Genomic DNA, 71,912 nt, shown 5'->3' on the forward strand with positions numbered 1-71,912 from the left:
AAAAAATGCTAACGGTTAGGGCTATTAGGGTCGAGGTAAGGTATTAGCACTTAAAATTCAATAAAACTAACCCAAATGCAATTTCGTTGAAAAATATTGTGACGTAAGTACGTAGTAGTTTAAGTTTGACGTTTAAATTTTGGAGTCAAATCGCAAAGGATTTTAATGAAACTTGCAGAAAATGCCAATGAGGGTCATTACTTTGCTCAGGAAAAAATATCTCCAATTCTTCTTTAAAAACGCGAGAAATCGCACGCACGCACGCACGCACGCACGCACGCACGCACGCACGCACGCACGCACGCACGCAAAACGACAAAAACTTTAACACAACAGAAACGTATTTAAAAGTATCATTTTGTAAAAATCTTAAATGACCACTGCGCCAGTAAATAACTTTCACTAAGTCGTAAGCTAAAAAACCTGACGACGCAAAAGCTTGTCTTTCTTCTATCGGTAACTGGTTTGCAATCATTAAATAAATCAGTGAACATTATGTATAACACTTACCTTACGAAAGTTGCAAGCTTATATCATCATTCAAAGTTGTTTGTTTGCTTCACAAATAAGTAAAGAAACAAAAAAAATGTTTGTTGTTTTAATAAGCTGCCAACTGACAAGATTTCGTTTCGCAAGATGATACTTCTCAAAGAGAATAGAACGTCTCTTTGTTTGCATAGCGAATATATATGCCATTGTTCTTAAGATAACGCTCGAACCCGTGATAAGAGACTTGACCGCCTCGGAGTACGGAGATGCGGAACAGAAGAACCGCGTGTCGCAGGTATCTCGCAGCGCACGTTCAGCTAAGGTGCAAGTAAACAACTTTGAACCAGAGAAACAAGTCCAAACTTCCACAAAAACAAGTCGAAATTTACAAATTATAACATTCAAACTTAAATATAAGACATTTCTGTTCAGTTTTGTTTAGTCCGCGAGATATTCGGGTCGAAAGTGAGCCCTTTTTGAGTATTTTGGGCAGGAGTACGTCATTGTTTGCTGGCGAGTTGGGCGGCGGCAATATGCGCGAGTTATTAATTTTAAGTGAATATTCGGAGCAGCCTTCCCACGAGCAAAATAACGATTTAGGCCTCTTGAAAATGGCATGTTCTGCAGAATAAGAAAATCGTCGTGCCCCTTTTTTTCGTTTCTAAATACCTTAGAATTGCATGTGTGTGTGATTCATTGCATTCAAGGGTCAATTTCTTTTTTAAAGAAGAATTGGAGATCGTTGTTTTTCCAAAGTGTAATGTGGCAGTAATAACATTTAATCGGTCAATAATTTTAACATTAGGTCGTTTTGAGTAGATATTTTTCCTGAGCAATGTTATTGGCATTTCCTGCAAGTTTCATTAAAATCCATTGTGATTTGACCCAAAAGTATGATCGTCAAACTTATGCGACGTATTTACGTCATAACATTTTTTTAACAAAATTGCATTTATTAAACTAGCGCTGAAGTATTTGACGCATACCACTTAGATTTTCGGAACCGTAAGGCTTTTCTAAAAAAATGAGCAACATTTGATTTTTCCCTTTTTTATGCATTTTTGAATTCTAGATTTTTGTTCTAGAACAAAATATATGTGATGTTTTGTGTGTTTGCTGGAAGGCCTTTTTCGCGGTTTGCCCTGGTCGCGTAGGTCGCTTTTCATTATATCCCGTCCTTTAGAGCGTTGGAATAGCGTCAATTTCACATAAATGCAATACAAACATTTTTTTCGTTAACCGCATTAAAGTAGCTGCCACGTCATACAGCAAATAAACCAATGAATATAACTTGTATACATTACTCGTTCAATTACTCTGTTACGAGCATCTGTTTTCACGGCTAATATGCCTCACAAAAGATGTGATAATGCAGTAAGGATAAAACCTTCGCCAGAGTGTTAACAAAACTTATTTCACGCTGCAGATGTTGATTGTTTTGATCATTGGTTATAATCTGGGCGACTCACTAACAATGGAATAAAATTCACCGACCACTGGGCACTGGTGCATAGCAGCAAAATAAAGGAAGGGTTCGTCAAGGGCTCGCTTCTTACATGCGCATGACGAATCAACCGGTCATTCGGCTATTTTTCAAACAATCGGGCGTTAATTGGGCACAAACTTAAAAGTCGCAGTTTATCATCGTATATGTTGCTAATATATATATCGATGAGCAGCAAAAAAACATACACCATGCCACAACTTCACATGTACGTTTCCAATACCACTATTACGCGAAAACGTTACAGAAGTTGTGATAATGCTGTAGGAATAGACTCGCCCGCTGTTCTCGGCTTACGCGAGCAAACGCTAAACAGCAATAGAATGGAATACTTAAATAAAAAGCTTGCTACTTAATTCCTTGCACGAATAGATGATGCAGTGTGGAAGTTGATTGTTCTATTCTCAGCCATCCACTAACAACAATACAACAGAATAGTCTATTCGCGAGCTTGTTATTCGAACCACTAAAATTTCAGTAATTGCAAAAATCATATTAGAACGCCCAACGCATCAATCAAAAATAACATTAAAATCTATTCGTAGCAAAGGACACTAAGGGTAACAGTTCGACCAGGCTACGTGAATACATAGAAGCAACAAGCTGTTGAGTTGAATTATTTCGCTTGGTGAAAGAACACATAGCGACCAGGGGCGGCTCGTGCTAGGGTGCTGCGGAGCTGCAGCACCCCTTAGATATTTTTACTTAATATTCCCACCACAACATTACAGATAACTTTCATGATACTTATTTTTTATCCTAAAGTATAATTTTTATGAGTGTAATTTCCGCCTTGATCGGCATTTTTTTCATTTAAAAAAAAATTATGGCATTAATATGTTATCTATGGTGGAACTGCAGCTCCGGTTTCCTGACTAATCGTGACGTTTTGCACTTGTGCGCATGCGCACTTGGAAAAGCTACATGCCGGGCGAAATAGGCGACAGGGTGCTGCGGCTCGCGTCACGCAGCGTGTGAACCGGCCTGTAGTTCAGTGTTGTTAAGGGTTTACTGTGCTACAAAACCAAACCTGTTTGCTATATTCTTAAGTTCGACAGTGAGTACAGATAAATAATATTTTGCCATCTTTTAATTTATTCTTTGAAGGTTAGTCGTGTTTTTTTTAAGATGACTGTAAGTGGGCTTTAGTTTTTGCAGTGATCATTGAATTAAAAAGGGTGAAAAAAGTGTATCTACCACCTTGAAAAAGAAAAAAATGTCATGGTTTGAAAAGTCACGATTCACCTTTATAATAAAAACCTGAATAAAAAGTTAAGAAAACTGGAATAAAACATCTGCTTTTCCAAATTTTTTTTGCAGGAATAAGCAACCACAAGAACTACTCAGTTTTAGTTTTAAAAGCTAACAAAAAATAGCTTTGTGGCTGTGAAGTTAAATGCCTTACTGAAATTCAGGCAATATTAAATGCAGAACAAACAATTGCACAAGCAACAGGAATTTTGAAATACCTTAGTGATGACAGTTTCAAGTTTTGGTTTCTTAACACACCATGTGGACAGTATTGCAACCAAGTGCAATCTTGTGTATTGATAAATGTACTGTTTCTCTAATCAGTAACTGCTAAATTGCTTCACAGGAAATGTTTCTTAAGAATGACCATTCTACAAGGGAGATAGTAGCGACCACCAAACATATCCTGTTGTTAGAAAAGTTACTGAAACTTTTAAAAGAGTCTCTCAAAGGCAAAACGGTTCTTGTCAACACAGTTTTTAGTTGTCATTTGGAAATCAAGGAAGAAGCCATCGGTTACCGTATATACTCGCCGATAGGTCGCACCACCGTATAGGTCGCACTATTGGTTTTGTGTTAAAAAAGTGTAATTTAGAGTTGACTCGCACTGGAAATCTAGGGATTTAAAACGCCCTTTTCTGTAGCTTTTTCTTCCTACTTTTTTTGTAGGGTTTAATATAATCAAAATATGTTTATCGACACCTGTGAGCGATAATAAGTGCGTGTACGCAAGCGCCGGCCATACGATTTTCATGAATAACCAACTCGCTTTGTACCCGGCGCTTTATACTCGAATAAATTCGTTATGTCCGCCGAATAAGCCGACCCTAAAAAATTAGGTCGAAAACGTAGGTCCTGAAATCGGCTGATTAGCCGGAAAATACGGTACTTGCAATAGCCCAAAACTTTCAATTTTGTTCCGACTTGGTGGCGATTTGCACTTATGTCGAGCGGATAGGTCGCACCTATATTTTTGGAAAAAATATCATGAAAAAACTTGCGAGCTATCCGCAAGCATATACGGTATTTTGCTCAAACTATAACTTTATGATTCATTTAGGTTGTAAAATAGAAGCACAAGATTTATTAATGTGTTTTAACTTTAAGTGAGAGTGTTGTAATTTTCAAAGCTTGGACAGTTTTGCACTTCCAAAAGAAGGAATTATAAGCTATTTGCAACCAAATAAAGTAGCAAGTATAGCAGTTAAGAACCTTAAAAACAATTCATAGTTTTACACAAAAATTAAGAAAAGATGTTGAATAAATTAAACAAGTTCTGACATAAATGTAATGTGGTTATTAAATTTATCTGTTATGATACAAATAAAAAGTTTTATGGCTAGATTTTTTGAGGTAATTACAATCTGTGAAGCGTCATAGAATATGTTGAAAATGCTGACTGTGGCTGTAAGTTACCTAAATGATACATGACCATATTAATGACTGAATAGCAAGTGTGTTAGTTAGTAGTCATTGTTATAACCAGTTGTACTTTAATGTTGTTCAACTGAAATACTTCGACCTTTTTCGACTCATTTAATAATATTTATTCTACATACTGTTGTTGTGTTTTACCGTATTTACAACCGCTTCGTTTCGAGTCTGTGTCACGTGTGTTTTTGTGCCACTTTTTTCCTGCATGTTGTCGAGTTTGGTCCGTCGCTGTGCAAGTAAACAAAATTCCCCAATGATACCGTCTGCTGTTTGCACTCATGTACATTATTGCGTAACAAACATTACGTCACAATAGAGTTGCCGACTAAGATTTGTATTATTTGTTTTCTACACAAAACAATAGCCAGAAAAGTAGAAATGTGGCTTTTCTATATATTGCCAACTAATATTTGTTCAATAAAGGCTAAAATTTGGAGCAGCACCCCTAGAAATTTCAGGCACGAGCCGCCACTGATTATCATTCACTGCTCTGAAGAAGCTCTACCGTTCTGGCGGGCGAAACGTCAGCAAAAATACAAGTTCTCGAAACAACAACTAGTATTTTGTTTAGCATTACACCAGTTGAACGAAAAAAATTGTTAAATTCAACAAGTAAAGGTCCGTTTACACTGTGCTTAGCAGAGCCTAACCTAACCTTGCGACCCCTTCCGTTAACACTGCGATTTTCGGTGCGTACCTAAGTGTACTAAATAACATACTCGACGTCATGTTTAGCTCACAGTGACTGTCAATGGCCGCAAATCACTACATAAATTTGTTGTTGCCTATTTCAGATTCGAAAAATATGTATGAATCTAAATTAAATGATATTTTGGTAGTAAACATGATTTTGCATCTCGGTCATCATACAGGATTGTTTAGGACAGTGATTCCCAACCTATCGGTCGCGACCCAAGGTTGGGTCGCCTGATCATTCTTCTGGGTCGCCTGTTTTTTTGTGAACATGTCCCACACAACACAAATAACTGAAAAAAACAAAAAACACAAACGGTCGAAAAGCACTTCCTCCTTTCGAGAACAGCTGGTAACAGTCACACACGTTTAACACACTTCGGATAACGCTTTACCAGAACTCCTGTATAGTCAGTGTTTTATACCGAAACGAAATAAAATCACCATTTTCGAGTGCCATGCCTGAACAAAGCTTCGGCTGCCATGAAACACTGGTTTCTTCAAACGTGTCTATTTCTTGCGGTTTCAAAAATGTTGTTGACTTTAATGGCTAAAAAAGTCCTTGAGTTGATTGATGAGCATTTTTCTTTACGTTTAACAATTACTTTGCCACATGAGATTATATATTCTTGTTTTTGTTGTCTTGATATGACACGAAAAAGCTTGAGTCATCGACGATTTATTGTACTTGTCAGTGATCTGTACTCATTTGTTTGTGTTAATACATGTTGATTGGTTTTGTGGGAGGTATATGAGATTCGTTGCACTCTTTTGAGAAATCTTCGCCGCACTTAGGTTGTCAATCAACTCCTTTCTGAAAGTCCAACTGTCGCAACCATAGAGCAGAACTGGCAAAACATAACTCTTAAGGACTGTTACACGAGTACTTATGTTTGGTTTATTGTCATGAGGTTAATGAAGCTATTTTTCGCCTGCGCAATACTAGCTTTAATCATATATTTGCTCCGACCATCGTCTGTAAGTAAGATCTAAACCCTCGAGTTTGTTGATTAATTTGTCTGAAACCAGAATATTGCATTTGCGTAGTCCTGCTTGTTTGGCGATCACCATACATTTTGTTTTATTCTCATTTAAAGTCATTTCAATTTCACATTTTTTTCTTTTACCGTTAATTGTAACCAGCTTTTAAAGCTTCTCCTCAGATGTTGCAGTTATCATCGGCATTTTAATATAAAATAGAAATTAAATAGAATATCGCTATTCATTCTTGCCAATTCATTTTTTTCGGTGTTTCGGTTTCCGCGTTTGTTGCATCAGGCCGACAAAGATGGACCACATCACCATTAGCAACAGGTCAACAGCTTTAATACAACACAATCATTACACGTAACAACACCATTTCCCCTTCCAAGACTTTTGACGCAGACAGTGCATTGTCTTGTGGTTATTACGGAGTAGTGCAATTGTGTACAAACAGGCAACAAGAGCACTTACCAACAAACAGGCGACATCAACATTTTATTCCTGAATACTTCTTTGTAGACTTCAGACAAAATGGCAAAACGACCTTACAATGAAGATTTTTTAAAACTTGGCTTTACAGAATTGGATGGTAAACCGAAGTTTATTATATGTCTGAAAGTTCTCTCTGCAGAATCAATGAAGAAAAACAAATTGCAACGCCATTTAGAGACGAACCATCCAAATTGTGCAAACAAGCCTGTTGCATTTTCTGAGTGCAAGTTAAAATCGATTCAAAGCGAGAGAAATGTTATAACAGCATTCACAGAAAAAAATAAATTAGCTGTTTACTCTTCATATGTTGCTTCCCACCAAATTGCAAAGGAGAAAAAACCTCATACTATTGGTGAGGATTTGTTAATGCCAGTGATGAAAGAAGTTGTAAAAATAATGATTGGTGAGAAAGAAAGTAAAAAATTGAATGCAGTCTCTTTGTCAAACAACACAGTGAAAAGACGAATAGAAGCCATGTCTGATGATGTTCTTGAACAGATTCTAGTTCAAGTGAAACAGTCGCCATTTTATTCCATTCAGTTGGATGAATCAACTGACATTGCAGGTCTTGCCCAGCTTTCTGTCTTCATTCGCTACATAAACAATGCAGCTGTATCAGAAGATTTGTTATTTTGCAAAGCTTTAAAGTTGCACACAAAGGGTGAGGATATTTTTCAATGCCTTGACGACTTCTTTAAAGAGTACTCCATTCCTTGGGATAAATTGGCTGGAATTTGCACTGACAGTGCAGCTGCACGCACTGGCTACAAGTCTGGAGTAGTAAAACGAATCAAAGACAAAGCACCAAATGCTGAATGGACACACTGTTTTCTCCACAGAGAGGCCCTTGCCGCAAAAATTGCACGAAGTGCTAATTTCCGTTGTAAAATGCGTGAACTTCATTAAAGCAAGGCCTTTAAATCAGCGTTTATTTTCGTCTTTGTGCGTCGACATGGATGCTGATCATAAAGTACTACTGCTGCACACGGAGGTGCGATGGCTATCACGGGGTCATGTTCTGAAGCGAGTTTGTAATCTGAGAGAAGAAATTGCTATCTTCCTGAGGCAACAGAAATCTGTGGAATTAGCTAAAAAATTTTGCCAGGAAGATTTTAATGCAAAGATTGCTTATCTTGCCGATATATTTGAATCTCTGAACAGCCTGAATTTATCAATGCAATTGACCACGCTGCTAAAGTTGGTGCTTACTATAAAAAACTTCTTCTGTGGAAAAGCTGTGTGACCAGAGATGAGTACGATATGTTCCATAACCTAACACAGTATATTTGTGATAAAGAAATTGACATCAAGCAAATCATAATCGGACACCTGGAACAGCTCGCCCAAAGGTTCGTGGATTATTATGGCGAAACCCTGACCCCAACTAATAAAAATGATTGGATAATTGATCCATTTGCTGTCAGCGATCTGCCCCAACTACCCCTTCATGTTGCAGAAGAATATTTGGAAATGACGGCGCAAGCAACCATTCGTATTTCTTTTACTTCCTTCAAAAAAAAAATACCCAAAAGATTCTGCAAATATTCACTTTTGGGCTTCGATGTACAAAGTATATCCGAGGGTTTCAAAGTTTGTAATCCAAAAACTAATTCCATTTGCTACAACTTGGCTTTGTGAGACTGGATTTAGTGCGATGTGTGTGTGTTAAAAACCAAGCATCGAAATCGGTTGGAAATTGAAGCTGATCTGCGACTGTGCTTGAGTAAAGTAACGCCACGATTTCAGAAACTTACAGACGACAAGCAAGCACAGCTTTCACATTAATGTGATTATGATATGATTTGACAAATAAATGTTTAAGGAATTTATTTTTGTCATCATACAAATTTCACAACATGTTTTCCTATTCGTCAGCGCAGTTTGGGTCGCAAGATTTTACCAATTCGATTTTTTTCATAAATATGGGTCGCTTGAAAAAAAGGTTGGGAACAACTGGTTTAGGATGTTGTTGTACAGATTTATGGCATGTTTATCTTACTTTCGTGTTTTTAGAGCATGTAGTTCCCTGTGCTGGTCAGAGTGTACATTTTAAATGCACTCAGTTACAATATTTAAACACAAAAAACATAACATGCAATCATAACAATGTAATAAATAAATTAATTTGAGGCAAATATCGTCCCATCATTTACTTTTGTCAAATGAACCAACTTTTTCAAATCACAAACCCGCACACAGCGATAACACAAACCGTTTGCGCAGGTTCAAGCTGCTTGATACGCAGAAAAACGCTCGGTAAGCGATCACTCGCTCATTTCTACGAGACTTGAGCGCCCGAAATCAGTCAAGCGCGAAACCAGACAGAAAAAAGGAAACAAACAAACTTACGCAGGTTTGAGCGAGCGCGCTACGCATAGTGTAAACGGGCCTTAAGGCATTTGTTAGGAGTTTCATTTCCACCGCATTTGCTTTAAACGCACTGCTGCTTTAGCTACAGACAGGGCAACCGTAATCGTAAATAGTGTAGCGCAGGGGTGTCCAACACGTGGCACGCCAAAAGTGAAAATGGCACTCGAGCTTTTGCACATTCAGATGGTAAACATTAGGATTTATCACGCAATTAAATTTGTTTATATTGATTCTTCTTGGCCTTTTTTCTAACTTCTGTAAAGATTACCAGTAGTAAAGTTACACAACCCACTAATTCAGTGGTTCCCAAACTATGGTACGCGAAGGTCTCCAAGGTGGTACGCGAGCAATTCATTAAATGCACACCAAACGATCGCAAATGATCTTCTAGTGATTATCGTAAGCAATATTTTAATTCACACAGGTTACGTAGACGTGAAATTTCATACTATATTTTCTACTAAATTCTAATTCCTTGGTGTATTGACGCATTGAACTGTTAAGCAGGGTTTCATTGTGACGAAATAGGTTTATCATGACGCAATGAATCTGTTATTACGACGTAATAAGTCCACTAGTTGTGTTGACAGTAGCACTGTAGCGAAGGCGGTAAAAGTTTGACTAATTTTTGTTTAATATTTACGAGCCTTTGGTTACTAAAGGCTAAAGTTACTAAGGTAAAGTTAGTTAGTAAAGTTTAGTAACATTTTTATTCACAAAATTCTAACAATTATTGTATGTGGTACGAAAACGCTGCACGAATCAAAAAATGGTACGCGAGTAGGTAAAGTTTGGGAACCACTGCACTAATTGAATTGTTCGTTCTTGTCATAGGCGTAGAGTTTTTAAAAATGCTGGGTGTGCGACTTTTGATCAATAGCTGTTTGATCCTATACCACGTGCAGTATGTAGCTGTACGATACTTCGGCGGTATGAGACTAAATACCAATACCTTTTCTGTGTTTTACCCTGTAATTTCAGTCACATTGTATTGTAAATAGTGACACAATTTTCAACAGCTATTGATCAAAAGTCGCACTTGACATAATTTTCAACAGCTATTGATCAAAAGTCGCACTTGACACAATTTCTTTGTGGGGTTGGGACGTTTGCTGTGCGTCCAAGAACGTATGCACATACCGAAAGGACGATTTGCCAAATCAGTAATTTTAACGATTTAGTTTTTAAAGGATTTGTTACAACAGGAAATAAAAGTAAAAGCAATTCACGTTTCAAATATGGCTGGCCACGTATTGTCATCTTGGATCCAGTTTAGGCCGTTGCAGTGCTTTGCAAACGGGCATTAAACACGGTTTAGGAATCGTTAATGGAAACCTACATAGCAACATCTAAAAGCGGCTATAAGCCACTTGCATTGTATCATGTTGGCCCATGAAATTTATTAACAAAAAAATTATAATTATTTTTATTTTAGTTATTGCGGCACATAATACAAAAACGTTAGTGAACGTGCCATGTTTGTGTTGCAATAAAAAGCCCGTTTATTTCGAAACAGTTGTAATTGTTGCGTTTCAACCGATGCATGTTCAATTAATTACGTGACTACAAACGCATTAGTGTTTATTTGGAAATACGTTTTAAAACCGACGTAACTTGAACAAAGATGATTTTTTGACGTTACACAAAGTACTCCAGTGGCCCTTGCAAACTATTTGTATCTTGTGTGGCATAAACAGAATAAAAGGTTTCTGGAGTATCATAAACAAGTTTACTCGCACTTAAATACATTTTTTTCGAACCGTTTAATAAGGGTTCTTCATATTGGCCAAATATTCGGATTCAGCCCGTGCCGTTAAGACGTTTAAGACATGGTTCGTTAAAGTACCAAAGATTGGCACGAGTTGGACACCCCTGGTGTCTCGAGTGGGAATAACTGGTTTTATGCGTTTGTTCCTGTCATTGCCGTTTTGCTGACAAATACAACGGCAAATTTCAAGCAAAAATGCTATGAACGAAACGTATCTTATACCAATGCCCCTAATACTTTTTTGACCGAGTCCTCCACGGACTGTATTGTATTTAAACCTAATTTATTTGGGAAAGGACGTGGCCGGTTAAAAAGTAGCAGTGAACACAGCGCGAAAGTGCTGTAGAAACTGTGTACTGCATTCAAATTTGTTTAAATATGTAAGCTGCAAGATAGGACAGGGACAGTGGCGTATCCAAGGGGGGGGTTTTGGGGGTCCGGACCCCCCTCCTTTTCAAAAAGTTGTTCGTAAATTAAATAGGCCCAAATCGTCCTGTTTACCGCTGCGTGATAACAGGAAGTCGTTATCTAAACCGCTAGCCTTCAATCTCTTATATTCGCTTGTTATCTAATCTCCAATTGTGACGTAACAAGGGTTTAGTAAGGAGGTTTATGCGCTACAATCGGAGAGTTACGTTACAGCTAGGACGCTGGTTGCAATTTATTGCTACGTGTTAACTGCACTTAGTGCAACATATCCGATTGTTTTTGCATTTGAATAATGTAAAATGAGTAAAAAAGGGTTAAAAACGTTTAATGTTGTATTGTTTTGATCCGCCAAACACGAAATAGTTTGTCACAAACATTAGATCGATGTAAACCGAGTTATGTTATTAAGGTAAACGTAATTTGTTACTTGCCACAATTTATGCCTTCTACAGTTTCGTGACATTGCGCAACTTAACACTAGGATTACCGCTTCAGCAAGAGATTTAGTTTTTTAGAAATCGGATCTGTGCTTAAAGCAACGATTTTGATCACGTGACAGTCACGCTTATCATGTAGCTGCAGTTTTGCTGAGTAAGCTAGATAGCAGCAGCGAAATCAGGAAACTTCAAAGCTTTCCCTAAAATTTATTGTTCTTCCTGTCAATTGGACGGGTAGAGAAACCGCAAAAAGTCGAAAGTCGGGCCGGGTTTCGATCTTGTACTTTTAGGCTTGCTTACAATTTTGGAAGTGCTTTGCCGCTTAGCGCCTCGTTTTGAACCCGATAACGATATAGGCAACGGGACAATTTAGTGGCAGTTTGACGTGTGAATTACGTATTCAGTCTCATGCGGTCTAGGACATTTGTGTAGCAAATTTTCAAGAACTATTGACGTAATTAGGGAAATTCCCCCCAAAAAATGTTGGATTCCCCCCCTTCAAAAATTTCTGGATACGCCCCTGGACAGTGATATTAAATTTATTCAGCGATGAGTAACATATTTAACTATCGTGGTTGGTGGTTCTATAAAGTTTAGACCAGTGGTTCCCAAACTGGGGTCCGCAAGGCAATATTGGGGGGACCGCGAAGCGGTTGAAGTAATTCTATCATCTTATTTAGCGTCAGTTTGTGCCACTGAATTAGTGTAAATTAAAATAAGAAATAAGAATCGACTGTCTCCATTGCTAAATAATAGCCTTTATTGAATAACAACTATCAAAAACGCAATTGTTCGCGCACAATTGTAATGCTTTTTGTCTTTCTATGGATCATTATTATGCGCAATTTTGCATGGCTAGCTAAAATCCTGCACTCAACTTTCGTTTTTCTGAAATACACATTTCAGCTAAAGGACCGCGAGCCCTCGAAAATATGGCAAACGGACCGTTTTGAAAAAATAATGAAAAAGTTCGGGAACCACTGGTTTAGACATTGAAAAAACGCACACAATATATTGAATATTTTAATTTAAAGCTTTTCAGCGCAAAAACTTTAAAAAAAAATATTTTTCAGTTATTAATAAGCATATTTTGAAATTAATATTCCACGATATAACGTCATAACGTCATATAATGTATTGTAAAGTTTTGTCCTAAACACAAGCTTCAAAATAAGCCCAAACACAATGTTCTAGCAAATCGGAATCGTGTCCAAATATTAATAACAATATGCCATAATCACCAAAATCATATTCGATGTGCGCTGGCCTTAAAAATTAACGCAGCTGTTTGAAATTGACAAATGTTACTCCTTACATTCATACCTTTAAAATAAGCCATCACTCGATCTTTTTGTAACAAGTTAACTGTACCAAATTTGCGATTGATAATAATTCATAAATAATCTCCGAAGCAACCCAAAAAGTAGTCGATGTGGGCTGGCCTTAAAATTGCCCTGCGAAAATTACATATGTTATTCTCTACAAATATACCTTTAAAATGAGCCATCACTTGAGCTTCTAGCAAATCGGAGTCGGCACCTAATACGCAAATGAAAATTCATAACCGACAACCCAAAACCGAAAATATTCTACCCAAACAATATGCGATGTGCGCTGGCCCTAAAATTCACCGCTGCCCTGTGAAATTTACTTATATTATTCTCCATAACTATACCTTTAAAATGAGCCATTACTCGAGTTTGTAGCAAATCAGAATCGGCACCTAATACGCAAATGAAAAGTCATAACCGACAACCCAAAACCGAAAAAAATCCACCCAAACAATATGCGATGTGCGCTGGCCCTAAAATTCACCGCTGCCCTGTGAAATTTACTTATATTATTCTCTATAACTATACCTTTAAAATGAGCCATTACTCAAGCTAGCAAATCGGAGTCGGCACCTAATACGCAAATGAAAATTCATAACCGACAACCCGAAACCGAAAATATTCTACCCAAACAATCCGGCCCGCGGCACCATGCTTTCGTGGCCCGCGCAGACTTCAAAGTACTCTATCAATCATGAATGCGTATTACTGTTAGAGCATGGAATGTCGCTATTTGTACACCATCACTGGTATTTTTGACTTTGTACCACGTCACACCGTGATAAGGTTTTCCACTTTGACGAAATATTCCCTTTGTTCCTTTCTAGCAAAGATTCAATAACATGATTTTAACATGATATATATTGAGATTTATTCTACAAAAAGGTTAGCAGATATCCTATTGATCAAAGAGTAACTTGATTGTGTGCGCTTTGCTATTAAGTATGTGTTGTTTTATTGTCTGGCCCCCACCATTATTTTAACAGTAAGTTGTGGCCCACTGTATTAAACAGTTGCACGCCCCTGGTCCAAATCGTACATAAGCACAGTAATAACTACGCGGTGTTCTTATTCAAATAGAATCCGGCAAATAAGTACAAGTTTTTTTTTTGTCTAAAATCGCAGATTGTCTTTATTCGGAAAAGTGCAAGATCAAAGGAATTTGTGAAGACATGGACCAGACCTTGCAAGGAATAGGAGATTTGTAAAACAACCCAAATATTAAATACAACAACTTTTTGAAAAATTGAGTAATTCAGTGATATGGTGTAACTTCTTTTCAAATATATGTTTTTAAAAAGTTCAACACATTTTGTTGAAGAATGAAACGAATGACACATTTGTGCGTTGACAAATATAACAGCGTAGAAATCTAGCTTTAAAATGGTCTAAATCGTACATAAGCACAGTAATAACTACGCGGTGTGACTGCAAGTGAGAGAGCAAAAAAACAGCAAAAAAAACAACTGCAGTGGTATATATGGCTGTACACAGATACAAATTTTTAAAATGATGCATTGGCACAGATTTAACTGTCGACATCATCAACCGACTCTCCAGCTTTCAGTTTGGCAATAATTTGTTTCAGTCTGACAACCTCACGCGTTTCGGCATTTTTGCTGGCATCATTGGTAATTAGTTTCACTCGCGATGCGTAAGTCAGGGAAATTGCGCTCTCCGCACAATTGTAGTCAGCAGGTGAAACGTTCACAAACATGAGTGTCTTTGCGTTTCCACCGAGGGAATCCTGCATCAGCATGGTAAGTTTGTTGTTTCTGTAGGGAATAAACCCTTGTTCACTCGACAAGGCAGAAATCACGTCTCCCAAAGCTGAGAGAGATTTGTTGATAGAATTTGCCTCTTTAAGCTGAGTGGCAGTGGCTCCGGTTTTGTCTACACGTTCGCTCCCGGCCAAATCAACCAAGCTCAACTTTCCACGTGTTACAGCTCCAGTTGCCAAGTTTGTACTTTCGATTACAACTCCGATGACAAGATGGGATCTTGAGCTTGCACTGTTCATGTTTGTCGAAGCAATATGACGACTTTCATATCCTTTCGAAAAAATTTCGTATAAACCATCGGCAGATTCAGCTGTTTCAACTGTGCATCCTTGGACAAATACCATCCCCTTGTTGTCTTTTTTTATGTCCAGTCGTACGTCGGACTTTAGACTTGTACCCAAGAGATCTATCAGTTTATCGTTGTACAATTCAAGCATGTAGCAGGAAATCTGAAAATTAAACTTCTGTTGGTTCGCTTTTATCAGATCAAAAATTCTTCTGAATGCTCGAGGAGCAATACCAGGATTTTTTTGTTCCTTGTCGCCAATCATGGTGTACGTTTTTCCAGAGCCCGTTTGCCCGTATGCAAATATACACACATTGTATCCGTCGACCGCTGACTGGACCAGACTGTTTGTATCCTCGAAAATGTCTTCTTGACTATTCGACTCTGTAAATATTTGATCAAATTGAAACTCTTTCAGATCTCCCCGGGCTTGCTCGACTTTTACCGTGTAATCATCAGAGGAAAACACAGCGCTTTTGTTTTGCTTTTCAGTGGAACTCAACGGACGTACACGGCAATACACGCGAATTTTTCCTTTCATGTCTTCAACCATGTTGTAGTACTTTTTTCTTAAGATTTGTTCGGAGTTATAGTTTTCTGTCAGGACTTTGTTCATATTTGTCAAATCTTTGACTTCGCTTTGTAATACGGGCACCTGCTGTAGTGCCACCATTCCAGCACCAGCAGATTCGCGAAGATGTGCACATTCCTGCTCTTGGGCTGTAAGTTTTTTTTTCAGGTCAGCCAATTCCTTAGAGGATGCTTGTAAGTTGCCTTGTAAATCAGTGTTGGACATTTTCATTTCTTCCAGCTTTTTGATTTCGAACTCAAGCTTTTTTTCCAAATCCTTAACTTGCTTTTCCATTCTCTTTTTGTCTTTGTCAACACCACCAGCCAAACTTCCTGTTGTTGGACCAACAGATTTAATTTGCCGTTCGAGATACTGTATTTGTTTGGAATATGCATCGTTCTGTTTCTTTAACTCGACCAGCATTTTGCGACTTTTTTGCAGTTGCTGGTCTACCCCACGTTTTTCTGCTGTTTTGGGTCTTTTCATTTTAACATTTGAGACATCTTTTTCTGATAAGTTAGCCGCTGGTGCAGATTCGTAATGTTCATCAGTTTCTTCCACAACCCCAGGTACCTCTATTTTATCATTTACAAGTGGCATGAAAAAAATTTCTTGGGCTGCTTCTTTTTTAGCTTTCAAAGATGATGTTTTTTCTTGTAATAGCTGTTTATTTTTCAACTTCAGGCTATCAATGGTGTTCAAACTTTGACTTGAGGAAGCTAATCGTGACTTTAAAATGCTAATCACATGGTGAAAAGAATCAATTTTTTACTCATGCTTTGCTTGTAATGTATGAAGAAATGTCTCAAACTGGGTCTGAGTTTCATTTTTAATCGATTGGTACTGATTTTCAATTTTAGCAACAATTGAGAGATGATTCAGTTTCATACTTTTCATATCATCAACAATTCTACTAATCATGGCATGAGCATACTCATATGGAATATATGCTGTTTCATGAAACGCATCAGTTTGTGTCAAGTCAGGCTCCTTAGGCTTGTTGGTGGATTGAACATGGGAAGTTTTTTTTAGTTTGTGATAAAATTGTTGATGACGAAGTTCATCTATGACCGTTTTCGGCCTATTATGCAGAGTAAATCCACCAACTGATGAGGAAACTGGTGCTGATGTTGGCCGATTTTCATCAAACAAAAGTTCCACTTTGTTTCTTCCCAAGCTGACTCTTGACCCAAAGTTCTTCAGTTTATTTAATTTTGTTTCTTCTTTGTGAATTGGAATAGGTAGATGACTGTTTCCAACCCCACTGTGAATACTTTCTTCAGACTTTTGTGAGGTAGAAAACATCTGATGTGAGGAAGTTTGTAAACTCTCAGTACTTCCAGGTAACAAAATCTCACTCATATTCATTTTCAATCAAATTACCTTACTTATTCTAAGTACAAGTCATCAGACGTGTTGACATCCTACAAGAGGTTAATGTCAGCTACCCAACACAGCCGTTGTTATAACACCAAGAGGGTGAAAAACAAGGAAAAAATCGGCGATAACGTAGATAAATTCCGTGTTTATAGGGTGTAAAAGGCCCTGTCTCGATTGTAGCGAGATGACTTGCACAAATTTGCTGGATGTACAAAGAAAAGTCTATAAAACCAATGTGATTTTAAAAGATTGGGAACTGACAAGATTCATTTAGCTAGTAAACTAACTCGTTCGTTGGCGGGTGGTGTTTAACTCGCTAATATCGTAATATCAATCATCGTCGATTGGATTCCAGTGATTATCGGAATTTAATATTTACCTATCGTTATTTTAATTTTTGTCTGTCGGGATTTTGACATTTGGCCTGTATGGCACGTGACTTAGCAAAATATTTTTGAAGGAAAACAAAAAGTTCAATGCAATACGTAACAATATTTTTCTTAAACATGTAATCACTTTTGAAAGCAAAAAACATAATGCGAAGAATGGTTTTATAAACTCCCAACACTTTTCTGTGGTCAGCGCTTCAAAAAACGCAAAGAGCCATCACAGGTTTTAAAACTTGTACGTTCAAAACTTGTGCATTAAACACTTCTCGCCTAAAATTAAAATCACGTGATCATTGACGTCTTTGTGGAATTGCTGAACAGGAATTATGAAATATCAATTATTACTGAAATTGTTTTTTCAAACAAACAAACAACAAGCCGAAGCAATATCACCTCTTCTTAACATATACAAAGAGTAGTTTTTATTTAATCGTATTTTTTTGCTCGTTGTAAAAAAATTTAAGACTACATTTAATAGAAACAGACGAACAATAAATGGGACCTGCAGCAATGGTCCCATTGGTTTATCTTTTTGTCGCGTTACCATAAAGTAATTGTAAACTAACACACGCCTCATATGACACCGCGGCATTATTGTCTTGATATAAACCTAAAAAATCGAAATAACACCCTGAATTCTTCAATGAATTATTACTACCCCGCTCTGCAAAAAGACAAACCTCTGTGTCATGAAATATGTTTTCTGCTTGCATGGCTGACAATCAAATGACTATATGCATTACTACACTGTTGCCCGCATGAATGAGATGGATGTCCAGCACTCGTACTTGCAATCTTGTGGACTGTGCATCTGTTTTTCTTTTAGTTACAGGTGAGTGCACAACCGTCGCAACTTCTTCTGTCAAAATGTTACCTGCTTTTTAAGCACTATATTTATGTAGACGCATATTTTATAACCTATTTTGACCAAAAAGCTTTAAAACATCTCGTAGCTAAATGTTGCATTATATTGGTGTCCTTCATGTTTAAATGAAGTATTTTTGAATGTAAAAATAGAACCTAAATATCATAAGTGCCAATCGTGACCCCAAAATATTCGATTACAAAAATGAATTTGACCTATGTGGTACCCGTACCCTCCTTGTATATCTTTAAAATAAATCGGTGCTTGATGCTCATGCGAATCGGACACAGAAAACAAATTCCGCATTCAAAAATGTACGTTGTATCATTTTTTTAGTTTTATAGACAGTCATACTATACCATTGTTACTAGAAACATGTCATTGCTGAATGTTAGAGTGAATCAAAATAATACATATCTTAAAAATCCACCAAAGAATATTCGATAAGAGCTGGTCAAGTCATCGCTTTGAGAAATATTCGGAACAGAGTTTCTAGGTCAACTATGTTAAAAGGCAAATGCCCGTCTGGTGCAATGCTTTTGTTCAGCAACACTGTGCGTGGTGGCGGTCAAAGTCCCTTCATCTTGGCTCGAGCGTTATCGTAAGGAATGGCATATATCTGCAATGTGAGCAAACAAGAGACGTCTTCAACTCTTCTGGAACAATTTCTTGCTAATCTTGCGTTTGTTTTTCAAAAGGACCTCTAAATTCTTTTTAAATCTTTAAATTTCTCCACGATTGCAACAAAATTATTTTGATTTTATTACAAGTAAGTACGCTTGGTATACATGAAAATGTTAATTATGTTACCGAATTACTTCGGCAGGTCTGATAATATATATTCTAAACCTGCAATTCGTAACCGGTCCAGAACCCTGCAATAACGACTCACCACCAAAGCCAATACACCGCACACTGGTTTAGCTTATGGGCGCGGACTTACATTGAAAACAATTTAAAAAGAACGTTAACCGCAAGAAAAATCAACAAGCAGCAATATTTCGCTGCAATAATATGCTACACATTATTTGCAGTAACTAGCATCAAGTTTGCAGTAACGTTTAAATTTACTGCAGGTTGTTACTGAACATTCTACTTGGACCTGGTTTTCAATTTGAAACTCAAACTAATTTTATGTGCAATCAACATCCTTCAAAATTACTACTAACACACCAACCGGTTAATTGGATTACTCAGGAAAATGGAAAGCAGTTAAAGAGCGTGATTCGTACAAAATTGCATAAAGAAAATTACATAGATATTTGACTCAAGTAGGTTCGGGAACGCGTAGCCTATCACTTTTTGAGTAAGTTGTCCGACGGATTTCTGGATTCGTCTGTGTTTTTAAACTGTCAGCTTTTATTTTCGATTGCTTCATGGCTATATTGCGAGCCCCATGGACGTCGTCCATTTAGGCCCCTTTGCTTGTTCTAACCGCACATCCTCAAACAGGAGTCGCCAACCTTTACCATTCTAAGAGTCATTCGGATCCATTTCCCCGCATAGTAAAAAAAAACACTGGGAGCCACAACGCCGTTTTTGCAATTTGAAATGAAATGTTTTATATCTTAAATCTTTTGACTTTTCGTTGTTTGTTGGTTTCTTGTCGATTAGGCACACGTACTCAAGCTGTCTCGTCGGCAGGAAAATGAAATGAAACTTCCCTGGTAGCATTAGCAATGTTTTGTTTTCTTCAGACGCCGATTTTTTTGTTTAACGCGTATTGTAAGGCATGGGTTGGCAACCTTTTTTCTACTGCGGACCGTATTTGAAACTGAAATTTTATCGCGGACCGGCCTTCAAAAACCTACAAATATTTAGCAATGAAAACGCTTAAATTAGATAATATCATCCCCGGGATACATGAGCAAAGTGTTTTGAAGCATTTACCCTGAAAAAGGCTGGCAGGTAAAAACACAGACGAACCAAGATTATCACATAACCAATATTTAAAGCATTAGCATGCTAACATCCGGATTGTGCAAATCATCGGACGACTTTCCCAACAAGTGACAGGATGAATCCTGTGTCCAAAAATAATATGATTGAACATCAAATTTGTTAGATTTTCTAGTGAAAACATGACAGATGCCTATAAACAAAGTGTATAAAGTTGTTTGCGCCAAATTAATAAATAGGTGTAGAATAAACGAGTGTATGTGTAGCATTTTTTACCATTTTCATGTAAGCTAAGGGTACTTACTTATAATTAAATCGATGAGAAAATTTGAGGATTTGAAAAAGTTTGGTAGTCATATAAGCGCAAAGATCTCACATTTCATGTGTAGACAAATATTAACTTTGAACCACCGGTTTTAGACCAGAGTGAAGCTAGTGAGCAATCGCTTTGCGCTAAAACTAAAAAAGATACGATACTGAAATTTTGACACAATATTCAACGCTTTTAAAGCGTTTCAGCGCACAAACTTTCGAAAAAAAATGTTTTTTAGTTATTAATACGCGTATTTTGAAATAATTTTTCAACGATATGAACGTCATAACGCCAGGGGTGCTCCATATAATGGATTTTTTCGATTTGCTAGAAACTCGAGTGATGGCTCATTTTAAAAGTATAGTTGTAGAGAATAACATCTGTAAATTTTACAGGGCAGCGGTGAATTTTAGGGCCAGCGCACATCGACTACTTTTTGGGTTGATTTCGGATATTATTTATGAATTATTAAACGCGAGTTTGGCAAAGCTAACTTGTTGCTAGAAGCTCGAGTGATGGCTCATTTTGAAGGTGTGAATGTAGGAAGTAACATTTGTCAATTTCAAAAAGCTGCGTTAAATTTGGCCAGCGCACATCGAATATGTTTTTGGTAAATATGGCATATTGTTATTAATGATTCGACACGATTCCGATTTGCTAGAATTTGTGTTTGGGCTTATTTTAAAGCTTGTATTCAGGAGAAAACTTTGCAAGACATTATATGGAGCACCCCTGGCGTTATGACGTTTATATAGTTGAATATTAATTTCAAAATACGCGTATTAATAACTGAAAAATACTTTTTCGAAAAGTGCGCTGAAACGCTTTGAAAGCGTAGAATATTGTGTCAAAATTTCAGTACCGCATCGTTTTTAGTTTCTGCGCAAAGCGATTGCTCACTAGCTTCACTCTGGTCGGTTTTAGGTACATTCATTGTACAGCCGCTAAAAGTATGAAGATCCATTATAGTTTACCGGTGCATGAATAATATTTCATACCAATATCAAAATCATTCATTTTGTATGGGCATCTTGCGAAGATTTCTAAAACTGAGTTGTAGGGGTGACACTAAAACGCTGAATAGGCGGGAGATGGGTGTCGGGACATCGCGGACACCGCTAAATATCGGGTAAATTGCTGACGGTTAGTGCTATTAGGGTTGGGTTGAGGTTTTATATAAGTATATGAATCAAAAAATGTCCCTGCCTAAAACTTATTCAGCTGTTTCTTGACATTCAGAAAAAATGCTTGGGCGGGAAGTCTACCTCGGCAGCTGAATGTTTTCCTCGGTCGCGGAATGTATCCGGGGGAATTATTTTTAATGATTTCTATTATAAAACCTTATCCAAACCTTAATAGCACTAACCGTCAGCAATTTAACCCGATATTCAGCGGTTTTCACGAAGTCCCGCCATCTCCGCCCATTCAGCGTTTTAGTGTCACCCGTTGTAGTGCTGAGCTTATATATGGGTTTGTCACATTAAAAATTGTCTCGCCTATTCCAAAACAAACCAATACAATCGATTACAACTTACTTGCAATATTCCAACTTTTGAAAAAACATAAAGGTCTGTTTTGGCTTATTTTCGCTGTTGTCATCGGTACTTTAGTAAACAAGCAGCGCCTTTGGTGTACCGCCAGTAACTCGCAGGAAATAGGACGTCATCTAACATAGCATCTGCTTGTTTCCACAACATTTTCTGTTATAATGTGATTACAATTCAAAATCGATTTACAAAGAAGTAGGAGTGTAGAATTGTTACCCACTGTGTTTATTTCAACGTTTCATTTTTTATTGTCATTATCTAGTGTATTTTTCTAGAAACAGTGGTTAGAAACGTGCCCAAGTAAGATCCGTTATGTAAAGTCACCCACTGAACACGCATACAAAAGCTACAGTGGTGTGTTAACTAATGCGTAGGAAGTCTATGACGTACCTGCCACTGTAAACGTAATATCCGCTTGACTGTATTAGCTATCAAAAGTTCGACGCTACATCCGTTGTATGTAATTAATCTGTACATACCAATTGTTACGGAGGATCTTTTGTAATTACAGATAGTGTTAGGCATAACCAGGCTGTATAGTTAAGGTATAAATTTACCAGCGTCTAGCGTTTTTGTTGTTAAATCGTTAAGCTAATCAGTGCCCTTCAACCTTTTTAGTGGCAAGTGTTTTAGCCCGTTTACATGGCCACTTTTAGCGTGGCTAAAAAGGTGGCCTGGCCCTCTTTTTAGCCACCATGGCCAAATTTTCTCGAAGGTGGCTTTTCAAGGTGGCTTTTTCGAAAAGACGCGGCCGTAAAAGGTGGCCTTTTTTCAGCCGCGTTTTGGACCAGTTTACATGGCCATATAAACCGTCTACTTTGGCCTACACAAGTTAGTTTACATTTGATAAGTTTAAGTACGGATAGCAAGCAAGTTATATATGATGGCTGATTTGAACCATTTGTTAATTGCTAAAAAAGTGTGTGACAGTTACATGTTAAGGTTAATTGTCAGCAGAAGAAAGTTGTACTGGCAATGGCGGATTAGAAAGCGACAGCGCAAGTTTTTTGCTATTTGTTTGGCAGTGGTATCGAAACATATCGATAAAACCCGACGATTTTCGATGCTGCGAAGGTAAGACTGGTTAATGTGCACAGCTGCAAGGATGTACAAGTTGATGGCTAATTGTCCAAGTTTAAGGTCATCAGAATGGTGGGAATTTGCAAAAAATTATTACACTGATGAGTATTGGATAAAGGACTTCAGAATGACAAAGGCTACATTTGCTAAAATTCTGGAAATTGTAAAAGAGGATCTTCTACCTGGTAAGTTTTAAAATGTTTTAAGTTTTCATTTAATGTTTTTTTGCACATTTTGCAGATGAAAGAGCGGTTAGGGAGCCAATTCCCTTTGGAGCAATTGCTTTGTTTCAACTAGCTTCTTCAGGCGAATACAGAACAACAGGAATAGTTTTTGGTGTTTCTAAATCTTCTGTTCACAACTGTGTACATAGGTAAAAAAATAGGTGTATTGCAATTCAAAAAGTATGTTGTATTGCAATTCAAAACCTTTAAAAGTATGATTTATGCACAGGTTTTGTAGAGCAATGGTGAAAAACATTGACAACTACATTAAAATGCCAACTAGCAATGAAGCAAAAGAGTTGGCACAAGCCAACCAAAGGTGCAACAAGTTTCCCCAAGTATGGGGCTCCATAGATGGTTGTCACATTCATGTGTCACCACCTCAGCAAGGATCTGCAGATTATATCAACAGAAAAATGTTTCCATCAATGGTACTTCAAGCAGTTGTTGACAGATGGTACCGGTAAGTTTTTCTGCTTCATTCACTATTTTAATTTTATTTTTAAAAAAGAAAAATCTGTTAGGTTTTTGGATATAAGTATAAAAATGCCTGGATCTAGTCATGATGCTGCAGTTTTGAAAAAATCAAGACTCTATGAAATGGCGGACCATATTTTGCCCAAGGTGATAGTTTTGCTGTTCTTTTATGGTAAAAAATGTCTTAAAAATGGGTTTTCTGTTTCAGGGGGAGATTATAATTGATGGTGTGAACATACCATTGATGATTGCTGGAGATGCAGCCTATCCTCTTTTGCCATGGCTTATTAAACCATATACTGGGTCAAGTTTATCACCAGAACAAGTTTCCTTCAACTGTTACCATAGCAGTTCAAGAATAGTGGTTGAAAATGCTTTCGGCCGCTTAAAGGCAAGATGGAGAATTCTCCAAAAGCGAATTGCTATGCCTGTTGCAGATGCACCTATGCTTATAGCCACATGCTGCATTCTCCACAACATATGTGAAAATCAGCAAACTCCTGATCCTCCAGATTTTGTTGAAATACAACCATCCCCAGTGCAAGGTGGTTTAAACTTGGGTGAAAGGAGTGTTGTAAGAGACACTATTTGCCAATTTCTTGCAAATAACTTTCCTCTCAGAACAAGTAGTCGCTTTTGAACATGTTTTTATTGTGTGCGTTCTATTCATTTGTAATAAAAATGTGAAAAAATTCAACAGCACCAGAACATGTCATGTTGAAAATAGAAAAAGTGGGAATGGAGAAAAGAACAAGGGACTGTCAGTAACTAATTTTTTTTAAGAGCATCAATACATTTTTCATTTTCCCTCACAATAGTTTCGTTTAGTTTTTCATTTTCTTCTTTTATAAGAGCTCTGTCCTTTTCCCATTCTTCAATTAAAATCTTGCACATCTTTTCCCACTTCTCTCCTTCTTCTTTAGCTGCAAATAAGAAAATACTTAGTGAAATAGAGAAAATTCATTCAAACCAAGTAAATGTAGAAAAACTGCAGTACCTTTCTGTTTATGTCTCCTTTTGGTTCGCCCTGACTGACCTACAGATTAACATATTATTATTAAACTGTCACCACTTATAAACAATCTTTTCTGACAGATATATACCTGATATTCCCACCACTTCACTTTCACCTTGTGTTGCCTCTTGTGTCTGTTCATCTGCATTAAGAACACTTTTTCTGAACTATCTTGTTATTAAGTGTATTGAAGTGTAAATATGATCAAACTGGTTTGTTTAGGAGATATTCAGCAAATTTAAATCAGCAAAAAAATACATGTACTATTGATTACCTATTGATTCTAAGATATAAAATGTCTCCTCTTCCAGTAAACTTCTTCCACTAGAAGGTCCTGCTACCTCTTCCTCTGGTGGTTCATTAATATTTGAGTTGTCCCCAGTCAGATCAGGTTGATGTGGAGATGGTTCTGGTGTAACCTCAGTTTCTTGGGAAACTGGAATGGACTCTATTCCTCCAGATCCACATGCCTAGCATAAACAATACAATAATTCCATATTAGCTCAAAGAAAAGTACAGCCAGTATTAATATAGTGAACCCCAGCCTTTTGTAAATGTTTTCTTGAAAATAATTATTAACATGCATGTTAACAAATGTTTCAATATATTAGGTCAATTGTGTTAAACAAAATGCTGACACAGGTATTATGAAAATCCTAAATCTTTATTTCACACAACTTACCACACTTCTTGGTCTTGATGCTAAGATTCTGTTCATGATATCAAAGTAAGGCCATGATAATGCCTTACTGGATGCAGCACCTGATTTGCTAAGACCTCCACTTAAGTCATGATATGTTTCTTTCATTTTCTTCCATTTGTTTTTTATTTGGGTTCTAAACAGAAATAGAGAGGAGACATCATGATAAACATTTTGAAAAGTTGTAACCTTTTGATGTCATTTCATTGACTATCCCATCAAACAAAACATTTTTTCTGACATTTTTCGAATCCATTCGTTGCACTAATTTTTTTTCTTCTATGCAACAAATTAGGTCTTTTGTCGCCTTTTCTGTCCATTTTGCTCTAAAATCCTCCATCTTTAGAATACTAATGTTGTAATATAATCTAAAACAAAACCAACACTAAAATGTAAATTAATTTGGAAATCAATTTTATTCATGTCTTTTCTAAGCAGGCTTAGAAAGTAATATAAAACAATTTTAGGCTGATCAACTTTTCTGTCAGTTACAGTTACTAGCAACTGAAACCTGAATTTATAACAAACTTTCAGCTAAGCAGTTATCTAGTACACTGGTTTTTATTTCCTGTTTGGCACATAAATGAAACCTGTCTGTCTGAAATATGCGTCTGCCTCCCTTAAACTGTCTAATTAATGGCTGTTATCTGTCCACCCCAGCAGTTTACGACTCCAGAACCAGGAAACAGAGGCAAACACAGCTGTTGACACATGTACCAGGCGACGCACTCCCGCAAAAAGCCCTTTTCGATTAGACCACCTCGCGAGGAGGTCCGGAAAAAAGCCACCTTTTTAGCGAAAATTCGGCCACAATGGCTAAAAAGAGGGCCTGGCCACCTTTTTAGCCACATTTGAAGTGGCCATGTAAACCGGCCACGAAAGCGGCCGAAAATTGGCCACTTTTTCCGGCCGGCCCTCTTTGAAAAGGCCACTTTTGAAATGGCCATGTAAACGGGCTATTTGTTAAACTTTACGGAACTCCCCCATAAAATAATTTAACGAAGTTAATACAAGTTGACTACATAAAAAACATGCATTTGAACTTAAAACAACAAGCACGAAATAAAAGACTTCATTTAAAAGCGATTCAAAGAAACGCATTGCCATGTTGCTTTGATCAGTCATTAGCCAGTGTGGATCACAGCTGTGTTTATTACGTCACAATTGACAAATAGTGTCACCAAGGTTTACTAGATTTTACAGACAAAAGGCGAGCATTGCTGTTCGAAACAACGATATTATGATTCATTCGTCGTATAAGTGATAGTAGTGACCACCGAGCATATCCTATTGTTGACAAAGAAAAGCTAGTTACTGAAATGAAAATGTTTCTGTAGATCTTGTGCGTATGATTACTTTGAAAGTAACCTAGATCAGGCGTGTCAAACTCGCGGCCCGCAATGTGGCCCACGAAGCCCTCCAATGCGGCCCACGAACAGTCAACAATAATTGTAGTATTTTGTCAGATTTTTATCTAATTATACTAAATTTTTCTTACTTTTTCAAAGTGAAAGTTATTATTTAAACGGACATTTACCGAAATTTAATAGACAAATACAAATTCATATGTTATTATTAAGAATAGAAACGATAGTAATTAAACCGTTCCTTAAAGTTTCAGTCAAGGGTGTACAACCTGCGACCGAACAGCCACATTAAAATATATGTACTGGCGGCTGTGATGTAATTAAAACTCCTTTGTCCAAACTAAAACTGATTTTCAAACTGCCCTAAACAGATTTTGTGTTACTGAAAAGAGTATTACCAGCCTAGCAGCATATGCGTCAGACTTTTGTAGACCTATTGTGCGCAAACAATATATATATGATATAAACCTTTTTATTTACATCTGTAATTTTAAAACAAAAACCAGCAGATAATTGGCAGCTGTTGGTAAAATAAGGATCTGCGATGCGGCTGTCGTAGCGAAAAGGTTGTTTAAGTGTATAAACTTAGATCAAAAATCACATGTGGCCCTCGGCATAATTTTTAAACTGCAATGTAGCCCCTGAGCCCCACGAGTTTGACACCCCTGATCTAGATGATGTTTTGGCAAGTGAATTTATTAAGATGAACAATCCTTTTTGCATTTTCAATGAGTCCTTCAAAGGCAAACAGTTTTTTCAACATTGAAAAGGATGCAAACTTTTCTAAGGAACACCATTATTTCCAAAAGACTTGCACTTGCAGTGCTAGCACTAGATAGAAAAACGGTTTCTTAGTTCTCATTTGGAAATCAAAAAAGCTATCCATTATTTTGCCCGAACTATAACTTTATGATTCATTTTGATTGTAAAAAGGAAGCACAAGGTTTAATCACATGGTTTAAATGTAAGTGAGGGTGTTGTGAATTTCAAAGCTTGGATGAGTTTTGCACTTAAAAAAGGAATTATAAGCTATTTGCCACAAAATAAAGCAGCAAGTATAGCAGTTAAGAAACTGAAGACAATTAACAGTCTGTACACAGAATTAAAAGAAAAGATGTTTAAAAAACAAGTTCTGACACAACTGTAATGTAGTTGTTAAATTTGCTGTAATGTAGTAGTTGTCACAACTGTAATGTAGTTGTCAGTTATGATTCCAATAAAAAGCTTTATGGGTAGTTTTTAGTGTGGCAATAATCTGTGAAGTGTAGGATATGTTGAAAACGCTGACTGTAACGATAAGTTACCTAAATGAAACATGACCATACTAATGACTGAATAGAAAGTGTGTTAGTTAGTGGTCATTGTTAGTTTTGCTTAATTTACTTTTTTCTACATCTTGTTGTTGTGTTGTACCGAATTTACAACCGCTTCGTTTCGAGTCTGTGTCACGTGTGTTTTTGTGTTGACTTTGGTCCGTCGCCGTGCAAGTAAACAAAACACACAAATGATACCGTCTGCTGTTTACACCCGTGTGCATTATCGCGTAACAAAAATTACGTCACAATGGAATTGCTATATAAGATATGTATTACTTGTTTTTCTACACAAAACAATGGCTAGAAAACTAGAAATGTGGTTTTCCAATATATTGCCAACATATATATGTTCAATAAAGGCTAAAATTTGAAGCAGCACCCCCAGAAATTTTAGGCACGAGGCGCCACTGGTTCGTGGTGTCGTTTGCAGCCTTAGAAACTTGCGCCGATGATTGTATCTTAATTGTCGTAAACTTTTGTATACACTTCAGTTGTATAAAAATTCGGAACTAATGTATTCTTGCGCATATCGCCATTGTGATACCCACTTGTGTATATTGCAAATCGTTTACGGTCACCTTTTTTATGTTGTTGTATTTTGCAGGTATTGGTACCACATTTTGTATTATGTTGCTGAACACATTCGAAACACAGTGAAGTGGCAAATTTTGTTAGATGTCACACCAAAAAAAAGTTCATCCCAAAGAATGGATGAGGCTATACCACAACGTACTTTGAGTCAAGGACCTCGGTTGACTCTTTCGAACGAAGAAACTGTATCTACTTTGCCAGTACAAGAGGAACGTGTACCGCCTGCTGCAACCAATTTTGAAACATCTGCCTTTTCGTTGTTTTTAGGATGCCTTTGTTGTATGGAAAAGCGAAGGTGCTTTTTTACTTTTGCACAATTTATTTTTGTGTATTTACTAAACTAACCTTATGGTATTGATGTTGCAGACGAAACGAAAGAACAAAAACAACACTAAAGATGTTGCTCAAACAAAGGGTGGAAGCCCTATCCGATGACGAAATGCCACTAGCTTTTTCCATAGTCACAGAACCAAAGCAAATCGACAACGAGTTACAACATCATCTCCATACAGAGAAACTTTCATGGGTTTTTGACGAACAGCAATGTAATATCACCTGTAACGAAATATTCGCTTGTGCAAAAGAAGCAGCGCAGCAAGATATAAAACAGGTGACAAAAACGTCAATAAAAGAGTACGTGGAAAAACATGGAAATGTAATCGGTGTTGTTGAAGAAGCAGGAATAGGAAAGTCTACTTTAGCAACGCATTGGGTTAAACAGATTTTAAAGGGACATTTGGGAAATGTATCCTTTCTATTCTACATTAAGATCAAACAGGTCGACCTTACTAGAAAGATGGCCTTTCTACAGTTTCTTATCTCCACCATGTCGATTGAACAAAATTACACCCTAAAAGAATAAAAGTGTATTCTAAACGCCATTTGCAATGATCGAATGTGTTTTCCCTCTGCGATGTTCCTTCCAATTTTATAATGTCACACAACTATCTGATGTATGATGAAAATGTTCAGTTTGTTTCACTCACTCGAGTACTTGCTTTTACTTATCACCAATGTGTAATGACCAACAACTTCACAGGGCAGGAAAGTGAATTAAACAAACTGGCAAAGATGGCTTGGGATTAATTTCAAAACAAGGAGTTTGTATTCATGGTCCAAGCATTCGAAAACGCGGGTGTCAGGAAAGTGACAGCTGATGCATTGAAAAACGCGACCGTCGCAAAACATGGAAATTCAAACATAAAGATTTTGGATATTGACGAAGTTCGATGTTTCTTTCATCTCAATTGGCAGGAATTTTTAGCGGCTTACTATATGATGATGATTATGCCCCTCGAAGGCCCATAAACGACTTGCCGACAAAAAATGGGAAGTTGTTTCAAAGTTTGTGTTTGGGTTTTGCGACCCTTCAGTTTTCAATCAACTTAAGTCATTTCTTCCTGATAGTTGCACAAAATCTTTAAACCAAAAAACGTCTTTGCTCGTAAAATTCATCCAGCCCAAGCCGACCATCAGCAAAGACGAAATTAAGCAACTTTGTACATGGGCTTATGAAAGTAATGATCCGGAAATTGCTTCGTGTGTGGCTTTACAACTTCCTGATGAGCTCCACTTTGGCAAAAAGTCCCTTTCCCCAGACGACGTCCAGAACCTCTCCTTCGTGATTCAACACAGGGCGACACAGGTATGACTGTATTTTGTTTATATAACATTACATTGACTTGAAAATTTAAACGAGTGATCTTGGTCTTTAATATAAAGTACAATAAGAAACAAAGACTTAATAAGTTATTTAATTTTATTAGATCAGAGCTGTTTTCAGGTTTTTGTACAAAGTACAAATTTTTATTTCACTGTTACTGGGTTGTTCTTCCGTATACCGCTTTAAATAATACGAATTAATTAGGCAGTTTTGCATTCATAAACCATCTGCCATGTTGCGTGGTTTATTTGTAAATTTTGCAAAAATATTTGTAAATATGCTTCAAAATCAGTTGCAGAGTCTCGACCTCACTGGAATGAAAATCGGCATATCAGAAGCAGCTTCACTAGCTGGTTGCCTTCACAACCTAAAAGAGCTTAAGCTGGTGGGATGTAAGTTCGAAACCGGAGGCATCGAGAAACTTTGTGATGGTGTGAAAAGGCTAACAAAGCCGGTAAATGCTTGTTTTCTTTCCTTGTACAAATATTTGATTCTCTTTCGTCAATAATATTTTGCCCCATTTGGCAAATTAAGTCTTTTCAAAGCATATTTCGACTCAGAAATTAAGGTTAAATTCATATTAACACACCTCATCAGCATGTCGTAACTCAAAGTGATGCTGCGTATTTTTACTTATCTGCATTTCTTGCCACAAAACAAATAAAAGTTATACTTTGTATTAAAACCAGCTGAAGGTACTGAATCTCTCGTACATCAAGATTGGCAGCTTGGAAACCGAATTTCTGGTTAAATGCATTCACAACATTGAAACGCTGCTGATGAGATGCTGCAAAATGAAAAATAGAGAAATAAGAAATCTTTGCAATGCAGTGAAAAATCTAACAAATCCGGTAAATTTCACAATTATTTTTTTGTTTAATATTGGTTTTCGTGAAATGATTTGCATAACAATTTTAATCAACTATTTCCAGATTAGACAAATCAATTAATATTGCATGTACTTACCGTAATTTAATATTTGTCCTAAACATTTTTTGTGCGAAACTGTAATTAAATTAAACGAGATATTATTTGTCACATCAATATTAGCTGAAGAGACTTGACCTCTCATACAACATAATCGACGCTTTGGGTTCAGCTTCACTTGCTTGTTGCGTTCAAAACATTGAAGAATTGGATCTGGAGGGATGTAAGATCGGAAATGAAAACCTCAAAATAATCTGCGATAGTGTCGGGAATCTAACAAAGCCGGTAAACCATCATAACAGCGCCATTCTGTCATGTTTATGCGCCGTTGGTAAACACTAATCAAAATATTCTAATCAAGACCAATGTGTTACGTTTCGAAGAAAGACTTTTTATCAACATTTTTATAAACAGGCGAATTACACCTGAAAATTACAAATATTGTGATTGAAAATTCTGTTGACGACGTGTGTAAGCTGGTTGTGTGCTATGTGACGATTAACATTCACTGCTGCAGTAAAATAAACTTACTTTTTGATTTACTTGTTCAAAAAACTAGTTAAAAAAGCTCGACCTCTCTTGCAACAACATCGGCAATACTGGCGCAGTTTCGTTCGCTGGTTGCGTGCACAACATTGAAATCCTTCTATTGAAAGGATGTAAAATAGAAAGTTGTGGCGTAGAGAATCTCTGCGATGGAGTGAAACAGCTAACGACCCCGGTAAAAAGTAGTATATTTATGTTTTGAATAAAAATAGAAGATTTAATTATTAGCAAAAATTACTTTCCTTTCACAAAAATACAACCAACAACACAGTTTTATTCAATTCATATATAAGCAGGACAAAATAATTGTACAATTGACGTTCATATTTCCTCATTTTATTAATAGAAGAAATGTTAAAGATACATTTGGTTTTACTTAGGCTTTATTAAATTATTATTTATTACTTTGTGATGTTGCTGTTATTGTGTAGTGTCTGAATATAAATAAGTAACTGTCTTCTTAAATACTGACAAGGTACGCTGGAATGTTTAGTGTTCTCATGTAACTGCATTTGTCATGACGTGAAATCTCATACTATTTTTTGCATTAAATTTAGCTAAAGTGCCTTGACCTCTCTCGCAACGAGATAGGCAATCCAGGCGCAGATTTTTTGGCTCTTCACGTTCAAAACATTGAAATGCTGATACTGGAAAGATGTAAAATCGAAAGTGATGGCGTCGAAAATCTCAGCAATAGAGTGGAAATGCTTGACATGCCGGTAAAATCTTGCAGATGTCTGTGTTTAGTGAAAAAACTATTATTGCAAAAACATTAGTTATGGCAGTGGTTCGCAAATTTTTTTTCTTTTAACGCGCATTTTAGAAAAAACAAAAATTATTTGGCGCACTTCGAACATTTGAATAATTTTTTAGCTGACAAAGGCACTGACTATAGTTTAATAGCCTAGTTGAATATCTCAGAGACGTGGAGCATGTTGGCCTAGTGGTCTAAGCACCTGGTACTACTACTCTACTTGATTCATTTTTTTTTCTTTTTTTTTTCACGGGGTTCGAACCCAGGACTCTCCCGGGGACGAATCCCGATCAGGTTTTTTTTTATGTCTGTATATGGGTCAGGCGCGCCAGACCGTTCGGCCAAGTTCCTGCCCATTCTTGATTCATTTTAATTTCAATATTTTTTGCGGCAAACCTTATGACATCTGGCGGCACACCAGTGTGCCGCGGCGCATAGTTTGGGAACCACTGAGTTATGGGGACACATTTTTATTTCACACCGTTCTTTTTATCCCTGCAGTTTGTCCAAAGCCATTTGTCATGGTTGGGATAATTTTGCAGGTGGTGTATATCGTTTGACTGTATGGTCCCGAAGTAAAACGATTTCTATACGTTTGCATTCACGACCTAGTAAGATATTTCATTTTGTTAATCGGCAAATTGTTTTCATATGTAAAGTTTTGAAATGTGCATGTAGTTAAAAACCATTTTTGCTAAATTAAATTCATGCCATATTCAATATGAAATTACACAACACTTGGTTGGTGGTTCTACCAAAAGAAACATTTTTGCAACATCATATGTGGACAAATAGACAAACATCAAATTTATAGCACATTTAAATACGAATGACGATTCAAACTGGATAATTTTTGTTGTATTAAAAACAGATGAAAAGGCTTGATCTTTCTGACAATAAGGTGGGAAACCAAGGCGCAGTCTCACTGGGTCGCTGCATTCGCAAAACAGAAGAACTGGTCTTGAGGGGATGTGATATCGGAAATAAAGGCATTGAAAAAATTTGCAATGGAGTGGTAACAAATCCGGTACTTACTTGAGCAAACTGCATCTGGCACACGTTTTGTTTTTAAGTGAAAATTTAATTATCAAAACAATCCTGATTAGTTAACGTGCTACAAGAATATGATCGCGTTGATCAACCTTAGTTTATACTCGACGGCAATAGATCCCTTCTCCAAGTCAGTATAATTTGCACCATCTGACATGTGTTGTAGTAACGACAGTTGATCGTTTCTCGGCGATGTTTTGCCAAATAGCGACTTTGTTAGTGCGAAATTAAGTGTCATTCAAATCATAACTGCCAGAGAACTTGTGTACAAAGAATTCCATAAGCAGACGTTTTAATCTTCAGTGCTGGTTATATTTTTGACTAAATTACTCTTCAAGTCTGCGTGTAGTGTTTCTAAGTGTCATTCTGTTTATTGAATTAAAATTAGATGAAGAAACTCGACCTTTCCTGGAACCTGATAGGTACTCTGGGCGCAAAGTCGCTGGCTCGCTGCATTAACAACATTGAAAATCTGCTGCTTATCAGATGTGAGCTCGACAGTGAACCTGTCGAAATACTTTGCGATGGAGTGGAAAAGCTAACACAACCGGTAAATCTTTAGATCTACATGCGAATCAAAACTAAAGAATGTCAATGTTAAAACTAAAGAATGTTAGATGTGTACTACTTTGTTGGATAAAAATATTTTCGTATCCCGCATCAAAATGTTACCAGCTTCTTTGTACAACAGCCGGTGGACGTAACCGGCTTAGTGCTAAATGCTATTAACAATATTGACCTACAAACAGTATTTTTTAACAACATTTTAAAAAATTGGTACGCCTTTAGGCCGCGTGTCAAAAAGCACAATTTTGTTCAAAAGTAACGTTTTATGTGTTTGCAAAAACATTTTGACCTTCGGTTGGCTGGTTGTTTATGGCGGACGAGAAAGCGGGCTGTGCGATTTATTAACTTATTGGTTAGAAGTGCATACGCATCCATAGATATGTGTCACTTTGAAGCAGTGGTCAGCAAACTTGTTTTACCGCCGCCATTTTTTTTTTCAGTTAACCTGGAGGTCCACATAGCGCTAAATATTCTCGCGAGAATACATCTAACCTAACCTAGCTTTTTACCCAAATTATGTTAATTTAAGTAAACTACTTGAAACTCATGCTTTTATTATCACGATCTTTGAATTATATAGTTTGGCTACACAAATTGTAACAGCAAGAACTTAGTGAAACAGTAACAAGTATTAAGAGCAAGTTATTTAGCATGTGAACTGCCCATAAAGTTTGGCCTGGTTCTTTGGTACGGCACCCTGCCAGTGTGTGCCCAAAATACTAACCAGAAACATGTGGTTACTGCAGATTCAGCGTCACGGCCCAAATAAAAAAAATGCCGCCCGCCCCATTAAAAATTACGTCGCAGCCCATAGTTTGTGCTTTAACCAGTGCTTTAAAGTCATTCAGTACCTTTGTATGGTGACGTGTTAAAATTTGCCAGCAAAATTAACTTGGTGTACTGTTTTAGATTCAACGTCTGAATTTGTCTGACAACTGGCTGTTACACGACACTGCTGCATCTTTGGCGCGATGTGTTCACAATATCATAGACTTAGATATTGTGCCTAATAGCTTTTCAGCTAACGAGACAAATTTTATTACATCAAAGGCGCGAGGAACAGTTGTGTTCTGAATCTACACTAGCCATACTTCCCGATATATCAAAATACTCACTTCACTTTACTAAAACGAAATTACAATTTGTGTGAAACTAATTTGAATTCATCCCATTTCTATGTTAATTCGAACAAGTAAAGATGTAGGTGCAGTAAAGGTGCACATTATTAATTGATATGAACTATTGATAGAGTGAAGCAATATGTGATTAAGTGTTTGTTGTTTCGTTTATCTGATTAAAACAATTATCTTTTTTAGTATTATATTGGAAATTATATTCTTATTATTATACTACACTTATTAGTTTTTGGCTCTCGTAAAAGGTCACGAAATATAAAAACTCGATCACAACAAATTTTTTGCGCAGTAGTAATGTTGTCTTAGAAGTGGTAAGAATTTTATTAAATAGCGATTAGCACTGGTTAATACATGTGGCATTAAGTCATTTTTACAACATTTACAAGGTAAATCAATCATATATTATACCCAAAAAAGAATTTACAGCAGTCTGGGATTAACTTAATCTCGAATATGATGATCCAAAAATACGTTTTACGTCATTTAAGTTGCATAAAGTAAAATATATCATGTAGAAAACAAGGTCTTGTTCCGCCGGCCCGGTATGCCCAATGTTTTGGCCTATAAATAATGTTATACCTTGCATGAGAAAAGTAATCGCTGCCAAATCGTTACATTAAAATATTCAATATATTGTGTGCGTTTTTTCAATGTCTAAACTGTATAGAACCCACTGATCTCTGTAAACACTGGATTGCGCTACTGGCCGTCACTGTTGAAGCGTAATGGGGGCTGCTCAAGGAAGCCCCAAAAATGCATTGCGTAATGGGGAGAGAGTGAAAAAATGTCGATAAATTTTGTTTTCGGCATTTGTATAGCGATTTTTTCCAGATATGATTTGTAGCTTAATAGGACGCATGTATTCGAGTGTGTAATAACCTATAAATATGCGTAGATTGACTGTGATGTGTATTAGTAGTAACAAATGTTTGATAGTTTTCGTGCTTTTATAAGTATTTTAGACATGAATCCAGCAAGATGACAATTTTCTTCACACAAGATGATGTAATACTTTGTGTGACATTACCTTGTGCGAATCCAAACTGCTGTTTTTGACTGTCATCTAACTCCAGGAAATGGTATAAACGTTTCTTAAAATCACAAATAAAAAAAATTTCAACTATTTTTAGCAGTATTTGACTTTTTTCTGGATTGAGTGCATTTGATGTGGGTCTTTATTAATATCATTTTCCATTTATGATAATGTTGTTTCCAAACATTTCAGACAAAATACGGTTTATGTTTCTCCAATAATCAACCTTAATTGTCTCTGGAAAAATTCCACTGGAATGTTTCAGTCTCTTCCCAAACCCTCAAGCTTTATAACACTGCAGGATTACAGTACAGCCATTTTCGACAACAAATACACTACGAAGGGATTGGAATCACATTAAATATTTGGTTGTTGTTTTATCCTGTGAATGCACTATCTGTTATAATCGGCTCACCAATAGTCAGGGCTGCTACAGTTTGAATAAAAAAAATATCTAGAAACATCTAGATTGAAAAACAAAACACCCAAACACGTATCTAAGCATGAAACAATCCAATTTATTGTAATATATTATTAGCCAAACAACAACACATATGAAGGTTTTTGAAATAAATTGCTCTAAATTAGATGCTAAGGAAGCTTATTTCTTCCATTTCATCAGTCTACGTTTTCTGATACAGTTTTAGCGTTAAAACTTTTGTGGTTATCTTGGTGGAACATTTTACAAACGGTTTTAGAGCCATAATCTAGATCCCAAATTTTCCATCTAGGGTGAACCAAAACTATCTAGATCTAGCTATAAAATATCTAGAGTGGCAGCCCTGCCGATAATGGTGATACATCTAATAAAAATCACAGGATATCTGTTTGAACTTGACTGGTGCAATTGGTTAGCAAGAATTTAAGTGTTGATTAAGTGGAATAAAAACAATATCTCATGATTCTGACTGAAATAGTACATCAATAGGCAACTCATTTGGGTAGTTATACTTGTCCACCCTAACTGCATTACAACAAAAAATTATTTCACACATGTTGGTTGCAAAAACTGAATAGTTTAGATTAAATGAGCTAAAAAATACTTTTTACCCGAAACCGGTAGTCGATGTAAAGGTTAGTGTCGCGTATCGCATTATCTGTTCTACTCTGCTGTGTTTATACACGGTACACCGATATTAGTTATCTCTATCACTGTGCATCGCCTATTAGCCAATTCTTCAACAACACGTAAACATTATACTCCAGTGATCAAAATGGGAAAAAAATGTTCCAGGCCTATGCTCAAGTTCGTGTTTGTAAAGACTCATAAAACTGGTTCAAGTACTACGAAGTGGTTGCTCCACAAATTCATGAATAAACATAACGTGTCACGGATGAGGTTTGTAACTTCGGATAACGTGGTTTACAACTAAAGGTATGATTGCAGATTTCGTTTTTGTTCGATTAAAATAACTGACCGCAACAACCACTACTCACTATGTTTATTTCCCTTTTTTTTGGCCTTATCGACTTGGGCATTGTCTTTGTGACTTGACAGTTTAGATCAGTGGTTCTCAACCTTTTGTGAACCGTGGCTCCCTAAAAGTATTTTTTGGGCTTCGTGGCCCCCTTTAATTAACCCTGTAAGACCTGTGGCCCCCTTAAAAAATTAAAATGGCAAACTCGTGCTGGAACTTGGTACTAATTTCAGATGAAAAACCTCAATATAGACAAATAGTGTGTGAAATAGCCGATTAAATTAGGAAATAAAGTTAAAAAGTAAATGGCTTTTTGTGGGTGTGTCTGGTGAACCTACCAAAACCTGAACCTACCTTGATGTCGCGTAGTAATGTTAAGTAAACCAACTGCGCATCCAAGTAAAATAACAAATATTTTACTTCAATTTAGGTATTTTACAATAATTCGAAAGCCAGTGGAAAATTTTCTTTCTTCTTACAACTTTTTCCCCAACCTGCAGGAACGTTCGTTCCACTGCGACCAAATGCCATCAATTTACGTCAATCACGGTGCAGAGGCCGACGGCTCAACGATCGGTTTCTTTTTATTTCAGGTCAGTTTTGTGCCAATGCGGTGAACAAATTGTTTGAATATGATGAAGTGGCTTGAGGATCTGTCACAAACACTCGATTAAAACGAAACCAACCTTCTTTGTACAGATACCGAAATTCTCAATCATACGACTTAGTATTTGACTCGATGTTGGACGATGACAAATAAATTAAAAGACAGATACAAGAATTGGATAAAAACATGGATCTAGTTATGCTGCTTGGTTATCTTCCGGAGTCTCTCATACTCCTAAAGGTTTGTTTAGCGTTATAAAAAGATGTAATCTTAATCATCAAAAATATTTTTTTACCGCGATTAATATTTTAATGCCAAACTGTGGGGATGTTTTAAAACAAAATAATATACTTTTTGTGTTATGATCTACTGTGTTGCGATTGGGATGTTGTAGGCAATTTTGCACATTTGAACAAAAGATATATTACAATCGAAAATCCCTAATTGATGAACAGGAGAAGAAAAACTTCCAGCAACTCTGTAACGTTGTACGTAAGCACCGAAAAAGTTTTGTAATGCTATCTCTGGAATCCAATATTTGCAAGTATTTGTAATACACTGTTACTTGCTTGACAATAAGCTGCTACACGTTAAATCACATGACTTTGCAGAAGTAGCAAACTTCTGCTGTTAGTTCAAGCGATAGTTTATAGAACCGAATACCGCGCATTTTTCTACCTGGGTTTGTTTTGGGGTTAAAGTACCATCGTGTTCGGTAACAGTTGGTTTTCTTTTTTTGTCCAGGACATTGCACTTTACGATTACTTTAACAAACCCTTTGGAAACGAGTTGACGCATACGGACGGGAGAAAATGGCGAATGATTTGGAAATACATACTACGCAAAAGACAAACCAAGTCGTCAGCTGTGGGACCAAATCGTTTATCTGCAAAAGTAATTATAAGATCCTCATTAAAAGCGGAGTTGCAAAATTATATGTTCGAAAATAACGGAAAATGCATGCTTCCCGGTTGGAAAGAGCCTCTGTACATTCCGTAGATTAGTGGTCGGCAAAGTTTATGAATTAAGAAAGATTCAAGTGAGAAAAAGTACAATCGAAATTTTAATTTAACAAACCAGTTTTTTCATCATGCACGCGTTTCTGTTTGCTCAATTGTATTTCAGTTCAATGGAGATGGGGCGTCATTTTTGTACTCTAATGACTACCCCACAGAGTTTTTCTAAATACATTTTGGTATATTTTTCCCGTTGGTTACGAGTTCGTGCGTGTAACATTGTAAATACTAATATGATGTCATTCACACTCAAATAAGCACCCTAACGTCACCAACATTATTTTCGAAATGTGGTTGTTTGAAAAAAAAAACATGACAAAGTAAAGACTGCCACTGTACGCTCAGTGACGACATGCGTTAAACTATATCTTTGCCATTAGGAGTAGCGGACTACACTAAAACTTTGCATATATTGTTGTTTGTGCTGTACAATTTGATGCCTATGGCAAATTAGATAAATTGGCCCGATAGCAAATTATACTTTTTGTCTATTGTGGAAGTTGACAGCACTGTCTTTTATCCTTTGGTACCATGAAGAGGAAGCTGGCTTATTGCATTGTTCTGTACGCACCACAGAGTACACGAATTTTATCCAGCAATATGAAACTTCCATCCATTCGCCTTTAATCAAACAAGAGGTATTTTCCTCAATCGACTTTTATGCAGATCCATGTGCATTTAGTGACTGAATGCAGATGATCGTAAATGGGAGCCGACGTTGACGAGTTAACGATTGCCATAAAACAAAACCAAGGCATTGAGAAAATGATAACTTTCGTTCCACCTATAAAGTGTATTTTCACAATCGAGACTTTGTAACAGTTGTGGACCGATTCTGACTTAAAAATCACTTGTTCAATTTAACACTAACTATAACTATTCATTGGACAATGAAGTTACGCAAAAAAGCGGAGATTCATTTGAAAACAGTGCTCGCGAGGAAATGTGGAAGCTTGTCTAGGACAGGGATGGCAAACCACTGACCCCCGGGTCAGGAAGTGACCCACCACATGAATTTTAGTGACCCACTAGTAGTTTTAAAAATGTATACTGATTACTATAGGTAGGATTACTAGACTTCCAAGATTAAAAAGCAACACAACAGTTAAATTAAAGCCTCTTGTCAGATTGCCAGAGCTGCAGCACCCCCTAGATATTTTTACTTAAAATTCCTACCACAATACTACAGATAATTTTTATTACATTTATTTTTGATTTATTAGCAATAATATATTTTAAGTATAATTTCCGCCTTGATCGGTATCATTTTCCTTTTATAAAAAAAATATGACATAATTATGTTATCTATGGTGGAACTGCAGCTCCAGATTCGGAGGAGATAGTAGTGACCACCAAGCATATCCTATTGTCGACAAAGAAAATCTAGTTACTAAAAAATAAAAATGTTTCTGCTAATGTTCATGATTACTTTGAAAACAGTCTAGATCAGGGATTCCCAACCGGGGGTACTCGTACCCCTTGGGGGTACGAGATTGAACATCAAGGGGTAACAAGATCGTTGGGCGACACGGCAGCTTTTTAAACAGATTTTACAGTACAGTTTTATTTTGGTATTGTAAACGAAGAATGCTCTGACGTGACAAAGGGGTACGACCAACAAAAAAGGTTGGGAACCCCTGGTCTAGATGATGTTTTGACAAGTTAAATTATTATGATGAAAATCCTTTTTGCAATTTCCATGATTCTTTCAGAGCCAAAACGATTCTTTTCAACACTGAAAAGGATGCAAACTTTTCTAAGGAATACCATTGTTTCCAAAAGACAGGCGTAAATATGCAGTCTGTTATGAGGATATTTCGTCAAAAGAAAGTTTGGCAATGTATAGCAATGCTTATTCAATTTTGTGATGTTGTAGTTGGAATAGGTTGGCAATAACTTTTTGTTGTTGAGACTATTGAGTTGCATTTAGTAACCACAACAAAAGCGACACTGACACTTATGGAAATTGCATGTGTGCTGCAACAATTTGAACTTTCTATCATGACTGTTGTGTGCCAACATGCTGTGTCTTTATTACATGCTGCTTAACAGTTTTATTACCATTGTGAGTTTAGTTCCGATATCCGGTAACTCTGTGTTTACCAACAGAGCGTCACAGGATGGATGACGTCATATAGAACAATGGTATTACAGCTTTACAATAAACGCCCATGTCCATATTATACTTGTATTGAAGCAAAACGCTCGAAAGAAGCATACACGCGAGTAGTAGCAGAATTTAGAATCTAAAAACTTGTTAGGAAAAGTTTTTTTTTACTTTTCAATTTTGACGCTTTTTCTGAGAAAGTGAAAACAAGTGTAGACGCGTTATTCAACGTAAAACGTGAAACAAAAAAAATGTTACATTTTGCATTTTCCCAGGCTAAGTTAAACTTTATTAGCCCGGTGGATTCAAACCTGATGATGCCATACAACTTAGGAGATTCTCGTAGTGGTGATAGTTTACAAGCAGGGGAAGATCCCTATTTAGAAGTGGAATTCATTATTTCGAGGGTTCGCGGTCTGTAAGCCAGAATGTGTATTTCAGAAAAACGAAAATTAAAATTGCGCATAACAATGATCAAAAGACAGCATGTGACACCACAGACAAGATAAAAAACAACAACATTACAATTGTGCGCAAACAATTGCATTTTTGTTAGTTGTTATGCAATAAAGGCTATTGGAGACAGTCGATTCTCAATTTTACATTGATTTAAACTGATTCAAAGGCACCAACTGACGCCCAAAAAAATTATAATATATAGTCCGCCATTTTGACTATGTCCTCGTCGATTGGCCTCTCCTGCAACAATTCCACCATTACCTCTTTTGCCAACTCTATCATGATCTCGTTCGTTCTTGATCCCTTTATCTCTTTTTGAGACCCTGTCTCAGGATTTGCCGCATCCTCCGGCCACATTGCCTGAATGAACCTCCGTTTCATAGGCTGGAGATCGCCAAGACTTGCCAATTTGATCATTGGGTTTTTCGTATTTGTTGTTATATACGCACATGTCGCCTTGTTGTCTTGGCGATCTCCATGGGTCTTCGCACTCCAGTTAGAGTGATACATAAATTTAACTGCTGAGATGAGCGCGTCATTGTTGAAGAAACTTGACCCCGCATCATCTATCTTTAACACCTTATGTTTGTGGCGCAGCGCCATCTGCCCCACTCCCTGCGAGTCGTTGGTCAAGGTACTCGCATACTCCATGGGGAACAAGAACTGACCTAATAAGGTCTTGCCCTTGCCTGCTGCCCCATGGAGACAGAAGTGGGGTGCGAAACGGATCCCATCCTGCTCCTCGTTTCGCGCCTCTAGCGCTGCGCACACCAGAGCGATCTTCAGCTCGAACGTGTTAAGCTTCCCCTCGTTCCACTCTATATGTTTTGCCTGGTTGATGATGTCGTTAATGATCTTACATCCATCTTTTACAGACCATTCCTCGTATTTCTTTTTATTGACTCGCCGGAACGCCTTCTTCATCTTCCGGTTCGCCTTCCCGAAGCTCACGGTGTTATATGCTCTTTTTGCGAGCGTTTCCGGGAAGGCGAAGTCCTTCTCAAAGAGGCGTTCCTTGAAGGCATTGCAGCTCGGCTTGGTATCAAACGAGTTTGCTACCTCCTCGGCGATCTTCTGCCAACGGGACTGGTTTCCATATTTGTTTCGCTCGTTCCCTATTTTTTCTATTAGCTCTGGTGGGATTATAGCTGTCTTTTTGTACATATAACGAATGTACGCATTCATATCCTTGACAGGGGCGATATACAGAACGTTTATGCCCATGCTTGTCAGGATCCGGGTCACACTTTTCTTGGTTAGCGGCGTTGGCCTGCCACTGCCAGTCTGATTGACACCGATGTATAGCCCATGTCGGTGGCCCTGGTTGGACTGGCCCCGCTCTGAATTCCCCAGGTAAATTACGCCACTGGGTATTTGGTGGATCCCCTCTACCTCCGACTCTGTTGTAAAGGCCCACTTTCGCGCGCGATAGTTTGCGTCTTCTTCTTGCGGTAGATTCATCCTTGTATACTTCGAATAGCTCTTGTTCAAGTAACTTTAACGTAGCGTTATTTTCAGCAACAGTTTTGTTGATATCAGATTTATAAAAGTTCTTAGCTATACTTTGCACTGTAGACGAAGCAGGTAATTGTTCACTGTACATATTGTAATGATAATAAACACAACGAAACACAACATATATACACTTTCGTTGGTACCGGTACCACATCATCGGTACTGATTTTAAGTGGTACCGGTACTAACGTGGATTGCACAATATAACTTTTGCTGACATGGTGTATGGTATTGTGATATAATTGTCGGTCTTTGTTGCGTATACTTCAGCTCCTGCCGACTCTTGGCTGTACGCCACTGCACACAGATCCTTTTTGATTGATTCCTCGTATATGTGCATCTGAGTATGCATTAGTTTCCCCGATGGTGGTTTCCCTTGTGTGACATCATACCACGGTGTTTCATCCATTGTGGATGCCGTGTCATTTGTTGATGTAGAACTTGCAATGCATGTAGTATGCGTGTCCCTTTGGAGGAACTTAATTTTTATCACCGTGTGGTCATCACCCAGCTGGTATCTTGTCATGTTCGGAAACGATTGAAGCGGAAACTCTGTACTGTCAGTATCGAACACGAGAGTTGACACTTGTCCAAAGTCGAATTTGTTGTCGTACACCATGCTATCAGTGTCCCAAGCCACGTCCATGTACACCATTGGTAATGTCCTGCCACTATCTTCCTGCCTGTTGAGGCATGCTGCTGGCCACAGTACAATGTTCCAGTCGGCACACTTAAACATCTCGTACTGCGACCCCATTCCCGTTGCTATTATTTCATTTAGACTGTTGTATGACGTCAGTCCTTGAGGTCCAAAGACTTTCCATCTTCTTGATGCTACTGATCCTCTGTCCCTGCCTAGGCATAGCTGCCTTGATATGACGTCACTGTGGACTATTGATTGGTTTGCTATCGCCGGGTAAGCAACGCCTTCAGCCGTCGTCGTAGACTGCCAGTTGTACCACGGTGCCCAGTTTGTCTGCGGTGCTCCCTTGTAAAACCAGATGAATCCCTTGGTAACCATGGTGTAGGTACATGTAGGACTAGTTGGGTGCATTCTGGGTATGGCCATGGTACGGGTTCCAGACCTTCCCCCGCCTGAGTTCCCCGCGACACTTTGTCCAAGCCTTGCTTGTTTGGCAGGAGGGTCTCCTCCTCCTCCTTCATCGTCATACATACTGTCCCCATCATTGAGTTCCATGTCATCTAATTGACTTGTCGGTGGTGACGTTGCTGAAAAACCTCTTTTCCTCATAGCTCCGTCTGCTGGTATGTTGGTGGAGGTGTTTGGTTCTCCTGCAGCAGCCTTCTTAAGTTGTCTGTTGCGATTGATCTTCTTAAGCCTTGCCCAATCCTTTTTTTGATTGGGCATCTGAGGTAATACCGCCTTTTTAAGTAAAAATATATTGCGCACAGTTGCAGCAGCAGGGCCAGTATGATGAGAAATATCTCGCAGTAAATCGTCGTCTGCAGTATTGTATTGCCAGTATGCACTGTTTCCAAGCTTCCCGTATTGTTTGTCGTGTTCTCTACACTTTGCATCTAGTTCAGATGTTACTTCTTCCCCTATGCTATTCCCAGGCCCACAATGTGGATGTCCAGGTATTGTAATACCACCAGTTGCGACCTTCTTAGTCGAGCGCAGCGGCATAATGATCAACATATTAATTTTACTTACCTTATATACTTCCTCTTTCTCCTTTCTCCTATTCTCCTAGTACCAGTACCACTTCTGTGGTACTACTGCTATGTGGTACTGCTTATAACACCCTCTATGTGGTACTGGTACTTCAATATTCTATTATATCCATTAACCCATTGATCTAATAGGTACCATTATTTGGTACTGTGACGTCAGAATAAATGCTCTGACGTGACAAAGGGGTACGACCAACAAAAAAGGTTGGGAACCCCTGGTCTAGATGATGTTTTGACAAGTTAAATTATTATGATGAAAATCCTTTTTGCAATTTCCATGATTCTTTCAGAGCCAAAACGATTCTTTTCAACACTGAAAAGGATGCAAACTTTTCTAAGGAATACCATTGTTTCCAAAAGACAGGCGTAAATATGCAGTCTGTTATGAGGATATTTCGTCAAAAGAAAGTTTGGCAATGTATAGCAATGCTTATTCAATTTTGTGATGTTGTAGTTGGAATAGGTTGGCAATAACTTTTTGTTGTTGAGACTATTGAGTTGCATTTAGTAACCACAACAAAAGCGACACTGACACTTATGGAAATTGCATGTGTGCTGCAACAATTTGAACTTTCTATCATGACTGTTGTGTGCCAACATGCTGTGTCTTTATTACATGCTGCTTAACAGTTTTATTACCATTGTGAGTTTAGTTCCGATATCCGGTAACTCTGTGTTTACCAACAGAGCGTCACAGGATGGATGACGTCATATAGAACAATGGTATTACAGCTTTACAATAAACGCCCATGTCCATATTATACTTGTATTGAAGCAAAACGCTCGAAAGAAGCATACACGCGAGTAGTAGCAGAATTTAGAATCTAAAAACTTGTTAGGAAAAGTTTTTTTTTACTTTTCAATTTTGACGCTTTTTCTGAGAAAAAATGTAGACGCGTTATTCAACGTAAAACGTGAAACAAAAAAAATGTTACATTTTGCATTTTCCCAGGCTAAGTTAAACTTTATTAGCCCGGTGGATTCAAACCTGATGATGCCATACAACTTAGGAGATTCTCGTAGTGGTGATAGTTTACAAGCAGGGGAAGATCCCTATTTAGAAGTGGAATTCATTATTTCGAGGGTTCGCGGTCTGTAAGCCAGAATGTGTATTTCAGAAAAACGAAAATTAAAATTGCGCATAACAATGATCAAAAGACAGCATGTGACACCACAGACAAGATAAAAAAAAAAAAACATTACAATTGTGCGCAAACAATTGCATTTTTGTTAGTTGTTATGCAATAAAGGCTATTGGAGACAGTCGATTCTCAATTTTACATTGATTTAAACTGATTCAAAGGCACCAACTGACGCCCAAAAAAATTATAAGAAGTACTTCGACCTTTCCGCGGTCCCTCAAAATTGCCTCACGGACCCCCAAAAGACTACGGACCCCAGTTTGAGAACCGCTGATCTAGAGGTTGGCAATTAGTTTAGTAAGAGGCTTGTGTTGGATGGAAGAAGCAGAGTTGTAAGTCGGGCAGGACTTTTCGGGTTTGGGCCTGGTCCGGGTTAAGTTTTTTCAACAAACGGGCTTGATTCGGGCCTGACTTTATTTGTTAAAGATAGGAGATTTAAATAAGTTTACCATACGAAACAAAAAGTTACGCCACGGTTGTTGTGTTCTGACTACGTGGTGCGTGCCACGGTTTTCGTGTTCTGACTTCGGTGCGTGCCATGGTTTTTGTGTTCTGATTTATGGGTATGCTACCGTTTTCGTATTTTGACTTGGGGGTGTGCTACGGCTGATGTGTTCTGACTTTGGTGCGTACCCTGGGTAATGTGTTTGAGATAGTTAGGATTAGAGACTAGTATAATGTGTTTGAGATAGTTAGGATTAGAGACTAGTATCAAATCTATTTGCAAAGTGTTTGCTCTAACTCAGGGGTCGGCAACCACTGGCACGCGTGCCAAGGTTGGCACGCTAAGTCGTTTTTCATGGCACGCCGAACGATTTGCGTGTTTATATTGAAGTAGCAATTTAACCTGTTACACTGCTTGTTTATAGTTTGTATATGGCCAGTTTGTATCATGCCAAATTCAGTCTTACATGAACAAAACACTCTGCTTTTTCTTTATTATTGATATCTGCTGGCACGAATCACTATCATTTAGAAAAAAACGTTGGCACGCGAGGGCATTGAGGCATGGAAACAACAAGTAAATTGGCACGCGTCGCCTAAAAGGTTGCCGACCCCTGGTCTAAATGGTGAAGAATTTGGTTGGAAATGGAACAGTGTAAGACAGGGTTGCACAATATTTGCGCTACGACGGCCATATCGCAGATTCCTATTTCACCAACGGCTGGCATTCACCTGCTCGGTTTTGTTTTAAAATCACTGATGTCAAAAAATTGGTTTATATCATATATATACCATCTAATGTAGCCAAAACGCCCCTAACTTAATGCACATAATAAGATGCACCGTGTGAAGATCAGTCTTAACCGTTTATTACCCCAGAATCTACATTGTTGCGCTTGTGGTATCTGTTTTTCGCATTGTTAGCACACAATAAGCATACAAACAGTCTGATGTATATGCCTACTAAGCTGGTAATACTCTTTTTCAGTACCACAACTCGGTATTGCTGCCAGGCATAATATCAAGTTTGTAGAGTTCTTCTGGAAAACGTAATTTTATTCCGACGTTTCGACGTCATATACAGGCCGTCTTCATCAGGGTAAATAACACTGAATGCGACTAGTACAGTGCACCATAAACAAAGAAAAAAAGAATGAAACGCAAGCACGTCACAAAGCAACGAAAACACCGCGCGATAACGAATGATTGGGCCTAAGTAGGTGCCTGTAGCACGCGGAAAGCATCACGTCTGTTTTGATGTTCATTGTGTTGGCCCGTGGTGAATATTCCATGACTCAAGAAATAGTCTTTTCCTGTAGTCAGGCTCCCTGGTCACAACAGACGCCGCAGTGAAATCAATACAGTGCCTTGTGATACCGCGTGATTGGAAAGGGACGACTTCTTTTCGCATCGGTGTTGGCAACATTCCGTCGATGACCAGCGATCACGACACACCTATATAAGAATCATAGTACGCTTGGCCTATTAAAGGCGTAATACAGAATCAGTCCATCACCAAGCACTCACATATGACAAGGCGAAGTCTGATTCAAGTTTCTGCGGTTTATCCACTGAGCCAGTGTAGCTCAGAGCACGAGTACCGGATAAACTCCTGTCGTGGGTTCGAATCCGATCGCAGGTGTGCATTGCAACATAGGAATGCTTGCGAGACCGACTTGATTTAGTATCACGTCTTCAAAAAAAAGGATATTGATAATTGCAATTTTGCCGATGAATGGAAGTTTTCTAGGTGCAATGTATTTTGCATGTCTTAAAATTGGAGACCAGTTTTTACGTGTATCGAAGGATCTTAAGTTACAATTTATACCAAACAATTTGGCTTCATTTTCAGTCCACTTGCCTGACAATATAAATTTATTTGTTTAAAGATTTCTAGTATTCACTGTTTCTTTGAAATTGAAAACGTTGAATCGTTGGCGTATTGTGGATTTGGGTTTCAATTTTTCCAATTTTAAATCCATTTATATTCTTATTATTATTTACCGCATTAATTAGACTGTACTGACCCTCAGTCTGATACAAGGGCATGGAACAGGGCCACTCATCGTTAGATGTCTATTTTTAGTATTGGTGTCATATTTACGTAGATTTTCCTGGCAACATTTTTGTTTTGTATTTTAACCATAATGTAGTACAAGGTTTTTTAAGGTTAAAAGCATCGGGCTTTTTCAACATTACTTAGAAATTGGTGTCGAAGGCTAAGTTTTGCTAAATTCAATATGTGATGGAACAATTACGGATCGCATCGGAATACTGGGTGAAATTAATTGTTCCAACATGTTTTCTTGTTTCTCAAAAGAAAAGATCAACATAAAAAGCATTCAGGTGTGTGACGGAAAAGTGGATTGTGACGACAGCTCAGATGAATTTTTTGAAACCTGTAAACACACCCGTTTTTATTGCCAAATTAAAGACAAAACTTCTATTGACAGAAAAAAGTTTTGTGACGGAATTATTGATTGTGACAATGAATCCGATGAAAGCAAATGCCGTTGCGAAGATAAACGATTTTATTGCACAAATAAACAGCCTTTGTCAGTTGAATGGAAATTGGTCCAGAATGGAATTCTGGATTGTTCGGACGGAAGTGATGAATGTGTAAACTTAGCTGGGGACGCATTTGCAGACGTCAATGAAATGATCGCCAATCCAATATACCGAGCAATTTTCTGGATAACAGCTGTGTTAGCTTTAGGAGGAAATTTATATGTATTTGTTGCAACTGCTCACAGCTTATGGAATGTTCACAGAAACCAAAACCTTTATATCAGCACCAGCATTTTCATTCTAAATCTCTGCTGCTCTGATTTTCTCATGGGAATTTATCTACTTACAATTATAATCCAAGGAACTCGATTTTCTGGTTCATACTGTTTGTTTGATAAAAAATGGAGATCAAGCAGTTTCTGTTCAGGACTTGGAGCACTTGCAATTATTTCTTCGGAGGCATCGGCATTTACGATGACAGCCATGACCACTTTTCGACTTGTATCAGCTTTTAAACCATTTACAATTCGAAGTGTAGGTGTTCTTAAAGTTTTATTTGCCGAATTGTTTTGCTGGATTTCGGCTGTTGTTTTGGCAACAGTTCCTTTACTAAAAGTCACTTCAGAATATTTTACAACTGATGTTTGGTTTCCAAACAACATTATTGGAAATGATTTTGTTTCCAGGGAAAACATATCACTTCTTGCAGAAAGAATTATTGGTATAAAAACAGAAAGTTGGAACAATGTGAAACGAATTATAGAAATGACATTTCCTCGCAATCCAATCAAAGGGGAGTTAGGATATTATGGAGAAACAAGCCTCTGTATGCCACGTTTGTTTGCCGCAACCAGTGAATTTGCTTGGTAATATTCAACTTTCCTTATCACAATCAATCTCCTCATGTTTATCTACATGGTGGTTGCATATGTTCTCATCTACAAACAGGGCAACCGCATGAATGGATCCAAAAGCATTGATATCAGTTTCAAGATGCAGAAGAGAATCTCGAGGTTAATTTTGACCGACTTCTGTTGCTGGATTCCAATTTGTGTCATGGGATATTTAAGTCTTGGAGGAATCAAGATACCACCAGATGCATATGTGTTGAGTGCTTGTCTGTTGCTTCCAATCAACAGCGCTCTTAATCCCTTACTTTATTCAAAAGAATTAGAGGATTAACTTGCCAGGACAAAGAAATGGCTGGTGGGGAAATTGCCGTCTTTACGATCATCTACAAATCGGTCATTGTAATGATTCCGCTTGTTGCTGATTTGAATGTGCCGCGATGTGTATATATGCTTCTGTAAATGTTAAAACGTTGGAGTAAAGTGTTGTTTTCCGTACGGTTCTGAACTAATTTTCTCCTCAAATGACTTAACTGAGTGATATATTATGAGGAACTGTTAACAAAAAAACAAAAATTTACCATTTGTTTTTAGGTATATTGAAATTCTTTGGTGAAGGAATATATTTTATGCCAAAATGATCTTTGCGGGTGATTTCTTTATTCTGTATTAAAGAATGGACAATTTTACGTTTGTGCAATTTCAACACTATTATACACACTATAAATATTACCTTTGTTAAAGTTCTGTCTGGAGAAAATCTGAAACAGAGTTTGAAACCGAAACTTTTTCATTTGTAGGCCTTTGCGTTTCCAAGTTGTGCGCAAAAAAATTTGAAACAATTTCCTGTGTTATATTTCGTCTTCGCGCCATTGGTTTAAATCCTCTTTTCCACATCGAGGACTTTATATTTAGCGTTCCTCTTTTCATTTGCGCAATTCAAGAACTACTCCACAACTGCAGATCTTGCTGTTGTCATGACGATGTAGAAAGGTGAAAATCATTACATGTTTTATTAGCCTTGCAATAAACATTTGCAAGTGATGACCCTAGAACAGTGGTTCATAATTGGTGGTCCAGTGGTCCATGATGTCTTTTTGGGTGGTCCACAGGAAGTCCACTAAATTTAGTGATAAACTAGAAATGATTGCATTTTACATGTTGAGTGAGTGTCTAAACGCTTTTCGGTAATAATTAAAGCTCACTTCTCGAAAATCAGTTTTAAAGAATTATGATTCAAACCAAAATGCTTATTGCCTATGCTTACTTTAATGTTGCTCAAAAATAAATGGTCCACGATATTATTTTTACTGGGCCGGTCCATGGCCTGAAACGGGTGAAAAACAACATTATCACCTGAGTGATTAAGTGACCTAATATTAAAGTCAACTAGTTAGGAATCTCTCCACAATGTCCAATAAATTTCCAATAACCGACCATTAGGTATCAGATTTTGTATGTAATAACTGGCCTCTATTACATGTTGAACCTTCCCTGTCCATGTGTAGAATGGGAAGTGCGCCACAAGAAACTTTGAACTGTCTTTTTTTTCATAAACGAACGAAAAGATGTGTGAAGGTATTATCACATTATCCACAAACAGTTTCTGTATTTTTTTCATTTTTGCCAAACGCCAGATGCGTCTTACGTCAGGGTTACCAAACATCCGGAATTTCCCGGACAGGACCGGAAGTTTTGTGTCAATCTGTGTCCAGAAATAATTTGGGGTTTATGACGTCCTAAATTCGTAAAATTACGTCACAACATAGTTGAGCTCATATAATGATTTAAAACCGTACAGAATATCTCAATTACCCCTTTGACATCCATATCCCCTTCCTAATCTAAATAAAATTGTCAAAAATATCCAAAAAAACAAAAGAACTGCGTCCCAGTTGCATGAAAGGGTTAAATGTCGAAAATATCTGCAAATGTTCACAAACGAAAGACAATGCACAACGCACCAGGTAGAGCTACAAACACCATAACGATAATCAGAACTTCGGTTTCACAAGGGTGCGTAAAGATCTGAATTTTCATTTAGCGTCTATAAATGGGTTGGGTTCGGGAATTTTTTACATTATTATCTAATTTTTGGGGTCAGTTTTATTGAATTTTAAGTGCTAATACCTTACCACGACCCTAGCCCTAACTGTAAGCATTTTTGGAGATACAACCTAAAGGGGCGGCTCGTGCTAGGGTGCTGCGGAGCTGCAGCACCCCCTAAATATTTTCACCTAATATTCCTACCACAACAATACAGATAACTTTCATGATACTTATTTTTTATTCCTGAATAATTTTTTTTATTTCCTGAATAATTTAAGTATAATTTCCGCCTTGATCGGCATTTTTTTTTTTAAAATTATGCCCTTAATATGTTATCTATGGTGGAACTGCAGCTCCAGATTCGTGACGAATCATGACGTTTTACACTTGTGCGCATGTGCACTTGGAAAAGCTACATGCCGGGCGAAATAGGCGACTGGGTGCTGCGGCTCGCGCAGCTCCACCAATCACGCAGCGTGTGAACCGGCCGCTGTAGTTGTGTTGTCTGTTTCGGGTCTATATAGTGCTCCAAAACCAAACCCGTTTGCTATATTCTATGTTCGACAGTGAGTACAGTTAAACATTTTTTTGCCATGTTTTAATTTATTTGTTTGAATGTTAGTCGTGAATTTTGAGACTGTAAGTGGGCATCAGTTTTTGCAGTTAACATTGAATTGGAAAGTGTATCTAGAAAAAGAGAAAGGTCATCTAACACTTTGAAAAGTCACGATTAACATTTATAATAAAAACCTGAATAAAACGTTAAGAAAACTGGGATAAAACATCTGCTATTCAAAATATGTCATGCAGGAATAAGCAACCACAAGAACTATACTCACACTGTGAAGTTAAATGCCTTGCTGAAATTCAGGCAATATTAAATGCAGAACAAACAATTGCACAAGCAACAGGAATTTTGAAATACCTTAGTGATGACAATTTCAACCATGTGGAGTTGTGGACAGTATTTGCAACCAAGTACAATCTTGTGTATTGATATAATGGACATGTTATGTTTTTTTTAAACAGTAGCTGCTAAATTGCTTCACAAATGTTTCTTAAGAATGAACATTCTACAGGGGAGATAGTAGTGACCACCAAACATACGGGTCTGGTGTACTTTCTTGACCAAACGCAATAACTTCCGAACCCTATGACGTAACCTTACGATATTGATATATAATGAACTACGTCACAACCCGGATACGTCACACACATCACTATGACGTCATCATAGAATTTTACAGGCCTTCAAAAAAACGCCATTTTGTGAAATACTCATCGTAGCGAGCCCAAACTTTATACATAACGTCATCATACCTTCTGATGACGTCATGCAAAAAATGACGTCAATCGCTCATCATTAACACAACTTTTTTACATCTTAAACTAAATTAACCCTGTGACGCGACCAACGCAATCACAACAGTCGCGTCTCTGCCGTAAAACAGAAGTAAGGTACCATTCAACACAAATTTTACGACAAAACAGTCCTTTTGCCTAAAAGCGTCACAACAAAAGCAGTTTTCTCGCCTTTTCTTCTTCTTCTGACATTGACAAATATTATTAATACAAAATATATCATCAAAAACGCTTCATTTTGTAACTAGGCATATGATTTCCATGAATCCGCGAATTATGACGATACTGGGTTCCTTTGATCTCTTATATCCCACACGAGCAAAGTACGAAAGAGGCATACACTGAATCCAACACTGCAGTTTATGAGCCTACTGGGCAAAAGGCAGAGCGCGCAGAGCGACAACTCAGGTACCGTTGGAAAGGTCCATCCCTCCTCTCGACCTTGCACCCCCTCACTTTGCCCTCCCAAGTACGTGCGCCACCAAGCGATTGTTTAAACAAAGGTGATTTTCGTCGCATTGTGACGTCACAACCAATTATGGTAAAATTATGGGACAGCGTTCGATGGAAAGAGTAATACTTTTTGATAGTTCGTACAAAATTTCGAATAGATACCACCTTGAAGGGTCTGTCGTTGAGAGCTGCCCCAAGAGGGGTACTTTTTGAACAGAATTCGACCTTGCAAAGAGCAGAACGCCTGGAGCGACAATCCGATTATCGTTGAAAAGGTTCATCCGCATTCTCGGTCTTGCACTTCCATCCACGGTTATTGTTGTTATGTCTTCTTGTTTTGTTTTCAAGACAAAAATATTGCAGTAGCTAGTTTTTCCCTCTGTGAAATCTTTAACTCAATTAGGTAATTACCGACCAGTTGCGACGAAGCGTATTGAATTTGTTTAATAACACGTTGATGAAATACCTCCACCTCAAAGTGACGCAATCGCGGACTTTAACAACGTAAAAGGTCTATGCTTGCGCCAAGTGTACTTTCTTGACCAGAATTCGCGAGCCCACTACGCAAAAAGTAGAACGCGCAGAGCGACAATCCGGGTAGCGTTGGAAAGGTCCATCCCTCCTCTCGACCTTGCACCCCCTCACTTTGCCCTCCCAAGTACGTGCGCCACCCAGCGATTGGGTTTTAGTTGGCAGTTGGCACGCGACAGGCAACGTAATAATGGTAAACCGTGGAAATTTTTGCAAGACAATGGTCGTTTGTGCTTTTGGCTGAATATATCGTATAGTTTGCCGCGCACACGTTGCGCTTTATTAGTTTATAATTGAGAGAGTAGATTTGAGGGAGTAAATTGAGAGAGCGCAAAATGTCTTTAGATGGTATTAATGTCATGAAAATGTCTGAAATGGGTGTGCTTCACGACCGACAAAAGGCCATTGCCATGGCCTTTTGTCGTGAGCACAGACTCCTTACAAGTGCTATGTCATGTCCAACTTGCAGGTGCAATATGGTAGAAAAGAGATGGGATGCAAACAAGCTTGATGGCTATGTTTGGCGGTGTCCTTCTGGGGTACGTAATTTATTAGTTTTTTTCTCTTTAATTTTTTAGTTATTTTCTTAGTGTTGGAGTGATTTTTGATGATTTTTTAGAGTTGTAGAAAAATCGTGTCCATACGAAAGGGATCTTTTTTTGATAAAAGTCACCTGACGGTATCTCAGTTAATAACATTCGTATACTTTTGGACACTCAAGACGTTTTAATGATAGAATGTGAAATATCCAACAAGGTTTGCATCGATTGGTGTAATTTTCTGCGTGAGGTAGGAGAGTTTGTATTGTTTTCGTTTTTAAATGACTACATTTAAATTACACCAAACCGCAGATATGCTCCCAAGATCTTTTGGCCAGGCCACACGTAATCGGTGGTGCTGGCCACATTGTGGCCATAGATGAGACTATGATGGCGAGAAGAAAAAGCGGCTCCAACGCTCAGGCCAGACCCGTTCGCGAGCAGTGGTTTTTTGGGGGCATTGACCTTACAAGGTATTATATGTATGTAGTATTGGTTATTAACTTGTTGTCATAATTGTTTTCTTTTAGAGAGTGCTTCCTTGAACTCGTTGCTCGCAGGGACCGAGCAACTCTCGAGGGCGTCATAGCTCGGAGAGTTGCTCTTCAAACGGAAATCTGGTCTGATGAGTGGGCAGCATATAACAGTCTATCACGTAAGAGAGCTTCTGTATTTCTGATACACGTCTGATTATAATAAATACATACAATTTTTTTAGGTATGCCGCAGCAGTATACACACCGCACTGTCAACCACTCATATAGGTTTGTGTCTCCTAACGGAGTCCATACCAATGATATTGAGAGCTTGTGGTGCGACTGCAAAAGAAAATTTAAAAGAATGAAGCGTATAGGGAATTTATTCCTTCCTACATTGATGATTGGCTTTTGCGGCGAAACCGAGAGAAATCTCAATATTTCGCCGAAATTATCCGTGCCATAGCCACCAATCCCCTATACCAAGTGTAACTTGCACTTTGCCTCTGAAGGTACAGAAACAAAAAATCGCCCTTAAAAAGGGCACACATTTTTGCATCACGAATGGCTGGCACCTTGTCGTGGTGTGATCTCACAACGCCTCCGCCAATGGATCTTCTGTCAAAAAATAGATTTTTGTTTTCTGTGTTTTTATTCGTTTTTGGTTAAATTTATTGACTTATACGCAATGTTCCCATCGACATGGACCCTATATAAAATATAACCGAAATATGGCTAATATAAAACTAAAAAAACACTATGGCTTTTTTGGCGAAACTAAATATAGTTTTGTAAACAAATCTTTGCATTTATACGAGCCATCACATATTACACGCAATCTTTTTGCCATAACAATCTGTTCCAGCAACTTCTAGGTCGTAGAAAATGTATTTTGCATCTTATAACAGCTCAGATCTCGGTTTACTTTTACTGGTAGGAAGATTTTGACTAGTCCAAAAATTGTCAAAAAGACAAAATAGGGTCACAAGTTGAAAACATGTACATTTCTTACAAATAAGGACAAAAATTTTTTTTTTTTCACATTACTCTACAAAATAAGAGCAAATCTAAGAAATAAGAACAGTATGAAAACCCTGCTTACTCTGTAGCAAACAGTATTTGTTTCCGCTTGTCTGTTTTTGCATTTTGTGTGTGTTACTTTGGCAACAATCAAGATCTTCTGATTAAAAGGTTTATAGACTGTCTGCTCCCAGTTAAAATTAGTAATGTGCGTTCTGCATTTTTAGAATAATAAGCTTTCATTTTTTGTTTGAGCCTATATTAATCGCGTTTTCACGTACTATCAGATGTTCCTTTTTTGCACAAACGGCCAAAAACTCAGTTAAAGCTGCAAACACTACCAAACAAGGCAGATCCTCAATTTGCTGAGAGAGTAGTTTCAATGAATTTACCTAACGACTAACGACATTTCAGCTTTCTTTGCTCCCATGTTTTGTCATCCGAAACTGTTTCTTAAATCTACAGTACGCCCACAGGCATAACGTTAACGACCGACTTGCGTTTGCTACAAACTTCAAAATTCGCAGCGAATCTAAAATTAACAAGTTTAGATGTCCGCCTTTGTGCAGTTTCCTGGCGTACGCTACGTTTCAATTAGAGCACAACTATAAACCCATGTGCAAGGTGTTGTGATTGATACCTCAATTTTCCGCATTTTGTTGAAAAATAACATACACATTTTGTTGAAAAATAACATTTATCTTCACATAGTGTAAACATATTTCATCTTGTTTCACCTGTTGAACGTCCACAACTATGGTGGCCCATCGTTGTCAAATAGTTTTGCATGAAAAAAATCGTTTTCATTTTAAAATCGTTTTCATTTTAAAATTAATTTCATTTTAAAATCAATTTCATTTTAAAATTAATTTCATTTTAAAATCAATTTCATTTTAAAATCAATTTCATTTTGAAATCAATTTCATTTTGAAATCAATTTCATTTTGAAATCAATTTCATTTTGAAATCAATTTCATTTTAAAATCAATTTCATTTTAAAATCAATTTCATTTTAAAATCAATTTCATTTTAAAATCAATTTCATTTTAAAATCAATTTCATTTTAAAAACGTTTTCATTTTAAAATCAATTTCATTTTAAAATCAATTTCATTTTAAAATCAATTTCATTTTAAAATCAATTTCATTTTAAAAACGTTTTCATTTTAAAATCAATTTCATTTTAAAATCAATTTCATTTTAAAATCGATTTCATTTTAAAATCAATTTCAAAATGAAAATCCTCGTGTGGCCCATCGTTGTCAAACCTATAGTTAAGCATAGCGCAGTGGCCCATCGTTGTCAAGCAAAAAAAAAAAAAATTCAAAATGAAAAATCCTCGTGTGGCCCAGCGTTGTCAAACCTATAGTTAAGCATAGCGCAGTGGCCCATCGTTGTCAAACATAAAAATCATATACACGTACATAAGCACATGGTGTTTAACTGGAAATTGCTAGTTCTACCATTGATACTATACAATGATACTATGTTGTATAGTATCATTGGTTCTACTAACAAAACTCACACCAGGGGCAGAGCTATAAACACGGAACAGAGTATAGACGTTTGCCCTGGCAATAATTGCTGAGTCAGCAAAGCAGTCAACAACTTTGAGGCCAAAAACATTTTTTAGTAAGTCTTCTTGAGTAAAAGTGAGTTGACTAATAATGAGACATAGTACAACTACAGTGAACAGCACCTCAAAATCCATGCTATGCTGCCAGCAGTGAAAAAAGTAATGTAGGGTACGTCCATAATATACAGGATTACTGGGTGCAGCAATATCAACCTTTGGATCGATAAAGGTACATCGAGCCATGCAAAAAAGCGATTAAATTGTGCATCAAGCCAGCCTGTTTATTTTAGATACACCGTATTGTGTACACTGACGTTTTTGTAACGTCTAAAAGTGTACACCAGATTTGTCAGAAGCCGACGTGACCCGTTAGCCTTGTTTTATCTGATAAGAGCTAGCTTAACCCCCTGTTTAGTCCATAACTAAGTGGGCTAGGCGGGCTCGTAGTTTTAAACACCACCCTAGTTGCACATATGAAAGTTAAAGGATGGAAGATCATTTGGTAGTAAAGCCAATAAAACCGTCGAAATAATACGAATTAAAAACACTTTTTGATAATTGCTCGTCCATAATTGTTTTGATAAAGTAATGGTACCTGAATGATTGACGTCCGTTATAAATACCAACATCATTATTTATACAGGTTTAAGTTCCTCAATGGAAAAGCTATATGCTGACTGTTACATGTGCCTGTGTGGTATTTATCTGCCTAATTTTGCATCCCTGAAGTAACACAAAAAATTTTAAATTGTCTGCTGACCACAACTAATCTGACAGATGATATTGCTGTTATTGTATTCTAATCAATGTACTATTGCCATGTTTTATTGAAATCAATAAAAATTTCTCATTTTGTGTGAACAAAAACAACAAGCTCTTTACGGATAGGTTGCCAGTTTAAAGAAAAAAAACACTCAAAAAGTGTCACTTTAAGAAACAAAAATTTTTCTCTCATTTCAAAATGCAACATAAAAGCACCACGGATACAAGCATTTTAATGTTAGTTGACATGTCAAATCCAAACTATTTAATGCACATCAGGAAGTTCTTGGAACCTTTCTCTAAGAAATAAGTAAGCAGAAGAAGCATCACAGGATTCTATATCTTCAGGGTGGCTGAGGATGTTTTTGCATTTTTTAACAAAATCATTTGTAGGCCAATAATCTGGACATTCCAGCACACCAGACATTCCTGCTACATCTTTTAGATCATCTTCTGTTAAAGATAGGCCTTTTTTGCTTGCACCATACTTTTCTGGAAATGAAAACATGTGATTAGGCACTCCACATGGAAGTTGAATTTCAGCTTTTTGTGCTCTGATTCTGTGACTGTTCCAGCTATCAACAAAGATGGAGCATTCCCTCGTTATAATTGGACCATATACGTAAAACAAAAGGGAGCGATCCGCTGGGCTTTCCCGGTTATATTTTTTCTCAACTAACAATGATTGTAACTGAACTTTGAAAAACTTCTCAAATCGCTCATGTAAATCCCGCCACCATCTTTCCATTTTGTTTGTGTTTGAAGGCCCATACAGAATTGAATCTGTTGCATCTGTGTAATACCCAATATGTTGTATGAGATAAGAGTGAATTGATGCCATTTTACCAGTTTCTGTTCCACGATCCAACCGAAGGTGTACTGGTAACAATAAAGTTTCACAAAGAAACTCTAAGTATTTCTTCCCGATTACCAAAGGACTTGAATTTGATTGTGTAACAAACAGAAACATGATTTTCCGTGAAAATGTGTCCATACAGCCATAAATCCCCAAAGGAAAGGTATAATTTTGGTACCCACATAACTTGTCATGACCATCAAGAGATACTACCCAGAATGGGCCATCAGATACAAATGGATGCTTGTCCCGTTTTTTCTTGTGCTGTACATTTCTGTGTGCCAGACCATTGGGATCCAAATCTTGCATCACTTTATATACCAAGTGTCTTGGAACCTTAAGATTATATGTACATCGTACTTTTCGATGCATTGCTCTGTAACCAAGCAGACATCCTGGACCCAACAACTCCTTATCTACAGCCTTTTCTATGTCTGATTTTGTAACATGACTGTCAACATAATATATCTCAAAATGTCTCATTCTTCTATCCAAGGTTGATAAACTCCAAGCATAGCTTTTAAAGTCCCTTATCATGTAATCTAGTATTTCAGATCTTTTTAAGTTTTGTTTTACATACAACTTCAAATCTTCTTTTAATTGGTTGTCACTTTTCCATGACTGTACAAAGTTAGCTACCTGTTCCAACATCATGTCCTAACACAAACTTTAGAAAAATAGGCCTTTTGTGAACAGTACCATATCTATGGGGATAAAAACGATAATTATCACACCAATATTCTCAAACGTTATTAGTGAAACTAATTTAGCAGTAAAATGTGATAGGTCACAACAAACTTGGCAAGACAGAGGTTAGCAGTGAACCTTAGTAAGATTCATTAACTCACAATACTTGTTGCAATGATGGTTGCTTACAAATTCATTAATAGCAATTGCTGAAAGATTTCCAGCACAAAACATAATTTCTGTACTGTCACTTTTACAAAACAGATCCTTAGTTGCTATTTCTGGATCATAAAGCTGAAAACCTGTGCCTTGGACATCTAAAAGCATGAAGCTTTTGTTCGAGTATTCATAACTATAATGCACCAAGCACTCTGCCTTCTCAACAACTTCAACTCTGCCCCTTTGTACTTCACCAGTGTTGTTGACGTATTTGGTAAACTTTCCTTCTACATATGGTTCAACAGTAGCAGCCTTTCCTTTGTATGTTGTGTAAAAAACTGTTTTGTACTCAAATGTTTCCCCCAAATCAGGAGGTGCTAGTGATCTAAATTTCTCAGTAACAGCTTTGGCTACGCTGTGCATCTGCACCTGCTTTTTTGCATGTGCTTCGAGGGTCAAACTCAAATCATTTGTTACAGTGTCTTCTGCTTCTTTGCGATAAGTTTTTAAAACCCAGCATTCTTGCTGTTCATGTTGGCGTTGTTTGACACAAAAGGCCTTGTAGGCATCTCTAAATGCTCCATGGGAAAACTGATTTTCTTCAACATCAAAGGAATCAGGTGGGTGTTGAAACCAATCTAAATTTTGCAATACAAATTCATCTTTGATTAATATAACTCGATTTTTTGGCACTGACTTAACAAGTTTTCCAGCTCTTAAGAGTTTGGTGATTGAGATGGATGGTGGATTGATTAAGGGTATCTTTTGAAAGTCATTGTCATCATGATTGTGGTTGGTAGATTTGCTTGCACATGTTTTGGATACATTTGCTTGCTCAGAAATGGCTAAAAATCGTATCATAAAGAACTTTTTACCCTTCACCTGCTCAATCCGAGAACAAGATGGCCCTCTATCAGATGCCAAAACATCACAAGATCCAGATGGCTGATTGTAAAACTCCTCACAAGCTTTTTTAATGCTATCAAGAGAAAGTTCACTGCTGTGGTATGGAACAAAGTCCCGGGTATCCATTGGTTCGAACTTTTTTAATCTTCCTGATGGCACACTGGCCATTTTTTGAACCATAATTTCTGAAGTTACATTTTTTTCAGGTTTCTTTCCTTTTCGTTTGACTGCTAACCGAGCTTCCAACTGTTCCCAAGTCTCTTTTCGCTTCATATCAAATAAATTTTTTTGTAAAAGTTGTGTTTTTGCCAAACATTCTAAACAAAGTAAATAATAAAAAAATAATAGAAGCTAGTTTATACATCATGCAGCAGACTGTACTTGACCTAGCGTCCATTAAAGCAAAACATCAGTAAAACGCCACAAACTTATGCCTATTACCACAATTTTGTGGTCTTTGTTGTCTACAAATCGCTACAAATAAAAGTTACTGCAGTAACATATATCTATTTTGTGAAACATCTTTACATTCTTTAGGGCTCCACGGCCACGCTAAGTTTGCCCGTAATCGGATGAGTTAAACATCACGTGCTTATGTAGTGTAATGGATCTTTCCATACACATCGGGATTGTCGCTTCGTAAAGAATTGCCTTTTCCATCGAACCTGATCCAATGCTTTACAATGTTATTGTTTGGCATTACAAATCAATACTCTATATATTTTTTTTATTTGATTTGCGGCGGTTGGTGACTTGCAATTGGGTCAGCATGATCACACGCGGGTGTAACCATGTTAACAGGCATTTCCATGCACGGTTTCTTGCTTTGGATGCAATCATTCATCATCGCCATTTTAAATATTTTTGCGGGACTGTACCTAACTCCTGTTTTACGGCAGAGACGCGACTGTTGTGCTTGCGATGGTCGCGTCACAGGGTTAACTTAGTTTAAGGTGTGAAAAAGTTGTGTTAATGATGAGCGATTGACGTCATTTTTTGCATGACGTCATCAGAAGGTGTGATGACGTCGTGTATAAAGTTTGGGCTCGCTACGATGAGTATTTCACAAAATGGCGTTTTTTAGAAAGCCTGTAAAAAAAATTATGACGTCATAGTGACGTCATTATGTGTGTGACGTATCCGGGTTATGACGTACTTCATCATATATCAATATTGTTAAGTTACGTCATAAGGTTCGGAAGTTATTGCGTTTGGTCAAGAAAGTACACCGGACCCGATTAGTTGACATCGCAAATATGCCCATATTTGCTGGACTTTCTGCAAAACACTCCGATTGCAAAACAATTTCAAAAGCAGATGAAAAAGAAGAGCGCCCAACACAAGAATTTTTTCTCATTATTTTATCGGCTAAAAAAACGATTTTTTAAACCGTTGGTCAGCATCAAAAACACATTTGATTTCTCAGATTATTGTCTTCCGGATATGCGGCTTGACCCAGCCGAAAAAGCTCTATAATAAACATTCTGTCTGTTTCTTCCACTTTCTGGGTCCTTGCCACCAGGTCTTGTTTGGCCTTGTTCCTGAACACATTGCCGCTGGTTCATTTAATTCCAAGTGCCTTTAGGACTTTGTAATCAGAGTCCCTGCTGATTTGTCCCATAATCGAGTGACGGAATAAAAATTCCTTTTGGTATGCTTTAAACAGCGATATACTGCACCGCAAGCTTTTTTAGACTACGTCATAGTCATGATACAATAAGACACAAAGCACATCAAATGGGTAATCCTGCTCTACCATTGACAAGTTAGTTCCTGTAATTGTTAAGTCGTGCGCTCGCTGTTTGCATTGACAATTGTTGTAAAACACCGCTTAGCAGATTGTCAAATACTGCAACTGCTGGTTATAAATTTATTGTTGATTACACCGTGCACAGTATGAAGCTTAAACTCGATGCTGTTGACGAAATGCATTTCAAATACAATTTAAATCTGAAAAAGGTTCGTAGCATGTTCGTTGTTACTACATGTTAGTCCTACAGCAGTTCAGCACACAGAAGATATTCTGGCATGCTTAACTTAGTTTAAATGTGACCGTTTTTTGCAGAGTATCGGGACCACAATGAACAGACTAGAGCTGTGTCGTATTGGTTTTATTATTTCAGTTTTTCTGTCATTGACCTCAATATGTTTTCTGCTTATTACGCCGATAAAACCGGTCATTGATGTAAAGGTAAGTGTTTTCAAATAACTTTATTGTGCATCGCTTCTTATATTGGTCCTATTTGTTTTTGGTAGCCAATGCTTCAACCACACGTAAACATTACTCCAGTGATCAGAATAGAAAATAAAAAATGTTCTAGGCCTATGCTCAAGTTCGTGTTTGTAAAGACTCATAAAACTGGTTCAAGTACTACGAAGTGGTTGCTCCACAAGTTCATGAATAAACATAACGTGTCACAGGTGAGGTTTATAACTTCGGCTAACGTGGTTTCCAACAAAAGGTATGATTGCAGATTTCGGTTTTGTTAGATTGAAATAACACCGCAACAACCACTACTCGCTATGTTTGTTTCCCTTTTTGGCCTTGTCGACTTGAGCATTGTCTTTGTGACTTGACATTTTAGAAGTTCATTAGAAAGGCACCACTTTTAGGCTGTCCTTTCGAATGCTGCCGCTAAAATATTCCAATGCTTTTGTTTTGGTACTGCTTAGATTTATAAGAACCAACTTGCATTGTATGATTTCACTCAAATTTTTTGCGCTTGTGCAACAAAAGTTTTTCTCAAGGACCTTGAAATGTTTTGTGTTATGCAGGCCTGTTTTTAGGGACTACGAATCAACAAAATGGTGTACCAACAGTCACATTTGAATGGTTTGCCTCAGTTACATTCTATTTAAATCACACCGTTTCCTTTAGATACTATAGGTTCTGCATCATATGGTTAACATTTTGCAGTTGCAGACTGCGGAATTTCCGATCGGCTTAGTAGGAGGATATCCTGGCCGTTTCAAGTGCAAGTTTATTTTTGCAAAAGGATCTGCAATTAATATTAATCACGTGAGGTTTGATGCAGATGAAATGAAAAGATGTTTTCATCCCGATACAAGGTATATACTCGTTAAGTTGCCCATTTGATGTCGTGTAGTAATGTTGAGTAAACTAATATCGCGTACAAGTGGAAAATACCAACAAATATTTTAATTTAGGTATTTTACAATAATTCGAAAGCCATGGGACAATTTTCTTTCTTCTTACAACTTTTTCCCCAAACTGAAAGCGCTTTCGTTCCACTGCGACCAAATGCCGTCAATTTACGTCAACCAGGGTGCAGACGGCAACACGGCTCAACTCCTTTCAAAAGCTGTATTATTGCTCAATTCGTCGGTTCCTTTCTATTTCAGGTGAGATTTGCCCCAATGTGGCAAACAAATTGTTTTAATACGATGAAATGACTTCTGGATCTGTCACAAACACTCGATAAAAACGAAACCCACTTTTGTGTCCAGGTACCGAAATTCACAGTCATATGATTTAGGAATTGACTCAATGTTGGACGATGACAAAGAAATTAAAAGACAGATACGAGAATTGGATAAAAACATGGATCTAGTTATGCTGCTTGAATATCTTGAGGAGTCTCTCATACTCCTAAAGGCTTGTTTGAGATGCAAATTTCTATTTAACATGTTCTAACTTAAAATGTAACCAACAACGACTTCTTTTAAAAGCGTTGTGAAAAGATTTGATGCTAATCATTAAAGATAATTGTTGTTGTTTTTGCAAGAATATTTCAATGCTAAACTGTAGATGTTTTGCACCGAAAAATATACTTTTTGTGTTAGGATCTACTGTGTTGCGATTGGGATGTTGTAAGCAATTTTGCCTATTTGAACAAAAATTTTTATAATCGAAAATCCCTAATTGATGAACAGGAGAAGAAAAACTTCCAGCAACTCTATAACTTTGTACGTAAGCACAGAAAAAGTTTTGTAACGCTCTCTCTGGAATCCGATATTATGTATAACACTGTTACTCGCTTCACAAAAAGCTTCTACACGTTAAGTCGCATGACCTGGCAGGAGTAGTAAACTTCTGTTGTTATTTAAGAAGCGTCAAGCGATAGTTTATAGATTCGAATACCGCGCATTCTTATTTCTAGGCTTGATTTGGGTTAAAGTAACGTTGTGTTCCGTAACAGTTTGGTTTCTTTTGTGTTCAGGATATTGTACTTTACGATTACTTTAACAAAACCCTTTGGAAACGGGTTGACGCATACGGACGGGAGAAAATGGCGAAGGATTTGAAAATACTACGCAAAAGACAAACCAAGCCGTCAGCTGTAGGACCAAATCGTTTACCTCCGGAAGTACATACTTCCCGGTTGGAAAGAGCCCCCCGCACATTCCTTAGATGAGTGGTCGGCAAAGTTTACATAAGAAAGATTCAAATGAGAAAAAGTACAATCGAAATTTGTATTTAACAAACCAGTTCTTGCATCATGCACGCGTTTCTGTTTACTCAGTGGTATTTTAGTTTGATGGAGCGTCATGTTTGTACCCTAATGACTAACCCACAGAGTTTTTCACATTACGTTTTGCTACATTTTTCCCGTTGGTTATTAATTCGTGCGTGTAACAATTTAAATACTAATATGATGTCATCGACACTTAAATAAGCACCCTAACGTCACCAACATTATTGTCGAAAAGTGGTTGTTTAAAAAAAAAACATGTCGCAGTGAAGACTGCCACTGTACGCTCAGTGACGACAGGAGTTAAAGGGCGGTGGTAGAACCTTTGATCCCAATGCATGCCGGTGGAGAAAGCAATGAGTTACAATGATGTGAGGAGCTTCCTTCTTTACCAAAGAAACAAATCCTAAAGTTTTTCCGAGCATTGCGGGTGCCCCGTCTGTACATAAACTACCTATATTTTCCTTCCAGTTGAAGTCTTGCTCGGCAAAGAAACTGTTTACACTTTGTAATACGTCTGTGGCCTTTGTGGTTCGCAAAATAGGAATTCTTCTTTAATTGCATCAATGTGCATATATCGAACATATACAAGAAGTTGGGCACAGTGAGAGACATCTGTGCTTTCATCCAATTGCATGCTGAATGGAAATGGCAAAGCTTTTATTTCCTTCATTACTTGTTCCAGGATATTAGCCGAAATGTCAGTGATTCTGGATCTAATGCTGTCATTTGACAAAGGCACACATTCAAGTTTCTTTCTTTGTTCTATGCCGCAAACCAGCCCAGTCATTACCAGGGAGCACAGTTTTATCAATGTCTCTCCAATCATATGTGCTTTCTTTTGTATAGCAATGTTATAAGTAACTTTGTAAGATGCTTCGAGAAATGGCTTCTGTGTTGTCACAAACCCGTATTTTGGCAAAGTCCCAGCTTTCTCAAATAGAGCCTCCCTGGAACAAAAAGAATCAACACTATCCCGCGCAATTTCAGGGTGAACAGATATGGTCTTTCAGCTTTGCTGGCTTTAAACTTGCTTTTGGCAAGCACTTTACCGCAGAAAACATTGCAGTCTTTCGCTGCCATCACTACCAGTAATGAAGGTAAAACCAAAGGCAACATAGTCTTCATTATACTTTCTCTTCTTCGACATTCCTTCAATGATCTGCTAAATTTTTCAACTTACTAACTTGCCTGCTAAATGTATCCTTTCACAGCACAATCCACATACACTACAATGCCAGACTTACAATAGTAGAGTAGCCATTATGTATTATTGCATCACAAAGGCGGTTTTGCAATTGCTCAAACTACTCCAGGTGCATGTTTAGCTGCCGTTGTGGCCTGGTTGAGTGAAAACCTTATGGACAGAGGAAAATACATCGTTTTTCGGAATAATTGTATTTCGCTTCATGGACCCCTCGATACATCTTCACGGACCCCAGGTTAAGAATCCCTGGCTTATTACATTGTTACGCGATTTGGGGCAGAACGTGTGTTCACAAAAAACGTTGTTCGACAACTTTAATAATAATGCAGAATGTTCAAATCTGTTTTGACAAAATTAAGGTTCTTCAAAATGTAGGATATGGAGTTCAAAAACCCATGCAACTGGTAAACAACACAGATGTCATGCGGGCTTATAAAACATTCGTGGAATAGTGCAAAGTTAGCGAAAGAAAGATTACGGACAAGATCCATACATTGACGAAAGAACATACACAACATACTATCGAACTAAATGCAAATAATCAGGCAATGGCTGTCACAACCAACTCAACTGTACTCTGTCAGATTTGTTTGGACGAAGTGAAATCTTTTGCCGAAAGTCCTGCGAAGCCACGCAGAATTCAACAACGCACGGGGTCACAGGATTTTTGTATATAATCCACAACTTATTAAAGGAACTTGTATTCTTATGTTACGCGTGTAGTGAACATGTACGCTTCACTTTGTTTTCACTTATTATTTCACACTTTAAAATTGTGTTTCTATTTTTCAAAAAAAAATTATGTTAGATGCATAAGACCAACACTTTGCAATGGAGCTCTTAAAGTGTGTTTGAGAAAATGTACTTCGGACAGAACGATTCGGCTATTGCGTTTATGCGCGGGCGGACAACTATTTGTTGCGAAACGAACACCAAACTGACATGGACGAAATGGGATATGGTTAACAACTGTTGAACGAAACCGTGTTTAAAGTTATAAAGGAGATAACAGCCATATTTCATCGACTCAGAAAAGTAAACAGAGAAGCCCAACGACAGCTTGAAACTTTAATGCTTTCTGACAGCGGCATTGGAAAGTTCGGGAGAAGGGTTCTCACAACAAAGCGCAAATTAAGATCATTCACCGACTGATTCGCATTTGAGCCAAACTGGAAGTAGCACCAACATTGATCGGACATCAGCATGTCCAGGCATACTAAATGAATTGTACTTACTTGTAATTGTACTGAAAATTATACTAAATTTTGTGTCTTTTTATACCTTCGTTTATCATGGTCACGTTTTTTCCCTTACCTCGCGACTGCTTTTTCTTGTCATGATAAATAAGTAATCTATCCATAGGCACAACTTGGATACAATAAGAAGGTATGCGTGGCAATTTTGAAAAACACGTTCGTACCATTTCCAATGCTAGACAAGTGGAAAGGGAGAGCGCAAATATTAGTGACTAATTAAGCAATATTGGCAAGCTTTTTCTTGGGCCTGGAGCGTCGCATTCATAGCTGTGTCTTGACAGGAGGAAGGACACATTTTAAAATAAATCAGCTTAGTAACTTTCTAGTATGTCCACATGGTGTAGGCAGTTTAATGTGCGCTAAGGCTTAATCTTTTCACATACACATATCTCTGAAGTTTGTCATTAGTGTGACTTAACATGCAGCCTAGCTTTATAAAATAAGGGGTTATTATCTTGCCAACCTAAATGAAATTGATCAGAGTTTTGTCAAGTAGGCTGTCTGAGTGCACACATATAACTGCCACTTAAGCTTTGATATTCATGCTGCTGTTAACCCGAAAATGAAATAATATGTGCCTGAACGAATTTGGACGTTGTTGCTTCTTTGCACACTACAATCTTCTATATCCAATCTCTATCTGTCTTAGCTGTCCTCTTAAACCAAACATTCAATGTTGTGACTGTCGAACCAGCATACCAACCGCTATATACGAGTGCACTGACCCGTTGCCTACAACCTTGTAAAACAAAAAAAGAGTATAACGTTGTTTAGAAGACTGGCCGTCCAGCAGAGTTAGTGTGTAGTCTAGGTGAAAGCTCAAACTGATCAGTTGAGTGCAAGATACCTGATAATAAGAGATAAATTTGGACAGCTAGTATCTTGACCGTGCTCAGTCAGACAAGCAGCGCGCAAGTGTTAAAACAAATTCAAGCCAAATCGCCCCAATCCATTCTACTGTTATTGTAAAGTTAGTCAATCTGATATCCAATTAACAACAGAGCATGCGGCGCATCAAATAATCCAAATTTGTTTTCGTGGCAAACGTAACAAAAGTTTATCAAAGAATGGTAATTTTCAACTTAAGAGCGGTGAGAAAGGATGCTTTTCTTTGCCAATAACAAAAACGAGCTTTGTTGTCATGCACACCAGTGTTTTGCGATGATCCTAAAACACTATAGAAGCAGCAAACGCAAGGAGGAAAAAAGAAAACAGATTTTAAGTTTTAACGTTTTTGTGTATTGTAAACAAACAACAAACGAAAAAATCTATGACACAATCAGTTTTGTTGTCAAACATGTTTCGACGAATTTCCGAAACAGCAACAAACTCTTTAGTGATTTCTTCAACCGGTACTTGATCGAGTAAATCTGAATGCACGTGACAAACAGCTAGATGATTTAAGCGAACCTAGGTAGTCGTGCTTCTCAGCCAAGTTTTTAGACGCCGAAGTGTTGAAAAACTTCGCTCGCATTCACAAGAGCTGACAGGGCACACCAAAAGCAGTTTGAGCAAAACAAACACCTGCGTGAATAACTGGCGTAGCTCGGAACTCATAGCGCGATAAGCCAACTTCGCTTCGTTTACAGAACTTGCCCCCGTGTGCTGCTTAAACATCGGCAACTGTACAGATAGTTGAGTTACATTCATTTGAGGATATTTTGAAATTAAATCTAAATTTGTTGCTGTGCCCTTCATTATCATATTTTTGATTTTCAAATATGTTTGGAAGCTTGAGTTGCGGACATCATACCGTTTCTGCAAACACCCAAGTAAACAATCAATAAACTCCACGTACAACAATCTGTAATGGTCTTTGGCACATTTGGCGTGGAAGTGCGGTGAGGATCCAACGAAACGCGGTGTCGGCTGCCGACGGCGTGGCACAGAAATTTCATCAAGCCCCAAATTCGCTGATATCTTTGTTGCTTCTTCAAAAACGTTCGTGTACATTATAGGGGCACGAAATACTTGTATCTGCTTCGCTGTTGTCGCTACAGCCTCTATTGATCCTGCATAACATACAAACCTAAGCATTCTGTGTCTAAAAATTGGTACAATTACTACCTGATAAATTTGAAGAAGGTGCCTGCATCGAGCTGTTTAGTTGTTCCAGCAGAGCTATTGTTTTTTTAACAAGGTATAAAGCTAAGAATGTTTCGGTTTTCTCGAAACGATTCAAAAGAGCACTGGCTTTGGTGGCAGAATCTGCACTCCCCTCCGACATGCTGCGAAGACTTTCAGTTACAGCAGAATAATTTTCCAATACCGATAAAATTGCCGACAATCGACACAGCAAACGAGTTGGACAAAGCGGCCGAATCGATGCTTTTGTATTGATGAGCTCCGTACTACAAGGAACAACGCTTTCAATCACATCCTGCAAACATTAATCATGATTTAATAATCACACAAAAAACACATAAAATAGTTACGTCGCCTTACCGTAAACTTTCCAGATCTCTTAAATAACACGCCTAGTTCATGGACCCATTGGACGGTGTCCCTGAAAAACGGACAACTTGCAATTGATTCCTGCATAACCAAGTTTGCCAAGTGTGACTGGCAATGGAAATATGTAGCGAGTGGGTACTGACTGCTAATAACGGATTGACACCCATTGTACTTCCCACTCATATTTGAGGCCCCGTCGTACGTTTGTGCACGTATTTGACCAGCAGATAGGGAAAATCGAGTCAGAACGTCTCAAATCATCCTTGCAATTGCATCTCCAGGTGTCTGCTGCATTTTGACCAGACACAGAAAATCTTCATGTACACATAGCTCCGAATCGACATGGCGGATGCAAACAGACTCTTGCTCACTTCCACAAATATCTTGTGTGCCGTCGACCATCACTGCGAACATACCATTGGCTTTAATTTTAGACGCTAAAAATCGTAAAATAAAGTGACTGAACATTTGTGTCATTTCTTGCTGACCACGAAAGTTGGTTTTTCGCTGGAGGAACTCTTTTAACTCGGCACTGTCTTCAGCACGAAGTTTTAGGAGTTGGTGGTAATTTCCTTCTCCGTCGCCATGGCCTCGGATAGTCAGACCTTGTCGCAACAAATATCGCAAAGACGTGAACAATTTTATCAGCGATCGCCTGGCAGCAGCTTGTTGTTCGTTAAAGCCTGTGTTTATTTGAAGTGCAACAGACAAACAATTCGATTGAGTTCCATTGTTGACAACAATGTGAATTATGATGTAGTATTATGTC

The 71,912-nt window shown here is 37.6% G+C and overlaps 7 protein-coding genes and 1 pseudogene across 8 annotated transcripts; 1 reads left to right on the top strand and 7 right to left on the bottom strand.

Annotated features, from left to right (window-relative positions):
* The first annotated feature begins 6,886 nt into the window (after positions 1–6,886).
* LOC145219509 (zinc finger BED domain-containing protein 5-like) lies at positions 6,887–7,876 on the top strand (annotated as a pseudogene).
* A 6,575-nt stretch (positions 7,877–14,451) lies between these two features.
* LOC145220114 (uncharacterized) lies at positions 14,452–17,188 on the bottom strand. The gene has a single exon (XM_080087406.1). The coding sequence runs from the start codon at positions 17,186–17,188 to the stop codon at positions 16,589–16,591; it is 600 nt and encodes a 199-aa protein (XP_079943532.1). The 3' UTR covers positions 14,452–16,588.
* On the bottom strand, positions 14,452–17,195 carry LOC145220097 (uncharacterized). Its single transcript, XM_080087389.1, has one exon. The coding sequence runs from the start codon at positions 16,418–16,420 to the stop codon at positions 14,711–14,713; it is 1,710 nt and encodes a 569-aa protein (XP_079943515.1). The 5' UTR covers positions 16,421–17,195; the 3' UTR covers positions 14,452–14,710.
* Positions 17,196–24,624: 7,429 nt separating this feature from the next.
* Positions 24,625–25,841, bottom strand: LOC145220115 (uncharacterized). 2 transcript variants are annotated; one of them, XM_080087407.1, is made up of 5 exons: positions 25,692–25,841; positions 25,284–25,479; positions 25,098–25,151; positions 24,992–25,030; positions 24,625–24,917 (listed from the first exon to the last, which is right to left on the bottom strand). In XM_080087407.1, exons 1-5 carry the CDS (start codon positions 25,815–25,817, stop codon positions 24,763–24,765), a joined length of 570 nt encoding a protein of 189 aa, XP_079943533.1. In that variant the 5' UTR covers positions 25,818–25,841; the 3' UTR covers positions 24,625–24,762. The 2 variants fall into 2 exon arrangements, with proteins under 2 accessions (XP_079943533.1, XP_079943534.1); XM_080087408.1 differs by lacking the exons at positions 24,992–25,030; positions 25,098–25,151.
* A 33,391-nt stretch (positions 25,842–59,232) lies between these two features.
* LOC145220100 (uncharacterized) lies at positions 59,233–60,695 on the bottom strand. The gene has a single exon (XM_080087393.1). It carries the CDS (start codon positions 60,693–60,695, stop codon positions 59,451–59,453), a length of 1,245 nt encoding a protein of 414 aa, XP_079943519.1. The 3' UTR covers positions 59,233–59,450.
* Positions 60,696–60,854: 159 nt separating this feature from the next.
* On the bottom strand, positions 60,855–69,422 carry LOC145220101 (eukaryotic elongation factor 2 kinase-like). The gene has a single exon (XM_080087394.1). It carries the CDS (start codon positions 62,064–62,066, stop codon positions 60,855–60,857), a length of 1,212 nt encoding a protein of 403 aa, XP_079943520.1. The 5' UTR covers positions 62,067–69,422.
* On the bottom strand, positions 66,726–67,376 carry LOC145219510 (protein FAM200C-like). Its single transcript, XM_080086868.1, has 2 exons — positions 67,279–67,376; positions 66,726–67,176 (listed from the first exon to the last, which is right to left on the bottom strand). Exons 1-2 carry the CDS (start codon positions 67,374–67,376, stop codon positions 66,726–66,728), a joined length of 549 nt encoding a protein of 182 aa, XP_079942994.1.
* Positions 69,423–70,099: 677 nt separating the features above from the next.
* On the bottom strand, positions 70,100–71,326 carry LOC145219511 (uncharacterized). Its single transcript, XM_080086869.1, has 3 exons — positions 71,135–71,326; positions 70,757–71,069; positions 70,100–70,701 (listed from the first exon to the last, which is right to left on the bottom strand). Exons 1-3 carry the CDS (start codon positions 71,324–71,326, stop codon positions 70,100–70,102), a joined length of 1,107 nt encoding a protein of 368 aa, XP_079942995.1.
* Positions 71,327–71,912: the final 586 nt, after the last annotated feature.

The sequence above is a fragment of the Phallusia mammillata genome, chromosome 3, assembly GCF_965637545.1.
Source record: "Phallusia mammillata chromosome 3, kaPhaMamm4.hap1.1, whole genome shotgun sequence".
Lineage (NCBI taxonomy): Eukaryota > Metazoa > Chordata > Ascidiacea > Phlebobranchia > Ascidiidae > Phallusia > Phallusia mammillata.

Excerpts from the sequence above, each read along its gene's own strand:
- LOC145219510 (XM_080086868.1), bottom strand. The coding sequence starts at position 67,376 with ATGTCGAAGAAGAGAAAGTATAATGAAGACTATGTTGCCTTTGGTTTT. Across the intron at positions 67,177-67,278 it reads AGACTGCAATGTTTTCTGCG|GGAGGCTCTATTTGAGAAAG; the intron begins GTAAAGTGCTTG and ends TTTTTGTTCCAG.
- LOC145220115 (XM_080087407.1), bottom strand. The coding sequence starts at position 25,817 with ATGAAAGAAACATATCATGACTTAAGTGGAGGTCTTAGCAAATCAGGT. Across the intron at positions 25,480-25,691 it reads CATCAAGACCAAGAAGTGTG|GCATGTGGATCTGGAGGAAT; the intron begins GTAAGTTGTGTG and ends TGTTTATGCTAG. Across the intron at positions 24,918-24,991 it reads AAGGAGACATAAACAGAAAG|CTAAAGAAGAAGGAGAGAAG; the intron begins GTACTGCAGTTT and ends TCTTATTTGCAG.
- LOC145220097 (XM_080087389.1), bottom strand. The coding sequence starts at position 16,420 with ATGCCACTTGTAAATGATAAAATAGAGGTACCTGGGGTTGTGGAAGAA.
- LOC145220101 (XM_080087394.1), bottom strand. The coding sequence starts at position 62,066 with ATGAAGCGAAAAGAGACTTGGGAACAGTTGGAAGCTCGGTTAGCAGTC.
- LOC145220114 (XM_080087406.1), bottom strand. The coding sequence starts at position 17,188 with ATGAATATGAGTGAGATTTTGTTACCTGGAAGTACTGAGAGTTTACAA.
- LOC145219511 (XM_080086869.1), bottom strand. The coding sequence starts at position 71,326 with ATGAGTGGGAAGTACAATGGGTGTCAATCCGTTATTAGCAGTCAGTAC. Across the intron at positions 71,070-71,134 it reads AGAGATCTGGAAAGTTTACG|GATGTGATTGAAAGCGTTGT; the intron begins GTAAGGCGACGT and ends TAATGTTTGCAG. Across the intron at positions 70,702-70,756 it reads ACCTTCTTCAAATTTATCAG|GATCAATAGAGGCTGTAGCG; the intron begins GTAGTAATTGTA and ends TATGTTATGCAG.
- LOC145220100 (XM_080087393.1), bottom strand. The coding sequence starts at position 60,695 with ATGATGTTGGAACAGGTAGCTAACTTTGTACAGTCATGGAAAAGTGAC.